The sequence below is a fragment of the Sciurus vulgaris genome (genome assembly GCF_902686455.1).
Source record: "Sciurus vulgaris genome assembly, chromosome: 15".
Classification (NCBI taxonomy): Eukaryota; Metazoa; Chordata; class Mammalia; order Rodentia; family Sciuridae; genus Sciurus; species Sciurus vulgaris.
The window spans coordinates 89,362,077-89,431,918 of NC_136476.1; the positions used below are offsets into that span (position 1 = coordinate 89,362,077).

General features: G+C 58.8%; 1 protein-coding gene across 2 annotated transcripts; it reads right to left on the reverse strand.

The window, feature by feature from the left end:
• Positions 1–1,361: 1,361 nt before the first annotated feature.
• On the reverse strand, positions 1,362–57,977 carry NACC2 (NACC family member 2). 2 transcript variants are annotated; one of them, XM_079112534.1, is made up of 6 exons: positions 57,840–57,977; positions 29,263–30,193; positions 9,709–9,873; positions 7,281–7,386; positions 6,659–6,756; positions 1,362–5,677 (listed from the first exon to the last, which is right to left on the reverse strand). In XM_079112534.1, exons 2-6 carry the CDS (start codon positions 30,134–30,136, stop codon positions 5,166–5,168), a joined length of 1,755 nt encoding a protein of 584 aa, XP_078968660.1. In that variant the 5' UTR covers positions 30,137–30,193; positions 57,840–57,977; the 3' UTR covers positions 1,362–5,165. The 2 variants fall into 2 exon arrangements, with proteins under 2 accessions (XP_078968660.1, XP_078968661.1); XM_079112535.1 differs by lacking the exon at positions 57,840–57,977 and adding an exon at positions 31,406–32,382.
• Positions 57,978–69,842: the final 11,865 nt, after the last annotated feature.

Sequence of the window (69,842 nt, forward strand, 5' to 3'; positions counted from 1 at the left end):
CTGAACCTCAGCTGTCCTGGCTGCTGGGGAGCTTGGAACCCACTGGGACATGCCCTCAGTGAGGCCCAGTAGGCAGCTGAGCAAACAAACCCACCAGTCACCTCTGAGCTGAGCGGGTGCTAGGAAGCACCTCTCAGCACACAGACTGCTGCCCGGGCACTGGGGGAGGTCTGTCAGGTACAGGAAGCAGCGTGCAAGGGCCTGAGGTGAGACTCAAGCAGTGCTCTCCAGGATCTGCCTCTGAGGGACATGCATGCAAAGTGCCCGGCCTGGCCTGCTCCAGCCCAGGAAAGCCCTTGTGCAGAGGAACAGATCAGCCAGGCTCCAGGGCTCCCAGTCAGACCTGGTTTGAGAGTCTGTTCACTGCAGCGGCCAGTCTGTCCACCTGGGGGCAGGCCTGGCTGAAGCAGAGGGGCAGGAGGGAACTATACACATGGTAAGTGGTAGGTGAGCCCCACTTTGCTGACAGCAGAACCAAGACCTAGCAAAGGCCTCTCTCTTGTCACAGGGGGCTCAGGGGCTCTGGCAGGACCCCACAAGAATACCCCAGGACATCCAACCCCACCTACTCCCCTTACTTATGAGACACCTGGGGAGGAGGTGTCAAGTGGCCCTGAACAAGGGAAGGTGTCAAGTGAACCCCAGCAGGATCCCTGCCCGCCTGCGGAGGGCCCTCCCCACCAGGGGGAGGGGGCTTCAGCAGCTCTGGGTCCTGAAACCAGGACCTTCTTGGAGGGTTGGCCACTTGGTCCCAACAGCCGACCCCCTCCCTGACTTCTTCAAGTCCCCTCTAACCCCACAAGTCAAGCAAAACCCAGGACACATGGGTTTGAACTGACTTTATTATTCTGTAAATGTGAATTTTACAAAGCGCTTTACAGTTAACGATGACATCGTCTTGTGGACTTCCACTGTGTAACACGGCTCTGAGCACGCGCGCTCGAAGCCCTCGGGGTTCCCTGGTCGCTTGCGCACATTGCTGTCGGTTTAGTTATTGATACAATGTTGTCAGCCATGGCTACAAAGTAACAGTCTGGTCGCTAGGGAGAACAGCAGGGAAGGGCATGAGGAAGGCGCAGGAAGGACAAAGCAGGCTCCTCCTCGCCAAGACGGCGCATCCCTGAGGCTGCGCCTGACTCTGGCTCTGCGGAGCCCCTGGACAGCACAACAAGTGACCTCAGTGCCTTATTTTAACAGTCGTGAGTTACAGTACTACTTTAACCCCCAGACAGATCCTTTCAAACAACCATCTCCTCTTTAAGTCTTTCCTCCAAACATTCTGTCGAAAGGATGAATGTTCTCTTTGCACCTGGTGCCATCCAAGTGTTCAAGTCAAAAATATTTATACGTTTTATACTTAGTTCTTTTTTTTTTTTTTTGTCTGCTAAAAATAGTATTGCAAGTTTTGGCTTCTTTTGACATAAAAATCACAATCGTGTGCAAAACCCTAACAACGGAAGCGACTGATCAGAACACAAGCAGGTCATCCAATCTGAATGCTTTAGATTCTGTGTGATCTTCCTTCTTTTTCAAAATAACAAAACAAACAAAAGCAAAACACCTTTGCCATTTTAGAAACACCTTAGCAAGCCCCACACCTCACACCGTGGCTGTACGGAGCCGCTGGCTGACAGGGACTAGGCAGCATCTTTCTCAAGCAGTAGTTAAAGCTGAGAGGCTTCTCCACAACCCTGCCTGGTAGGACAGTCCTCCCACTCCGGCAAAGACACTTCCATGAGAAGAGCCCCTGGGGGACCCAAGCAGGAGCTGATGGGGAGGCTGGTCAAGAGCGTTCCAGCTGCTGAGCGGGACAGGCCTTCCCCAGCACAACAGTTGGCCACCAGTCCTCCCGGGCCCCTCCTTGGCTTTCCTCTGGCTCTGAACAAACACCGGGAAGCTGGGAGCCGGGAAGGGTGGTTCACTGGGGAGAAATGAGACCACACAGTCGGTTTCCCTCCACCCACCCAGCAGTCACACAGTGCAGGGCACCCCGGAGGGTCTCTCCCTGCTGGCCTCTCACACACAGCTGTGTCCACACTGGGGCAAAGTAAGACACCAAATCAGATGCAAACTGAAGCGACCACAGACAACTCGGTGAGCAGACCTGGTGCAGAAAACAAGACAGAATTCAAGTACGAGGAGCGCCGGCCAGGCGGGCAGCCCCTTCCAGCTCACAGTATCCGTCCCATCTCTGGTCCCTTCCTCTGGACCTTTTGCACTTGTCCCCAGCTGCCTCCAGGGTTGTCCCCTCTGGAAGGGCAGGGGAGGGCAGGAGCGGCGGCTGGACCCCAGGCTGGTCACCCGCCTCAGCAGCTCCAATGCAGTCCAGTCCCGACTGTCCTCCCGGAAAAGGCGCCAATATAACTTAGCTCTATAATAGACTCTATATAGTATATGCGTATTGCTAGTAGTCAAGCTTGGGAATAAAGGTGCAGACATCTCATAAATACTGAGTGGCTCATCTCTGGTCTACAGGGTCTGGATGAGTCAGGGTCACGCGCGCAGGACAAGACAGCCCCCGATTCTGGAATTAGTCATCTTGTAAACAAAGGAGGGGGGAGGGTCCGGTTTCCTTAATTGGTTTTCCTTGGGAAAAATGATCAAAAGATGCTAAGGCACTCTGGAAGGTCCCTCCGAGCCCAGGCCCGCTGCCCACCCGCCTGCCCCGAGGTACATTCAGGATGCGGAGGGAGCGCCCCCGGCAGGTACAGTCATCGGCCACGCACGTCTGCAAACGCTCCCGACCATGTCCCCTGTGGACACGTTAGTGCAAAACGCTCGGCCTGGCCCGCCTGGGGCACAGGGAGAGCTCAGAACCCATTCACATTGAATTATTATTATTTAAGTCTTACCTATAGCTCTTGCCTTCCTTAACCAGAACAACAAAACAGACGGCGGTTATAAACAATTAAGGGACAGAGGTCACAGGACATTGTGCTAGCCCGAGCAGTGGTCAGGCGTTCTGTGCAGCCACCGCCTCCTGCAGTGGCCAGCGGCACCCTCCCTGTGCTGGCTCAGGGTGGAGGACCGTGCCCACTTTGGAGTGCAGGGGAGAGAGAGAGCCCTTCTGTCAACAGCCAGGACAGGTGGGTCCACCTCCCAAAGGTCCCCAGGGATGGTCAAATTAAAGTGCAAATCAGGGGTGGGGGCAGATGAAGGAAAACTCAGAGGGACCAGGGCGCAGCCTGACCTCACCCATCACCCCCTCTACTGCCCCGCAGCCTCCTCCCCGTGCCAAGAAGGCTTGGTCCAGGTTCTGAGAGGGCACCCTGGGGACTCCAACCCACAAGAGCCCACAGTGACAAGGGAGGCAGAGGGAGACCCACCTCTACACCTGGAGGTTCTAGGAGCTGGTCAGAGTGGTCCTGCTGCCACCCAGCACCCCAGCAACACAGGCCTGGGATCTCCCTGGACTTGGGTCCCAAGGGGCAGGTAGAGGGGCCACGGCCAGATCCTGTCGTGCCCGCCTGTGGTCCTCCTTACTCCCTTTCCAAAGCTACTGCATCTCTGTGGAGGGAAGACACGTGCTTGTGGCTGGGCCAGTGTATGAGGGGGCCCCAAGGAGGTCTCCCCATATTGGACCCTGTGCCCAGCACTGCAGCTTGGGGGAGCCTGCCCATGCACAAGAGGGGACAGCTGAGCTCAAGATGGACGGAGGGAGCAATAGACCCTTCAAGTCTTAGCATGGGGGTCCCTGGCCACACTGGGAGTGGCCTGGGCTCTTCAGGCAGTCCCTGGACAAGACAGAGGAAGAGATGCCTGGGCAAAGGGCCCCGTGAGCACTTCACAGTCCAGGCCCCACCATGGAAACGACAGCCTTCAAGGTCAAGTTGAGCACTCCAGGCTCCAGCAGGCCAGCTGTCCCCCACAGCCCTCTCCGACACCCCCACCCGCCCTTGTCATCTCTTGGCCCTCCAGTCCACCTGGGATCCACACCTGCAGCTTGTCCTAGCTCAGGCCTGAGCCTGCTGCCCACCCCTGCAGTCTTGGACACCCAGAGTCACCTGTGGCATGAGTGAGGAGCTCAGCAGGGGCCATCCCACCCTGGCTCTGCCCAGGTGGCTGAGCTGCCAGCAGAGCCCCGGGACCCCTGAGTTTGGCCTCGCACATCCTGGCTGCACTTACCTGGGGCCCCATCTCCAACAGGAGGCGACAGGGCCCTGGCCCGGGCTGGGGGAACGTGGGTATAGACTTATCCCAGCATGCGGTAGACTGGGACTAGCAACACTGTCCCTCCCCAATTTTTTTGCTCTGTTGGGTCTGAAAAATTCCAATATATGAAACAGATCTGAACTAAACAAAAACACCAAACAAGTAAAAATCCCAGAGTGGCTGGGGAGTCAGGGTGGCGAGGGCAAGGCCAGCTGCGTGCGTCCCATGGTGGGCACAGGGTGGCACCCCAATCCATGGGATGGCAGGTAGCCATGCTGGAGCCAGTGGTACCCTGGGGGTCAGCAGGCCAACCCCTGGGGCTTCAGGTGGACCAAGGAGCCACAGGACCAAGGGTGGGCAGAGTAAGGACATGGTGGTGGTGGTGGTGGTGGGAACTAGGCCTCTTCCCCCACCCCAGGTGGCCAACGACCACCTCCGCACCATTGTCACTGGTCCCTGCACACACACACACTCACACGCACGCGCACACACACACATGCACACACCCATACAGGCGGTGTCTCAGGAAGAAGGAAAACAAGGGAGCTTGGCCCCAGACGGCCCTGTGCTGCCCCAGTGCCCCGGTGGGGTCCCCATGATAAGAAACGGAGTGTCCTGGGTCCACCTGTCACAGGCCACTGCTGCCCAGCTTCCTCTTCCGGGGCAGGAGGAGCAGGAAGGTGGGCAAGGCAGGGGCAGGGCTGGGCACGGGGGCCTGGGCCTCTGGCCCCCTCCCCAAGAAGCAGGAGGGGACAGCTACAATAGGAGACTGACCTGGCGGGTATCAGAGGGGCCCTGGGCCCTTCTCCCAGAGCATGGCCAGGGGCCTAGCTGTTTACAGTATAACGATGCGTTTGTTTCCTTCATCCATTTTAAATATAGGCAGAATAAAAATCACATTTGTCAGGCAGCAGTAGCAGTTCAGTAGGTAAGTGGCTTGATCACATTTGTCTGCATTAGTAACGCATGCAAGCAGCTCTAGTCCTCGGCCCCCGTGAGCGGCGCGCGGGCCCTTACAAAGTCCCTGTGTAGGTGCCCTCCGGCCTTCTCGTGGCTGTGGCTGCTGGCGTCTGGGGCCTGCTGGAGCTGGTGCTGCCCTGCTCGAAGGGCTGCGGCGGGCTCTGGCCGTCCGCGGGCAGAGGCTCGGGGGCGGCCACCTCCTGGATGACCGAGCCAGCCCCGTCAGCCTCCTCGCTGGCTTCGAAGGCGGGGTTGGCAGCGGCGCTCAGGTCAACATTCACAGCGTCAGTTCTCAGAGCCACGATGGTGGCGGCCTCGCTTCGCCGCTCCGCGTAGATGCGCTGCTCAAACACCTGCGCAGCCCCGGGCGGGAACTCGGGGTCGAGGGGCAGACTGGCGGCTGAGGCGCCCATGACGGTGCGGTACATCTCCACGCCCTCCGGCAGCATGGATTTGATCTTGGGCAGCCAGCGCTTGCGGACGCGCCGCGCGTTGGTGCACATGTCTGCCGCGATCACGTTCATCTCGCTCTCCTTGAAGCTGGGGGCGAAGTTCTGACAGTACACTGCAAGGGCAGGGCGGGAGCGGAGGGCATGAGACACCCTGCTGGCCAGCAGCCAATCCCACAGCCAGGGACCCGTCCCAACCACCCTCCGGCTGGCGGGCCAAGTGGCCCATGGGTCCAGCCATGGGAGCAGTTGTCCATTTCTCCCTGCTCAGTCTGGGACAGCCCCCTGCCCACCCAGACCGGACCTGTTTAAGCTCTCCAGGCCTCCCCACCTGCAGACTGGGACCCACTGCGGGGTCTTTCTCACAGGTGACAAGGAGTGAGAAGTCAGCGCAACAAGGACACTCCCCGTCCTCACGAGCTACAGACCGTGGCTCTTGCCATCAGTTTGGAAATACTCTCCTTTCTCCACCAGGAGCCACAACAAAGGCCAAGCTCAGGTCCGCAAAACAGCAAGAAGCTCTGACCCCAGAAAGTCCTGGGGCCCGGCACTTTGGGACTGTTACTACTGGCTGCCAAGGCCCCTGCCAAACAGGACCTTCTGCTCACAGGGATCTTTTAAGAAAGAGAATGTGTTTCCTGGGCCACTGGTTGTGGAAGGCCGTGTCCTCGGCCTGTCTGCCTGTGCTGGGCACAGCGGCTCCTTCCCCATCTGGGGTGTGGAGCCGGGCAGCGGTCTGCCACAGAGAAGAACCGGGTTCCGCCCCACCACCCAGGAGCGGGAGGCAGAAGCCGGCCGAACAGATGGCAAAGGCTCAAAATAACCTCAACATGTAAATAAGGGGTTTTGTTCAAAAAGGAAAATTAGATCTATTTCACATATTAAAATAGTTCCGCAGCTGAACTCATCAGCTTGGAAACCTACCAAGGACGCTCACACCTCGAGACAGCTCCTTTCCTCCTCTGCCCAGCGCCTGGGCAGGCCGAGCGTGGCCAGGGGACCCCGGGGCCCACCCAGCCTTCCTGGGGCTGGGATCTGAACATGAGGGGGCTTCCAAATTCCCAAGAGACCCTCCAGGAATCCCAGGGCCCACTCACACTTCACAGCGTTCAGGACTCGGCTGTCCAGTGGCTTGCGGCTGGGGTCGCTGGTGGACGAGCGGATGCCTGTGCCACAGCTGTTGGCCAGGGTGTTCCTGCCGAAGTGTGGGAGGGAGATGGGTGAGCAGCCAGGCCAGAGGGGACTCAAGGAGAAGCCCCCTCGCTGTGGTCCCCTGGGACTGGTGTGCCTGTCACAAGGGTCAGGTCCATGCGGGGAGCAGGCCCAGCCTCCCTCTAAGGGACAAAGCCCCTGGGGCTTAGGGAGTGACTGATCGGCTGGGCCAGGAAGCTGATGGGCTAGTCCTGAACCTCATTCACAGGGCCTCTGGGTCACCGAGTGAGCTGCCTTGGCATGGAAAAGGAGCTCTGCTGCCCACTGTACCACAGGTACAGAGCTTTCCCTCACATGGGAAAGCCATTTGGGAAATACTGGCCCCTCTCTAGACTAAGCCCTGGTCCAAGGCGACTGGTCACCCTCCCGGAGCCTCCCCTGTCCTCACACTAACAGGCTATGTTGTGAAGTCAGGAAGATGAGGGGAACCTTCAATGTTGATGACCAGACTGATCACAGCCACAGGAGAACCTTCTGACCCTGCACACTTCTGAACCTCCCACTTACCTGTCGAAGAAGGTGGCCAAGAGCCTCCGTAGCAAGACCTTGTGCTTCACACCTGCACAGAGGTGGCAATTCATGAGCTGGCCACGTGTGATATAGACCCCGGAGCCTGTGGTCAGCAGACAGCAATATGTTAGACCTGTGGCCTTATGACCCGAAACCCAAGGCACACAACCTCTAAGAGCCAGAAGAGGTGAGCAGAGCCCAAGGGTCTCAGGACTCGTGCTCTGGTAGGAGCAATCTCAGCTCCCAGCTGCTGGTCCCCAGGACATGCTCCACCAAGGCCACCTGCCACCATGCACAGTGGGGACTCCAAGGGCTTGGGATGGCATCCACGCCACTTTTCAACACACCCTAGCTCCCAGCTCTCCCTGTAGGGCTGAGGCCCTGTTAGCTGGACATGGCCACCACAGCCCTGGTCAGCTCCCTGGGTGTACGTTCTAAGGGGCTGGCTCCAGTCCTGGGTTTGCTTTCTGTCCAGTCCCTTCCCAGGGAGTGAACAGGGAGACATTCAGCACTTCATCTGGGCCAGCTGACATCCCCCAGGTGTGTGGAGGAGAATCCAGCCCAGGGCAGAGGAGTGGCCAGGGAGGCCCCTGCTCTGACACCCCAGGAGCCCCGCAAGGCCTGATGAGCAAAGAACCTCCAGAGAGCTGGACCTACCTGAGCAATGGGGAGGCCTGTGTCCACACCGGACACTGCCACCTAGTGAGGGCACCTTATCAGAGTCGCACAGGGTCACCCACTGTGTAGAGGAAGGAGCAGGGTAAAAAGACTGGAGGGTACCCAGGCCTTTGCAGGTCACATGGCTCGGCCTCCTATTTGGGTCTCTAGCATCTGATCTGTGATGAAGCACTGAGGACCACACTGAAGACCCCTCAGGGAAGAAGCCGTGGCGCTATCAGTTCAGGGGTGAGGAGGAACCTGCTCCCACCTGGGAACCTCACCTGGCAGCCTCAGGGCCAGTTCTGGCCCTGGAAAAGGTGTCAGTACAGCTGGAGGAACCCTCTCTTGCTCCCCAGGGATCTACTCTGAGGACCGCAGTCTCAGCCCTCCTGGACTGAAGTCCACACATCCAGCTCCCAGGAGCCCCGAATTCCTCCCCCAATCCTTCCACAGACCCTCCTGCCAGACCCTGGCTGGCACGACTCAGATTACCCCACTCTGAACATCTCTCCCCCCAGCACCCCACACCTTAAAAACAGGCTGCCTGGGCGGGGGTGGAAGGCACCTCCTCCTGGGGCCACACCTATGGGAGATTCCAGAAGCCACCTGGGATCCTGCCAGTGCTCAAGATGGCCCAGCCTGACACCAACAATCCCTGGAAGAGGCCGTGCACAGGAGCAGCTGCGGCCATCAGAAACAGGAGGGCATGACGTAGTGTGCGTCCCCGCCCCACCCTCACCAGAGCAACCCCCACCACCACACCCCACCCAGGAAGCTGTACTCAGGAAGCTGTGAGTCCCTGTGAGCTGAAAGGCAAGGCCAGCCGAGGCGACTGGTGGCCCACCTGCAGCCTGGTGAAGCTGGCCCCAGACAGTGGTTCCCAGCCGAGGGTACATGGGACAGGATCAGGGGCACAGGGTGTGAAGGCTGGGTGCAGAGGGAGCAGGCCAGGCTGCCGGGCGAGGGGGACAGCCTGGTGCTGGGGCTGAGGGAAGGCGCCCTCGGGATCTTGTCCAGCCTGCAATTGGGACTTTCTGGGCAAACCAAGGGAAAAAAATTACCAGAAAATGGCTCAAGGGCCCAATGCACTGACAGTGCCATGAAATTTTTAATAAAATATTTTTTTTAGTTGTTAATGGACCTTTATTTAATTTATTTATTTTTATGTGGTGCTGAGGATCGAACTCAGGGCCTCACACACGCTGGGCAAGCGCTCCACCACTGAGCCCCAGCCCAGCCCCACCATGAATCTTTATCTCTTTGTTGAGCAGCCCTAAAATCCTATAGGGAGCTGGGAAACCAGAGGAATCCAGCTCGGGGAAGACCAGGTCCTGGCAAGGCTGTGGCTCCACTGGGCTCTGGACTCTACCACGCTCCTGGTTCCTGTGGAATTTCACCTTGGACTGAGAGCTGCCACCTGGAACCTCTGGTCACCACCCTCTAAGGCTGCCCTGGACACTCAAACAGGAGGCAGAATAGTGGACTACGGGGACACACTCACTCTGTGACCTGCATTAACACCACAGACGCAGCCCTGCCAATCAGCAAGGCCGCCAGCCCAGGGGATGCAATTAAAATGCTAAATTAATTCAATTGAATAACTCCTCTTAATGACACATTCTTCTAAAAGGAAATTAGAGGAAATTTAAGATGTTCTTTTTTTTTTCTTTGACTGATTGGTGATGAGTACATTGTTCATAGCTCTGAAAAAAATAACAGGGAGAGAGGACATTTGCATACAATAGACAGGGTGGGGCGGCCTCACCTGCCACCAGCTCCAGCTTCTCACCAGGGTCGCCCTCTGAGTAGAGCTTGGGGTGGCAGCGGTACCCAATCTGGCTGATAAGGCTGGCAGGCAGCGCCACAAGGTCACGGCGGATGAGGACGCAGGAGCGGCTCTCCAGTGGCACCGGCTCTGGCTTCTCTTGCACTGCAGCACAGGAATCACCTGCTCAGGTGGATGTCTGCTGGCCAGGCTGGGTTGCCCTGTGCCCGCCCACCATTTTCCCCAAGCCTGGGGCTGAACCTGCTCTGTGCCAGCCTGGGCCAAGTCAGACCCACTACAGCCATCCTCCAGGCTGCTGAATGTAGCATGTCCTGCTGGCATGGTCCTGCCCTGCAGGGAAGCCTGAGTGAGTGAGCAGAAGGTGGCCAGTGAGGGACAGCCACCCAGGACCAGGACACTGAGGGCTGGAGGCAACTCCCAGGAGGTGTCCACCTGCAGGGGCTGCAGGCCAGGTGGGAATGAGGGCTGGTACCAAGCGGGAGGTCAGAGGGGGGCATGAGCCAGGAGCAGGCGGCAGGACAGATCAGCCAGAGGCACTGTGGCTAGAGAGGGCTGGCACCAGCAGGGCCTATGCCACTGAGCCAGGTGGAGTGTTGGGAAAACTGGCAGAAGTGGAGGCCAGGAGCTGAAAGGAAGTCCCAAGCACTGTTGGACCCCGGCTCTCCTCGCATCAGCTCCGTGCAAGAGGCAGTGGGGCATAAGCAGCCCTGTTTCACAGGAGGGGACCAAGGGACTTGGTGCATGCGAGGAGGACGCAGCCTCTCAAACCACATCAGTGCAAGGAGCTGGTCTGTAAATGCCTGTTGACAGTAAGAAGCCAGGCACACGGAGTGTCACCGTAAGCGGCTCCAGTCTCCTGCTATCTGGGAATGTTCCTGGCCAGGCCACTGCTGGAGTGGACAGCCAGGGCCCCAGGACCGCCCTAGGCCTGCAGCTCTGCAGTGTGCACCCCACTGCACTGCCCAGAGAAGACGGGCCCCCTGGATGTGCCTGTGCCATCCCTAGAGAGCAGGGTGGCCAGCCAGCGGCATCGGCTCTGCCCTGAGCATGGGTGTCCAGGTCCTCCCCAGGCCTCCTCAGCAGCTTGGCCTGGCCAGGTCATCTAGCAGGACACCACAGCTGGGATGCAGGGTCCCCTCTAGTGTTCACAGCAGGCTGGACCAAGACCCCTTGCCTATCCACCGTTTACTGGGTACCTCAGTGCTGTAAGGCCAAGGATGCAGTCCCACTCCCAAAGCCTACTCAGTGCTGCCAATGTGCCCCTGAATGTCCCTGCTGCCCCTTGTCCCAGTGAGCCTTGCCACACCCCCTGCCCTGACCCCCAGGGTCAGCAGCAGGCCAGCAGGACTCCAGCAGAACCAGTCTCTCCACACAGCCCCACCCTGGCCACCAGGCTTACACTCCTGACTCAGACCTGGCAGGCTGCACACACAGCGACCTGCACAGACAGGGCAAGGCACCACCTTGCTCGTCCCTGTGTCCTGCGACAGTCACCTGGACCCTGGTCAGAGACCCTCATCAAGAAGTGCTACCTGTTCCTCATGCATGGCTGGGCAAGGCCACAGGTGAAGGCCACCAGGGAGGTCTGTGGGTAGGAAAGGACCCTGGGTCACAGAGAGAGCCCTTGCTTGGCAAGGGTAGCAGGCCCCTTGTCAACCTCAGGGGGCTGGAAGTGTGTGGGGGAGGGGCTCGTAGGATCTGGTACTTGGACACCCAGAACCTGCTGGCCCTGAGGGGGGACAGGCAGGAGACTCAGACGTGGACACAAGGTCAGAGCAGGTGCACCTGCCACTCCAGCCAGGCCAGTACTCATCCCTGCACCAAGACCCCCTTTAGGGGCCACAAGACAAGGTCTCAGCAGGGGCTGCTGTGGAGGGCTCCAGAAGAGCTCGTGTCAGGGGAGAACCTCCAGCAGGAATTAGCTGCAAGTTATCTTCCCATCAAGCTTCTGAGGGGAGGAGTCAGGGCCACCCAGTCCCCGCAGGCCAGCACCTGGGTAACAGGGCAATACCATCCACCCAAAACCACAGCAAGTAGCTGCAGGAGACCATGGGATGGGCCATAGTCCCAAGGGCCTGGTGGGAGCAGGGCAGGGTGCTGAGACCACCTGCAGCTTATCTTCCATCTCCAGGGTCTGGAATCACCCAGTGCTACTCCCAGGTACCCCAGGGCCTCCAGTTGTCCCTACATGATTTCAGGCCCCTCCCTGGGTGGCAACCACCAGAGCTCAGGACGACCACGCTGTGCACTTCAGTCTGATTGTGGCTGGATTCCAGGAAGAAGGAGGAGTCTCCGAAAGTTAAAAGACACCCCAAGATGAGCGCAGAAGCCAGGAAGGTGGCTGGCTACAGGGATGGACCCACAGCCCCTCCTGCCGCTCAAGGGTCAGCAGGGTCAAGTGGCAGTTCCCACCAGTGGAGCATGGGAGAATCCTTAGGCCTGGAACCCCCTGGGGGCTCAGGGAATACAGAAAACAATCCGGGTGATATTTTAAAACATAATTACCCGCCCCCCGCCCCGCTCAGCCTGCTGTGATTACACATGCAGACGAGCGGCCAAGCTGCACAGTGGCATTTACATAGCGCGCTCCCCATCCACAACTCCCCTGCCTGGAGATGTTTTTCTCAACAGCAGAAGTTGTTTGCGCTCGGCACGCATGCCCCTCCCCAGCCCCAGCCCGGCTCCCCAACAGCCAGAGCCTGTCAGCACCAGAACACCCAAAAAACCGCTTCTATTTCTGCCTTGCCGAGTGTCGGATGCTGCCGTGGCTAAAAATACCCTGAACTGAGTTGCAGCTCCTCTGCAAAGGTGTCTGAACTTCTACCCCTCACCCCTTACCCAGCCCCCGATCGCCAATCAGGGGCTGCAGCCACCACCTGGAGCTGGGAGGGTATTAAAGGAGAACCCAGAGACTTGTTCACAGGGGAGGTGGGGCGGCTTGTCCCTGCAGCCTGCAGGGGACCCTGGGTGAACTGTGAGCAGGGCAGGGACCTTGCAGATCACACAAGGTCCCCTACACCTGGTGGCCTCCTGTCACCCCAGGATTGGTCCCTGTGGGGTCCCCTGGAGGAGCTGCTGCCTTCACCATCAAGGTCCCTGTGGATAGAACTGTGATTTCCAGGACTGTGTTGTAGGAAGAGAATCTGTGAGGGGCCATTGGCTGTGTGTACGAAGAGGTGACCGACTGCCCTCCGCACAGGTGGGTCAGTCCCACAGGCCACAGGGGAGGGACATGGAGCAGCAGCTCATCTGAGCAGATGGGGCGCCAGCTGGGGGTGCAGGCGAATGCCTGCTTCAGACCACATGGCTGCAGCCAACACCAGGTGGTCGAGAAACATGTGGGTGTTTCCCCAGGGCTCCTGACTTGGGATCAAGGGGCCCTGTGAGCCTTCAAGGCCCTGCAGCTCCCAGCCTGGGTGACAGACACCACAGGGACCCAACGTCCGAAAAGGAAAGGAACCTTGCAGACCTGGAGCTGAGGGAGACCAGTCAACACCAAAGGACAAATCGTGTGGGATTGCACCTGTGTGGGTCCCCAGAGGCACCTGACTCAGGGGATGGGGCGGGGGTCCATGCAATGGGGACAGGGGTTGAGCTGGAAGACGGAAGTGCTGGGGGACAGCACATGCATGTAAGATGATTGTCATAGCCAACCTTATATTCTGCATATTTTATCCCAACAAAAACACTTTTAAAAAGGACAAAAGGCGGGGCTGGGATGTTGCTCAGGTAGAACATGCTCAGCATGCGTGAGGCTCCAGGTTCAGCTCAGCACCAGAAGAGAACAAGTGGAAGAATGGGGGTGCAGGTGGGGGGCCCTGGCCCCTCCGCTTCCCTGTCACTGTCTGGGGCTCTGGACCCTCTGACAGACCCTCTGCAGCAGAGTACACCAGGCCGGTACATGGGCGGTACATGGGCTCTGCCCACTAGGAGGCACTGATGTGGTCCCAGATCCCAGTCCCTGATGCCTGAGACGCCCTTGGGAACCCACCCAGAAGGTGCCACGGCAGGTGGCACAGGGACCGCACCCCAGGGATCCTCACCAAGGAACCCCAGCCCATGTCCTGGCTGCCATGGGTACTGGCCACCCTTCTAGAAGTCCTGAGAGCCCTGGGGCAGGGGAGGGAGGAGGAAGGAACGCAGGCCCACAGAAGTATGCACCACCCCGAAGACGCAGAACAGGGAAATGAAGCCCCAGTTCTTAATTACAGAGAAGCATACAACACACACCCAAACTGACAGAAAAGCGCTGACTCACACTCTGGTTTTAAGACTCCCTGTGCAGCTAGTCATCAAGGCCATGCGGTGCGGCACAAGGGCAGACGCAGCTCCAGGGCACAGACAGCGGCCCTCAAGTAGACCCCACAGGTGCGCCTCTGGTTTCCACCAAGGGGCACAGGCTGCTCAGTGAGTGTAGTAACAGACCCCTCAACAAACGGAGGTGACTACTCAAATCACATGCAAACCAAACCAAAGCCACCCTCGAGCTGACCTCGAACCAGCACAAAAGGTACAAAAATGGATCCCAGACCTAAATGCCCAACAAAAGCCTTTCAGAAGGAAACAGCCTTGGCATCTGGAGTTAGGCAAAAGCTTAGCCAGGACCCCAAAGCAGAACCCCTAACAAAACTAACAATACTGTGGACCCCACCAAAGCGGAACACCTCCATTCTGTGAAAGAAGGTGAGCAAAACAAGACAGCCACAGGTGGGGGAGAATGTCAGCAAAGCACACGTCCAACAAAGACGTGCCCAAAACTGTAAAGAGCTCTCGACACTCAACAGAAGGAAAATGGCCCAGTTTCAAGACAGACACAGCCACAGACGGAAGCTTGGACTGAAAAGATGCTGCACGTCACTGGCCAGGTGAGGGTGCAGGTTAAAACCTCCATGAGGGACCACCCCACGGCCCTCCGAACGTGTGGACCAAACACATCCGTGTCACAAAGTGCCAGGAAGGAAACGGCATAGGCACAGCCCCAAGTTGCTGGTAAGACCCAGAAAGAACGAGGTTGCCCCAAGAAGCCAGTGAGACTGGAGCACAGCTCCAAAGTCAGAGCTGCAAGAGGCACGCAGAGGGCCAGGCAGGGCAGATCGCCTGACCAGGAGCCCAGGCTGGCCTGCGCAGCACAGCGAGACCCCATCAAGAAATGAACCAAAGGACAAAGAAACGTTGAAAGTCAAGAAAGGATGGAAAAAAACATGCCAGGAGAATGTCACAGGTGGAGCCGGTAGCCATGCAGCAGCCCACGTGGGTATGACAGCAAGATTACTGCAGTGGAGAAGGGACTTCCTGTACGGTAAGTGCACCAGTCCCACAGGAAGAAGAAACAAGCTTGTGACCAGCACGGCCAGCAGGAGCTGCTCAGGACACGCTGAGTGGAGTGGCACACACCGTCTCTGTTCAGCCAAGACGACCCGCCACCTGAAGGTGACCAGCTCTGCCTCGATCCTTGGTGCAGCCTGCTGGGTAGGCTGGCACTTCCCTGCAGTGCATCTGTTCGCCATGCAGGGCACGGAGCAAGCCCCCCAGGGCCAGAGCAAGGAGGCGGTCTGGCAGGGATTCAGAAACTGCTGTTCCTGAACTGCTGCATAACTCCAGGGTCAAGGGGAGGGGTCTTCGTATATTAGAAAACCTTCATCTGGACAACAATGAAGAAAAGACAACATTTCAAAATCTGTTGAGACTGGGGATGCAGTGCAGAGGCCCATCATGTGTTCACCATGTGGGAGGTCCCTGGTTCAGTCCCAGCACCAAAGACAAGAAAAAGAAAAAATGGTAGACGGAAGCAGGCAGGGCTGACCGGGACAGTGCAGCTCCAAGGGCATGTTTTAAAGGCCGAGGCACCGATGAGCAAGCACAGAAACCTGCAGTGTGTGGGATGAGGCACATGACAAGTGACCCAAGGACATGAGCAGCAGCGTGCGGGAGGGTGGCCAGGGTCCCAAAAAGGCCTGATAGGACAGGTTCTCCACTGAGGGGCACGTGCAGCTCGGGCTTGTGCTCTGGCTTGTTTTTAGAAAATGATTCTCCAGGGCTGGGGTGGTGGCTCAGTGGCAGAGCACTTGCCTCGCAAGCAAGAGGCACTGGGTTAGATCCTTAGCACCACATAAAAATGAACAAAATAAAGATTTGTGTCCATCTACAACTAAAAATATATATTTTTAAAAATCTGCTCTCCATTCTTAGCTTGTGGGCTGTGTGGGCCCTGGGACAGACGGAGCTGGTCCCTGTGAGGCAGTGCATCACAGAACAATTGCCTCCTAACAGAGGAGACGTCAGATGAAGCTGGTGAACGTCTGGAAAACACGACTTGCCAAAACTGACACACGAAGAAATGGAAATTCTGAGCTTGTTCCAGTTTAAGTGAAGAAACGATCTAAATAATTACCTCCTGCACAGAATCCAAACTGCAAAACACAAACTCTTCTAGATCTTTAATAAAAACTCTAAAAGGAGGGAAGTCAGCAGATACAGTGGCCACACCTGCAATTCCAGCTACCCGGGAAGACCAGGCACGAGGATCAGTTTGTCTTAGAAGGCAGATAACCTTGATATCAAAACAAGATATTTCCCTTAAGGTAATGAGAGGGCAACGGCAAGAAAGTCCTGAAGACAATATTAGCAAATAGGAAAGCAGGCCCAGCCCGCACAGGGGTGCCACTGGGCCGTCACATGGATCCAAGGCCCACTGGGGGGCACGTAGGGGGCAGATTTCCCAGTGCACAAGCCAGGACCATCCTCAGCACCACCTCTGGGGCTGGGGCTCAGGTCTGGCCAGGGATGGGTGATTTCCCTTGAGTTAGCAACCCCTGGACACGGGGCACCCCACTGGTGGCTTCTGCCCAAGGCCCTCTTCTAAGAGACTAACACAGGGGCGGGGGCAGGAACAGGAGGACACTACATCAAAACTGGGTTGCATTTACTAAAGGAATACAAAGTTGCTCCAATACTTGAAAAAGCAACCAATGTAACTAAGCTCATTAACAGTCCCACAAAAAGTCCTCCAGGTCCAGGAAAGACCACACACAGCAGGTGGTCCCAAGACGGTTATGAACTTTGTGTAGAAGCACCCAGATGTTCCCACCGCGAACCCGTTGTTAAGCATTGCCTGACTGTGTTTAGAGAAAAACTTAGGTGGAATTTCAACTTACTTGTTGGGAGAAACTCCTAACCTAGGAAGAGAAGATGTCCTTATTCTGACAGAATGTATCACATCAAGGTTCTGAAGGAACATCCACCCAGCGATTCTAATGTCCCCCAGCAGGAGTGAGCTCAGGGTCCAGCACTTCGAGCACAGGGCCCTGAGTCCATCTCTGCTGCTGCAAGAAATAAAGTATCGAAAGCTTTTCCTGAATTTGGAAAGGAGACAAGAGTGTACAAGAAGTTCCGCCAGTCCAGGAGGCAAGAAGGCAAGAAAGCAGAGCAAAGGTTAAGGCCGGACTTACAGCTGTCTGGTCAGTATGCGGGTGGTTACATACACAGAAAATCCAAAGGGGCTTGCACACCAATTATTAGAGCAAATTGGTACATTTGGCAAGGTGATCACAGGTGTGGAGTAATTTTTTCTGTATGTTATCCAAAAGGGAACCTTAAATATCATGTAATTAGGACAAAAAAAAAAAAAAAATGAATTCCTAAATCTTTAAAAGGTTGTAAGAGAACTAGAACACATTGCCCCAAAAGCTTGAAAAAGAGTAAATGGAGGGATACACCACATCCAGGGACTAGAGGACCCAATTCTGTGAAGATGTCAGATGGCCCCAGACTGACCTGCAGAGTGGATGCAACCCCAAATTCCAGCTGGCAAACACGGCGTGGTGCCAAAAAGCATATGAAAATGCAAAGTGCAGCCAGGCGTTCCAGAGGAACCAACCCAGCTCTGGGGAGTCGTGGGGTGAGAAGGCAAGGAGGCCAGGCCTCAAGGGCAGGACCCAGCAGGCACCTAGAGTGCCACAGAGGGGCGCTGTTGTGCCAGGCAGAAAACGCCCTTCCCGTGACAACTGGCAGGTGACAGATGGAGACAATGGAAGACCCAGGCTGGAGCCCTGCCTGGGCTACTCCCTCTGGTTCCAGACACACTGTGAGCTAAATGCCCTAGCAGGCAAATGTGGGAGAGTTCACACCCAGCAGGACCTGGGGGGTGGCCGACTTTGGACACGGCGACTTGAACTCATGCTTCTGGGCCTTCTGTTGTGAGCTGGGGTCTCAGTGCGCTACCCAGGCTGATCCTGAACTCCTGGGATGGAGCAATTCTCCTGCCATGGCCTCCCGAGGTGCTGGGGCCGCAGGTGTGCATTACCATCCAAATGTCAACTCATGACTTTGTGTGTGCTGGGTGGAACCCAGGACCACTGACATGCTGGGTAAGTGCTCTACCACTGAGCTGCAACCCTGGCCCTCATGATTTAAAAAACTTTTTTTTCTGTTATTGATGGGTCTTTATTATATTTGAAAAAAAATTTAGTTGTAGATGGACACGATACCTTATTTTATTTATTTATTATATATGGTGCTTAGGATTGAACCCAGTGCCACACATGTGCGAGGCACGCGCTCCACCACTGAGCCACAACCCAGGCCCCAATGATTTACAAATACATCAATCTCAAGCTCCAGCTGCTAAAAGATTATAAAAACAGACACCTCGCAGCAATGCACAAGCCCAGCACCCAGGCCTTGGTTTGTTTTTTTGGTTGGCTTACATGGTGCTGGAATCAAACCTCACACGCGTTGGGCAAGTGCTTAGCTCTGAGCTGCACCCCAGACCCAGGTCTTGGGTTTGAAAAGCCACTCCGGCTGGGTGTGGCTCAGTGGTGGAGAGTTTGCCCCGTGCACAGGAGGCCTCAGTGCTACAAAAAGGCACGAGTGGATGAATAAATAGCACTCCCCACTGAAAGGGAAAAGAACTGACTCCCGGGCTGGGAACGGAAAGTGTAAAATGAGCCAGGGAGATTTTGCTGAGCAAGACAGTCAGAAAACGCTTAAAAAAAAATCTACACGGATGGTAAATAAATCATCACAACAGACGAAGGAATAAAATAAATCAGCAGGCACTAGCAGTGGGAAGCTCTCTGCTACAAAAGACTGCAACCAACTGAGCAGCGGCGTGGGCCGGAATTACCTTCCTCGCAGTCCCTGTAACGGACGCAGGTGAGGACCCCAATGCCAGGACTCGGGGAGGCAGCCGACGCACAGGACCGTGACCCGGCCCCTCATGCCAAGCGGGGTGCAGAGGCCACCCCCACCAAATCCCAAAGGTGACATCACCATATAGATCCGAGCGGGTGTGGCAGGCCCCTGCGAGGTATCTGTGGAGTGGTAGCCATGCCACACCCAATGCCATCTTGGCATAAGAGCCACAGGCCCAAAAGAGGGGTGGACTTCCCTAGCAACCAGACAGGGCTCTGGAAGACAGTCTCAGGAAAGACCCGGTGAGGGACCAGTGCAGGAGAAGGGACCGCAGTGACCACCATGACCCACCACAGAGACATGTCGCTGCCCCGGATGGCACTGGGGGCTGTGAGCATGAACGGGCCCACAGAGGGCGCCTGGCACTGCGCAGCAGCTCCCTGAGCGGACGCGGCGCTGTGCCCGCGGAACAGGAAGTCCTGTTGGGCTTGGGCTGCAGCTCACTCCCCAAGATTAGAAAAGGCTCTGTGTCAGGAGGAGGAGGGATGATGCAGGGGACGCCCTCGTCCACCTGGCTCCAGGGGAAGAATGTTCACAGCATATCTTTGAACTTTTCTTGCAATTTTTTTCAAGTTTAAAATGAATATGAACAATTTTTTTCCCTACAGATGGGGACATCATAATGATCTCAAGGTGGGAAAGGTTCTTTAAATAGGATATAAAAGCTGTTAAAGATTTACAAATTTAATAAACTTTACATCAAAGTTATATTAAGAGGGGCTGGGGATTCAGCTCAGTGGCAGAGCACATGCTTAGCACACACGAGGTCTTCATTCCATCCCTAGCACTAAAATAATAATAATAATAATAAAGCTATATTAATAAAGTGAGAAGTTGCAGTGGAGACAATTCCCGCAGCAGGTGTGTCTGGCAGAGGACACCAAGTGAGAGCAAACAGCACGGATGGTTTTGGGAAAAAGATGAACAATTTACTTTGCAAAACTGGGACACAGTGTTTAAACAGGAACTTCACAAAGGACAGCGTCCAAATGGCTGGGAAGCCCTTGAAGGTGCTCGACACCACTACACACGCCTGAGCTTCGGGTTCAGTGCCACTGTGAGACTCGCAACAAGAAACCACAGACACTCGGCCACACCACACACTCCAGCACCAGCGTCCAGCTAAAAACCAGCAGACGAGTGAAGACCACACGGCAGGGATCCTGAGGGAGAGAAATGCCAGTCGACAGATCAAGAGGGGCTGAGCGGTGGCATCAGCAGACAGGCTTCCGCTGGCTCCTTAAATGGATTGGAGCACCAAAGAGCAGAACAGGCACTCGATGAGGGCAGACACGGAAAGTACACACAAGAACAAGACAGAACTTCAGAAACGGACTCTTCCAAGAATGGGAAGAAACACAGGCAAGTATCCAGTGCACAGGCCAAGAGGAGAAAGCCCAAGGGCTGAGGGACAGCGGAGGGGCCCGCAAGGTCTAATTGGAGTCCAGTGGGCAGAGCTGAGGGTGGTGCACCAGATGATCTTGGCTTCCTGCAACCCAAGGCATGAGCCAGTGGGGTCCACCACACGACAGTGCGACAGCCAACCCACCATCCACGCCCAGCAAAAGCATCCTACAGAGACAAGTGCCCACAAGCGACCTCGACTGTTCATAAGTAATCCCTCCATCAGGCGGGTTTTTAAGAAAGGTGCTATAAAGATGTTTCTCTAGTTCTTCAGAACTCATCGCTGGTGGAAGGCAAGGGCAATTCCAGAGAAGATAAGGTACCACACAGCGATGCCTATCTATGCCAGGACAGCTCTGCAGGGGGCAGAGAAACACAGGCACCTGTGTGCCCATTCAGAGGGGCTTCCCCACGCGGCAACTCTTCCTGACGTGGAAGCTGACGGACACACACATAAAACCTCACTTCATACCTTATACAGAAATTAGCTCAAAATGGGCCGCAGACCTAGAAGAGAGACCCAAAGTCAAGAATGGGCAGAGACACACAGAAGACACTCAACGTGGTGAGCCCAGAGAGACGCAGGTTACCGCAGCGGGCTACTACGGACCCACTAGAATGGCTCAAGAAAGGGAAGAACTCAAGTGTGGAGAGGAACGCGGAGCACCTGGGTCCCCACGCCGCCAGCGGAGACAAAAATGAGATGGCCACTTTGGAAAAGAGTGCAGGCGATTCCTGTGACACTAACATGCACCTCCTACATGCTGCAAGGCCGCCCCTCGCCTCATTTACCCACAGAAATGAAAACTAAGTGCCTACCTAAACCCGCGCACAAAGCCTCCTCCACGGCGGCTCAGCTCACCTGGCAGGAACCTGAACCTGTACCTCAGCAGTGGATATGTGCACCAAGGTCTCACCCCAGGGCAGGACGAGCTCGGCCATGAGAAGAATGAGACCCAAAAGCACGGCATGAGGGGCTCTCTGATGCCAGGACTCGATCCTAAAGGCACAGGCACGTACGACTCCATCTACGTGACGGAAGACAGATCTGGGGTTGCCGAGAGGAGGGAAAAGGAGTGGTGAGCGTGGGGCAGCGTGAGAGGGAGTGCTGGGACTGTCCTGCGTCTCGGCCGGGCAGCCACCGGCTCCTCGCACCTGTTTAACCTCAGAGAACTGTACGCCAGTCACTTGGACAGCACGTAAATTCTAAAAGTGACAAGAGATAACTGACAGCAAGAAATGGGGGCTGGGCTGTGGCTCAGGGGCAGAGCGCTTGCCTGGTATGTGTGAGGCCCTGGGTTTGAGCCTCAGCACCACATATAAATAAATAAATAAAAGATCCATTTATAACTAAAAAATATTAAAAAAGAAATGATAACCCATAAGACTTCCTGAATATGAAGTAATAAAATGTGACAACATGGCACAAAGGACCAGAGGAGGCAAAGGAAGACTCTGCTTTAGAAGTTCAACAGGAGGGGTTGAGGTAAGACAAAGTCAACTCCAGAGCAATCCCAAACTGGAGGAATAACTAATAAGTCAACTGTGCAGTGAAAAAAGAGTGTCATAAGGTATCCAATGAAGGAAAGTGCCGGAGACAAGGAAAAAGACAGAACGGGAGCAAGACAGCAGGCTGGACCTGACGCCATGGGAGATCACATCTGCGCCCAGGGTGTACAGACTCCAAACACAAAGTGATCGCCAGCGTTCAGCCCCCGTCATCTACAAGAGCGGGGCTTCAGGACGCAGGCGAGTGAGAAGCAGAAGCCTGGGAAGAGCCAACGACATGCAGACACTGGACACGAGAACCCGAGACCGGGCGTGGCTGCGTGCGAGCGTGGGCTTGGCGTGTGTGTGGCCAAGGATGGCAGGAGAGGGGGGAAGACGCCAGCTACCGAGCCGGACTGGCTGCACAATGCCGAAGCAGACTGCACAGACGGACCGATTCTGTGGGAGACAGGTGACCGCGGCTGCCACAAGACCAAAGAGGGGATCTGGGCAGTTCTGTCCGACGTGACGGGGGACTGAGGTGAACTGCGGGCGGCAGCAACACCGGTGACTAAAATAAATGGGGAACTTAAAACTTTCCCAGAGTTAATGAGCTCCAGGCCCAAACGCCTTCCCTGCTGAATTGCTTCCATCAAACACAGGTAAAAACGTGGCACCCTCAAGCACTCTCTCAAAGCACCAAGGAGAAGGGACATAAGGCTGGCATCACCTTGGTGGCTGTGAAACCTACCAATGAGAAACCCCCATGAGCACAGCAGCAAACTTCCTGGAGAAAAGATCAGCAACCCAAATCCCGCATACATAAAAGCAGGGCTGCTCCAGGGACGCCCAGGGGTCAGGGGGCCGCACAGATGGCACCGGAGACAACGCCACGCCAGCCTTAGCAGGAACCCACAGTTGCTTTGAGGGGGGAAGCACCCACGGGGTGTCGAATGGCATCCACGCAAGACCCCTGGCAGCCCCAGCACCCAGGAGGAGGAACGGGCTGCCCTGCTCCTGGGACGATGCCACGGTGCAACGCCCACACTCCTGCTATCATCCAACCTGGAGTGGGCATCCCGAGGAGACTGCCAAGGCTGGAGAGGAGCCCGCAGGGAGCCCTGAGGACTCCAGTCACGGGAGACAGGGACAGGGTGCAGAGTCAACGCTCAGAGTCCAGCATCAACACTCAGAGTCCAGCATCATCCCTACAGACACCTAGAAGATGAAACAATTAGTAACGTGATTCACAAAAGCACCAAGCAGAATATGAGAAAGGAAACTGTGCAACCTAGCAACCCCACTCCTGGTACATGGCCACACGTGAACACTGTCGTCTGCAAGCACCTGGGTGCACCAGCTCACAGCAGCACTGCCCAGAATGGCCAAGAAGTGGGAACACGCACTGCCCATGAGCAAAGGAACTGGCAGATGGAACATGGCACGTCCCTCCAACAGAACGCTACCTAATGAGAAAAAGAGAATCACCTCCCCTCCAGCACCCGCGACCCCAAGGTCCAGTGCAGAAGCCAGGAGCAGAAGTTCGTGGGCCAGATGAAGACAACATTGCTCCGCAGTGCCCCGATGCGCCACCTATGGACTGTGGACACGGGGGGCCACCCAGCGCAGGGCTCCTTGGAGGGAGGCTGAGTGCAGGGAGGGCTGCAGGGCTCCAAGTGTTCTGGGGGGACTGGTGTGGCCTGGGGCCCACCTCCGTGAAGCTGCCACCTGAGTGACTGACATCCACCCACTGAAAACTGGAAGCCAGGGCCAAGAGAAACAGAAGGAAGTACAGAAGCCTGCAGTGTAAGGAGCTGCTACCACCCTGTCTCCACAGGGTTAACGACACGTCAGCAAAAGTCCCTCAAAAACCACAGCAGGGAGAGCTGAGTCAGGAACCCGAGGCCAAGCTCACCTGACGTGGGCTTGTTCAGAGCCACGGTACCAGAAAGCAGCGATCTGTCACAACCATGGGCATGCAGCTCAGGGCTGCACCAGGCCCTCCTGCCCTGGGCATGAGCCTGGCGCCGAAACCAAGCGCCTGGATACCATGTGGAAAGAACCAAGCCTGCCACGTGTGCCGTGGCTCCCAGGGAGAGGGGCCACGGAGCAGAGCAAAGGCACACACGGGCTCCAAGCGCTGGGCAGACAAAGGCTTCCTCAACAGGCTGCAGAAAACACGGACCAGAAAATGAAACAAGCAACTGATCTTCACCCACGTGTCAAACTTCTGGTCTTCGAAAGACACCACGGAGGTGACCAAAGACAGGCCAGACAGGGAGAAAACATTTGCAGTATGCACATTTGACAAAGGATTTGTCCGCACACGAGGGAACTCTTAAGACTCTTCAGGAAAAAAAGAAAAAGAGCGGGCAAGAGCCTTGAAGAGCCGTGCCCGGGCAGCAGTCACCACGGGAACACCTGACAGGTGGCCACAGCAGGAGCCGCTATGGGATGCAAGGTGACAGGCGGCACCCAGGCTGTGGGCACTGCAGACCACGTGGCAGACCAAAGTCAACGCCCCTGGCACCTGACCCAGCTGTTCCACTCCCAGGGTGAGCCATGAGAAGCAGGCCTGGTCCCACACAGACCTGCAGGGGGTCTACCCCTGGTGGCCCCGCCAGACCACAGCAGAACACGTGGCGGAGACAAAGGAGGAAGTAGGTACATCTGCCACGTGGCCAAATCCCAAGACATGGCAGGGAGAGCAGATGGAGTGCTGGGGGTCCCACTCAGGCAGCTGCTACGAGGGCAAGGGACGGCGACAGAAAGCAGGTGGGCAAGCCTGGGGACAGGGAGGGGCAGGAGGACAGCAGGGAAGCATTTCGGGAGTCCCCAATGCCCCGGGGATGGGGACTGGGAGGGTGTCTCCTGAGGGTCACCAGGCTGCTCGACCTGACCACTTGGACAGTACTCTGCTGTCTATTAATGCTGCTGAGGAAGAACCCAAAATGCAAGAGGAGGAAATGGCCTCACAGGCCTCGCGGTGACACTGGCGAAGGCCCTGCTATGCACACGGGTACGTGCCTGCCCTACCCTGAAGCTCTAGAACAGCCAGACTTGCCCAGGGATGGGACGCCAGAGAGCCTCTGGTGACAAAGCACTTGTCTGCACGCAGAAGCCAAGGACAGGATGGACAGAGTCATTCAGGGAGGTCACCAGTGGGGCCCCAGTGGTGACCACAGGACAGTGCCTGGGGTGTCTGGGGAACCTTAGGTGGTCACTTCATGTTTGGTGGGACAGACACACAGGGGCTGGCATGTTCCCTACTTGGTCAGAGTCGCCCACTTGGTGGTCATTTGAAAGGGAGGTGCATTTAAAAGCTGCCCACCTATGCCAGGGGTTCTTCCTGGCCTCGCACCAGTCACGCAGGGCCCAGAGCACCTTGCTCCCTGGGATAGGAAGATGCCAAGGGATGAGAGGCCTCACTGAAAAGGGACAGACCTGGAGCAGGAACCTGTGCTGCTTCCCTCTCAGAGCCAGGGGTCCCACGGCATCAGCACTGTGGGGCAGGCGGGGCGCCACTGTGTGTATCCAGCTGCCTGTCACAGGCCCTGAGTGGTCCTAACTTTCCCTGGGTTCAGGCAGCCCTCACAGGCTGGCCCACAAAGCTGGACATTGAGCTCAGCGGTGGACGGCAATTTGCTGTCCCAAAGAACGATGTGCAGGTGACGGTGTGCAGAAGTGGCAGCCCCAGGGAGGGGAATGAGGACAGGCAGGCCATGCTCCTCGGAGGAAGGGCTGGCAGATGTGCGCAGCTGGCATAAGTACCAAGGCAGGCCTTTGCCTCAGTATCCAGAGTGACAGCTGCTGGCCACCATTAAACATCTGCCACCTGGGGGACTGAGAGCCAGCCGAGGGGCAGAGATGGGGAGGGTGTGAGGCTCTGTGGGACCTGGGAGGTGGAGAGAGGCTGGGCAGCTGCCCCCGCCCTCACAAAGGACAGGACAAGAAGCCCAGGCAGGGGCTGATCTGGGCATGCCCTCTGGGCTCCTTCCCATCCTTGGGCCTCGCCTGCCTCCTGGCCTCACAGGCTGGGGTGAAGACAGCTCTACCATGCTCAGTAGCTGCCCAGGGACCTGCACGCTGCCTGTCTTCCCAATGGCAAGGCACACACAAGGCAGCGGCAAGCCCTCCTGGCCACCATGGCACTGGCCCGGGAAACCAGATGGACCCGGGATGGATGGAGGACTTACTCCCTGCTCACCCCAAGCTGACCCTGGTGTTCTGCCCTCCTGGATTTGACTGGATATGCAGACACCTACCTGGGCTGCAGCCCTCCAGAGGCCCTCACACCCTTCCACTGCCCAGGGCCCAGGACTGGGCTCTGCCAGGGCGTCCGTGCTCTGGAGATGCTGGTCTGAACACACCCCACGTCAGGGCAGGCCACAGGCTTGCCCCAGAAGGGGACCCAGTGTGTGTGCATGTGCACTGGTGTGCTCGAGTGTGCCGCTCTGCAGAGCGCTCCCAGGGCCTGTGGGAGTGGTGTAGGTGTGGATACTCGGCCCTGCCACGTGACCCCTGCCGCCCTGCTCCAGCCCGTCTGCCATGGGCTGGAAGGCCTACCTGGAGGGGTAGGTAGGCCAGCAGTGAGTTGCCCTGCCCTGTGAGTGACAGCAATCTCCCAGGGGAGGGGGACCTGGCTGGCACCTGCAGGTGGGGACTGAGCTGGCAAGCATCACTGCATGGGGGCCCCAGGCCTCCCCAGTAGCATTGCTAAGGACATAACAAAACAACCGATCGTCCTTTGAGGAGACTGGGTAAGTCGGAGGTGGTGGCTCCACCTGTGGAGGACAGTACAGGATATGAGGTATGAAGGAGGCAGACAAGGTGCAGCCAGAAGTACTGCTGGGCTGGGGTCCCAAGACAACTGGCCGCTGCCCCTCCTGACTCTGCCCATTGCACGGAAACGCCGTCCGCACTCTTGGCTGTGGGGAGGCAGCTCTCCACGTGATTTCAGGCACATGACGGGCAACGACCCCAAGGCCCTGAGGTCACTCCAACCAACCTCTCCCTCGACAGGTGGGAACCTGAGGCCAGAAGGAGAAGGGACGCCTTACAGGGGCACTGAGAGCACTCCAGATTCCACCAGCTCAGAAATCGGAGTGCTGTCCAGCCCTCGAGGGGCCCAGGCAAGGGGCAGCAGACTGCTGGCCTCCCGAGCTGTCCCCAGAGGCGGCCAGGCCCAGTGCAGGAAGCTCAGGGCACGGGGGCCGGCTCCCCAGGGCAGCTCTGTGTGGGGGACAGGCCCTCCCTCTGCCTGCCTACCCCATGGCCTCCCTCCCCCAGCACACCCAGTGATGCCAGCAACGTCACTGCCAATAACCTAGATTTTAACCAAGAAATCTCACACCCCCTTCCTCTGCCCCACTTATGGACTTGCTGAAGAGAAAAACCACAAGAAAACCCAGACTGTGGCACCGCAGGCCGCATGGGACAAGGCCCCACGGTGTCCCAGCACACTGCCCCATCACCAACGCCTCTGAGGTCGGGCAGGGTCGGGCGGGCTGGGCAGGGCTCTCTCCCGTCACCAGTCACTGGCCCCTGCAGGGGTCCCGTTGCCCCCCAGGGCTCTATGCTCTGCTGAGCCCTGGGGGAGCTGGAGAGGCCTGGCCGGGGCAGCGGGCTGCTCGCAGCAGCTGACCCCACCCTGCATATACCGACTCCAAAAGCCTCTTCTCAGTCACTGTCCCCCTGGTTTCTCAGAAAACCCCTGGAGGAGGGTGGGTGGGCTGTCCCTGTGCAGGGGAGGAGGGGCTAACCAGGTATAAAGGGACAAGGGCACTGCACGCGCTGTCGGGCCACACTGTGTTCCCAGCCCTCCTTACACAGACCTTATTTCCTACCGTCCCAATAAGCCACAGCTAAGGTCACTGGAGTTGGCAAGGGTGTGCAGGGACTGGAGAATAGAGATAGGTCTGTCATCTGTGGTTCACCTCCGCAGACCCCCCGTGAGGCCCCCTGCCATGCTGCCCTAACCCATCCACAGGGCTGTGTCCAACTACCAGCATGGTGGAGTCCTCAGGGACCACAGGACACACCAGGTGGCCAGGAAGTCTGCTCTGGGAGATCAGAGTGACAGTCCATCCTACCCAGGCTCCAAGCCTTGTGGTCCCTGGGAGAGCTATCTGGGCCTTGCCCTCCTCCCCGCATGGTGGTCAGGGCGCAGAGCAAGCTGCACACTGAGCGGATTCCCTGGAGTCTGTGGCCCAGCTGGGGGCATGAGCTTGTGAGGCCTGCACATCCGGTCAACTCGGGGCTGCTGCATTTTTTTATTTCAGAAAAAAAAAAAAAAAAAAAATCAACCCTGACCCTGCCATGAAGACAAGAAAGCGTCCGGCCCAGCTCAGCTCTCAGGAGCCGGCAAGCCACCATGCTGAAGGGTGTGCGCAGGACAATACTCCACGGGGCCTGGGGCCTGGGGCCAGGGCCGTGGCTCCTCCTGCAGGCTCCGAGAGGCTGCTGGGCAGCCACTGCAGGAGCCGAGACCCTGCCACCCAGTCTGCAGCCACAGCTGCTCCAGAGGCACCTGGCCGTACCAAGGCCCATGCCAGACACTGCTCCTGACTCTCCCCAGCACTGACAGACCCCTCAGGCATGAGACGTGGCAAAGGGGTAGGGAGAGCCCCCACGCTGCCCCTCTGCCCACCCGCCCACTGCAGCACCACGTGCTTGGGTCCAGGCCACCACAACGTGGCCCTGCATGCAAATCAGCTTGGGCAGAGGCCCAGGCACACCGCAGGTTTACAGGGGACGTCCCATCCTCGGCCCCAGAAGCTGGTCCCTCTGCCCAGGGAACCCCATAGTCTCCAGGATATTCCCACTCCACAATGCCTGCATCTCAAATTAGGGCATCCTGGGCTTAATGATCCCCACAAAGGGAGCAGCCCTCCTTAGCAAAAACGAGCCAGAGGGCACTCATTCAGCTCTGGGCACATTCTGGACTGCCACTGGGGCTGGGCCCAGGAGGGTGAGCCAACAGACAGAGGTAGGGAACTGCAGCCTCAGAACTGGAGGGAGGTAAAACCTCACAAAGGACAAAGAAACTGAGGCTGAAGGGGAGGGAGGCAGGACCTGCGGGGTACCACACTGGTGCCAGGCACTTCACAGACAGGGAAACTGAGGCCTTGAGCTGGCAGTGATTGTCCTGTGAGCCCTTGGGAGGTCACTGGGCCACTGAGACCCTTGGTTTCCTCATCTGTCCAGTGTCAGGACCTTCCCACACACGCCACCGCAGCTCTGGCAGAGGCTCGTGGTCTGTCATCTCACACAGCACCAGGCCTAAGCTCCTCGGTGACGTGGCCCCTGCCCACCACCCCTCGGGTCAGCTTTCCCTCCCTCCTCCATGCTCGTACACTGTGCCTGCAGCACATGGCCTCTCCAGCCAGGCTGCGGATGCTACTCAGGCCGCTGGTGCCCCGTGCAGCGCAGCTGGCCGCCTCTCATTACCTGCGTAGCTGCCGGTGGCCTTGATGTACATCTGGCCGTACTGCTCCTCCACCATGGTGTCGTAAGCCTCGTCGTCCTCCTCCTCCTCCTCGTTGTGGTAGGAGGTGGGGCTGTCGGTGGTGGGCAGGCTGCTGGCCCCAGGACTGGTCCGCTCCCCCTGGGGGTAGGGCACCTGCTGGATGCTGGGGATGAGGGTGGCCAGGCTGGGCACCCCGTAGTAGGAGACTCGGGGCAGCTTGAGAGGGGCTGCGCCAGCTGCCACTGCCACGCTGTCCCGGGGCCCCGTCTCCAGCGGACGCTTGGGAGCTAGGCCTGGGCCTGCAGCCGGCGGCAGCTCCATGGCTTCATGCTTCACACGGGTCAGCAGCGGAATGGGCACAGAAGGGGACACAACGTAGGGCGTGGCGCTGGCGGCGGAGGCCGGCTGCAGCTGATTGCAGGGACTCTGGGGTTCAGAGCTGGCGTCCTCAATCATGGTGGTCTGCGAGTCGCAGTGGGGCGAGCTCACCTTGAACATGAGGTCTGTGCCGCGCTCTACGATGTGCTGGATCTGCAGGAAGCCGGCCGTGTACATGACCACGAGCTGCTCGCTGGCCGCCATGGTGAGCTTGCCCGTGTAGCAGAAGGACAGGATCTGCTGGAAGCAGGCTGGCGGCACCGTGCCCGGCAGCTCGAATGCACTCTTGCTGTTGCCGCTAAACAGATCACGGAAGTAGAGGCTGCTAGCGGCCAGCACGGCCCGGTGGGCCTTGAAGGCTTGGCCCTTGACCACGATGGACACATCGCAGTAGAGGCCCAACAGCCGCTGCTCGTTGAGGCAGCCGAGTACGGTGTTCCCAAAGTTGGGGATCTCGATGTGCAGCATCTGAGACATGGTGGGGCACACGGATGGGCCTCAGACTCAGCGCGGGGCAGCCCAAGGGGGGCACATCTGTGGGGGGACAGCATGGTCAGTTCCCTGCCCAAACACATGCTCCCCATCCTGCCTGCAAGCACCCACCTGTCCTGACCCCTATGAAGGGCAAAGTATGGATGGGCCCTCCTTGGCCGGAGCGATCCCAGAGAAGGGCTCCAGGGGGTCTTAAAGTCTGGCCCCTGCTGAGGGACAGGGCAGTATGAGCCAGAGCACAGCTCAGGCAGGAGAAGCTGCAGCTGCTTACCCACTGGGCAAGGCTGCCCACGGAACCCCTGAGCTGCTCCATGAGACCCTCCTCCCCCAGGACGGAGCTTCAGATGCCAGTCTTTGCAGAAAACACGGGGCAGAGGCTGAACCCTGCGGGAAGACAGGGCAGGTTGGGACAAGCAAGTCACCAGGAAGGCTGGGGGGACGGGTGAGGGCCAGTCTGGGAGAGTCTCAGTAGCAACTAGCTGTTTCAGGGAAAAAGTTCCTGTGGACAAGGAGCCCCTCCCTGCGGCCTCGGGAGGGGCCCAAGGCCAGGCTTCGGAGGCGTGAGTTCCCAGTCTTCCCCTTTCCCTCTGGGCAGTCGGCCGGGCCCTGGGGAACGGGCCTGGGCAGCTGTCCCCTCTCCGGACCCTGCCCGGCCTCAAGCCTCCCTGGGATGGTGGGGAGGCGCAGGGGCCGCCTGGGGACGTGAGCTGAAGAACTCGGCCAGCGGCACTCCGCTCCTCCCCCGATGGAGGGGCCTCTGCCCCGCAGAAGAGCTCCGCGTGCCGTCCGGGGCGGCCCCCCGCAGGCGCCGACCCTGACCCAGGTCCCAAGCGGTCTGGAGCGCGCTGCCAGAAGCCGGAGTTGGAGCCGCCGCAGCCGCACTCAGGCGCCCTCCCTCCCGGCCGCGCTTCCAGCGCCCGCCAATCCCTGCTGGCCGGTCCCGGCCCAGGTAACTGGAGGGGTCTCGGGAGGGTGCGGGGCTGGGCAGGCGGGGGCCAGGCGGCTGTTTACCGGGCGCCTCCGCGAGGGGGGCGGGGGCGGCCGGAGAAGGCGCCGGCCCAACTCCAGGGCCACACAAAGGGCCGCTGTGTCCCGCGGAGGAAAGTGCCGCGGCCGCGGAGGCGCCGGGCGCCGGGCGGAGGGCGGAGCCACCCGCGCCAGGAGTTGGGCAGGTGGGCGCCGCCGGAGGCCCGCAGTGCCCCCGCTGCGGAGAAGTTACCGGCGCGGCCCGGGGCACCCGCGGCGGGGACCTACCTCCAGCCGCTGTGGCCGCGGCCGACGCTGCCCGCTCAGCCCGGCAGGGCAGGCTCCCCGCTCGCCCGCCCGCCCGCCCGCCCGCTGCTCCGGGAATGCAGCAAACGGAGCCGGAGCCCAGGGGTGGGGAGGGCGGGAGCCGGAGGGGGGGCCGGCCGGGCGCGGGGCTCGGCGGCCGCAGCTCAGCTGCACCCAGGCCGGCTCTCCCGGGCAGCGCGCAGCATCTCAATGAAGCGGCCGGATGCAGACGAACATTCAGGCAGCTCTCAGGAATGAATAGCCGCCTTTGATTTGGGAGCTGAAGTAAATGCCAGCTCCCAGCCCGGGCTTTAAAAACAGTGGCGCGTTGGTGCCAGAGGAATGCACGGCTCCGGGTGTTGGTGCAAGACAGACTTTTGATGACTCACTGCAATGCAAACAAAGATGGCAGAAATACTGTACTGTACGTGGAGAAATGCTTGGTGGTGCCACGCAACCGAGACAGCCTGGAAATTTATAGTGCAGTTTTGCATATGAATTACCCAGTAAACTGCTTCCCTGCCATCCAGGACAGCCCCAGTGTCAAAGCATTTAAACTATTCCAAACAGTCTGCAGGGCTGGCACAGCAGAGGCTTAACTCTTCCAGGGCAGGCTGGTGGCTGGGTGAGGGGCTGGACAGGGGCTGGGGGCCAGGGACTAGGGGGCAGCTGGGCAAGGAAGCAGGGTAGGCTTGGTGGTGGGTGAAAGAACAGTAGGGGGCTGAGGAGAGGCACAGACAGGGAATGCAGGGGCCCCCTCTCCTTGGGACCTCAGCGCCTCTTCCCTGTGTGGCCATTGGGTCCCAGAGCAGCGCCCAGCCAGTCCTGCCCCAGAACCCTCCTGGCCCCACTCTTCTCCTTACTGCCTGGCCCTTTAAGGACAACTTTGTGGCCAGGGAGTCCTGCTCCTGCCCGCAGTGGTGGTGGGCACCTGCTCCTCTGCACACTGGGCTGTGGCTACAGGGTCTCCCTGCAGACCCAGTGGTGAGGTTCGGCTGTGCCTCCCTGCCAGTCTCTCTGGGGAAGGGCAGCCACGCAGCGCTAGTGCAAGAGGCGCACCTCCTTTCTGGCTCACAACACTTGCTAGATCAAGGACCCTGGGGCACACCACTGGACAGCCACCGGGGTTACCTGCCTGCCACCAGCAGTGTCCCCAGCAAGAACATATTCTACCAGCAAGAAGAGAGTGGAGTGGGCGGTGGCAAGGTCTGCTCCAGTCCAGCCCAAGATTCTGCCACCTGCCACCATCACCCTCGCAATGAGAAGCAGGGGGAGGCCTGGTGGAGGCAGCCATACCACTGGGCCCCTCACTCCCAGTGTCCCCTCCAAGCCATCCCAAGATGCAAGAAAGAGCCATCTGGCACCTCCCTATTTACACACTGTGGGCTCTGCTTCTCAACACCAGACATAAAAACGGGAGGAGGACATCCAGGTGTGGAAGTCGCCCAGCTGGCCATGCAGAGGGCCCTCTGGGGTGGCTTTGCCTCCTACAGAGATCAGTGACAACTCTCAGTGTGACTATGACAGGCACTGGGATGTTTTCGAATCAGCTGCTGAGTGTGAAGAGCTGGGCTCATGGGACAGGGAGGCCCAGGGCTCAGTCCTGTCCCCTTGAGGCCACACCCTCCACCCTCAGGTTGCATACTGCTTCCTCCAGGAAGTCTGTCAGGTACCTACCTCAGGTGCTCCACAGGGCAGGGCTAGGTAGGCAGCTGATTGTTGGGCACTGCTGGAAGGAGACTGCTACCCAGCAACACACGGCATGAAGGGAAGAGCCCCAAAGGCACCCTTCACAGGGACGTGGGCACCCTTGCCAGGGCTTCCAAGTAAGCCACTGGCTTCTGTGCCGGCACCCTCAGCCCAGGGCAGGGAGGCAGGGCCACCTGAGCCAGGAGGGTGGCCCAACCTGGTCATAGGTAGCCAGAGGCCAGCGCCCTGCACAGTGGCCCCAGAGGGTCCTGACGACTCTGGGTCAAACCAACCAGCAGCCAGGTCTAAACAGCAGGGAACAGAGCATGCTCCTGGGGACTGTCCCTTCCTAAGAGCAGGCCCTCGTCTGTCATTCAGGTTGAAAGCCCAGGTCCTGCTGGCACCAGGTCCAGTGTACTTCCATGACTTTCAGGTGCCAATTATGAACCTGGTTCAGGGTGGACATTGGGACAACTACTGAGGACAAAAAGACAATATTTGTAAAGCCTTCGGCTTGACCCCACATAGTAGGAGCTAGCAGTGCCCAGGACTTGCCATGACCTGGGCATGTGGGCACCTGCGTCCACAGCTCAGGGCCTGAGCCAGGGAAGGGCCCATTATGCTCCCACAAAATGACGAGGCCAACTCATCCCTGGTGATTGAGGACAACTGGCATAGTGCTGCCCTGTCCTCAGGCCACCTGTCCTGGCAAGGCTGCTGCCCACACCTGGCCTGGGAGAACCGGACAGGAGCTGGTTTTAGGTTGCTTTCTTAGAAGCCTTGGCTGGGGCAAGAACAAAGCTGAACTTTAGGAGAAAAGAATAAAATGAAGGCTTGGCGGACATTCCCGGGGCCTGAAAGCAGGACAAGCCAAGCGCTGACCCTGGAGCTGTCGCCAGAGAGGAGAGGGCCTCTGTCTAAGCTGGCCATGGGCTGCAGCACAGCTGCCCAGGGGAGGGGCTGGGCCTGGCTCCCGGGGCACAGTGGTGGTCAGTATGCCCTGTGACCTCACCCTTTTGACTCGGTTTCCCCACCCCTCTGCTTCCCAGGCGAGGCACCGTGTCCCTTCCCCCTGCATGCCCTTTGCTCACAGACATTTCTGAAGAGCTGGGCAGAAAGTGCACTCAGCCACTTCCCCAGCAGGGTGCCTTTCAGAATGGAACTCACTTTGGGAAACCCAAAGGCCAGGTCCAAGCCCCACTACTGAGCCTGCCCTGTGCCCTCACCCCCCAGGGACACACATAGAAGGCTCCTCTGGGCCCACAGACCCCTCCCAGAATGAGAAAAGATGGGTAGCAGGAGGGGAGGGGGTTTTCTTCTCTGCAGACAACTCCCCAGAGGAGGCTGGGATCTGGGAGCCCCCAAGGTAGCGCAACCCCCAGGAGGACACAGAAAGCCCAGGGAGGATGGCAGGTGGCGGTACAGGAGCGAGAGTTGGACACAGGGGACCAGTCAGTGCAATCTGGCAGGAGGGACACCCCTGCCAGAGCTGAGTCCCAGGCAGGACTCAAATGAGGACACCAAGTCCCAGGAGGGGGCCAGGCCAAGGGCGGCCCCCTGGGACTCCAGGTGCATCTGGGGACACATGCTCCAGTAGACACAAGACCACCCGAGCACACCTCCAAGGCCAGAGAGTGGGGACTGGGACAGTGGCCAACAAGGAGAGCCGCCTTTCTGGAGGGAAGTGCACTTGGCTGCTGCAGGACCACCACCAGCAAGGGGAAGGGAAGCGAGATGCATTACATTAAATTATTTTGCAGGATTTAATTTTACCAATAGTAAGAGGTTCCGGACCTCAGCAGACATGTAGGAGGGAGCGGGAGACACTGTGAGCATTCTGGGGAGAAAAGGGAGCCCCTGCCCCGTCTTCTCCAGTTGGAGACCCCTCCCCAGGAAGCCCCATGCACCTCAGTCAGGGCCCCTCCCCGGTCCCGCCTCTGCTGCCAGGCAGAAGACGGCCCGGCAGCAAATAACGAAGGCTCCTGCAAGGCCAGTCCAGGTGCTTGCAGGGTGTGAGGCAGCCACCCCAGGGCAGCCACAATTAGGTCCACCACAGCAATGCCCCAGCCAGTCAGCAAGTACACGGGATGCAAGGCACAGCTGGTTGGGGCTCCCCAGGGACGGTGCCAGCATGGGCTCTGGGGGTAGGTCTCATGTTCCAACCCCACTTAACTAGGGGACAACAGAACAAGCAGGGCCCCGGGTTCACCCTTCCAGGTCCAGCCTGCTGGCTGGGGCCTGCCCTGATCCCGGAGGAGCTGGGTGAGGCACCAGGTTTGGCTGTAGGTTTGCATTAAACTTTTAAGACACCGCGAGGCAGAGCTGGCTGCCCAGGCCTCACTGCTAATGGAATTGCCAACGGCCCACGACTCAGGCAAGCAAAGCAAGGGACATGGGGTGGGCTCACAGCCTCCCCACCGTGCCCGGCCAGCCCACCAACTGCACATGCTATTTGTCTGTGCCACCATGTGGCAGAAACAAGGAAACCAAGGCCCAGAAAGGGCAGGCCCCCTGCTGAGGCCTCCAGGCCAAGAGGCACTGGGGTGGGGCAAGCCCTGGCCCAGCCATCATGCCCCTGGCTTCCCACCTCCACACACAGCGTCCAGGGTCTTCAGTCACCCAATGACCAAGAAGGAGGACCTGCCTTGATCAATAGGACTTCTTGGGCAAGTGAGACCCGTGGTTGCCTGAGGGCCCCAGGACTCCATAGCAGAGTCCACCTCAGCCTCTGCATTTGGAGAGAAAAGCAGGCACAGAGGTCTCCCCAGCTTCCAGGTCCTGGGGAGCAGGGGGCCCCAGCCTGCCGAGCTCTGGACTACGCTGCTCCAGCCTGGGAGGGGCTGTACTGCCGGTAAGGAGCCAGGCGGCATGGCAGCGCTGTCTCCCTCCAGCGGTCCCCGGGCAGCCTCCTCCCTGACCACAAGCCTGGACCAGCATCAACCATAAAAGCCGGTTCTAACTGCACTAACAAATGTTTGCCTGGAAAGCTTTTTTCTTTTTTTTTCCTTTTCTTTTATTTTTTTTTCCTCCAGAAGAAGTGCAGCCTGCCAGAAACTGCAAATTTAAAAATTTTCTCATCGATCTTCCCCCTGGGTCTGCACTGGTCTTCAGAAAGGGAGGACACAACTGGCTGGGAGGTGACATGGGCAGGTGTTTTCACCACCCCAGTGCAGGGCCTCCGGACAACACAGCCACCTGCCCCAGCTGGGTGACGCAGGGAAGATCCCAACAGCCCCAGGACAAACGGCACCGGGATCAGGCTGGGGCAACCTCCACGGGCCACGGCATCTCCATCCGAGAACACTCGGTCTCAGGGGTCGGCTGCTGAGGGTCCAGTCTGGGGTCTGTGTGGCCCAGACAAACCCCATGAAACAAGACAAGCAGGCGGCACCTCTGGGCAGCCACACCTCGCCCGAGGCACGTCCACCTGCCAGGACATGGGCCTGCACCCTGCACGGTCCTCTGACTTTCCTGTGGATGGTTGCGGGGGACAAAACAAAACGCAGTGGGACCTGCAGTGGGACCTGCAGTGGGAGGGCAGTGGGCTGGGAACGCAGCAGGAGCCCGCGCCCGTGGCTACCCCCAGCCCTGCCCTCCCAGTCCTGCAGACCAAGGAGCCTGCCTGCCGAGGGGAGCTCCCCAGCCACAGAGCCATTCCAGAAGGTTTCCAAAGAATTAAGCAGTGTTTTGAGAAGAGCCGACATCTCCCTCACCCGTATTTGTAATTTAAATAACATAAGCTTGAAGAGTGTCTCCCCTGGGCACAGTTTAATAACTTAAAAAGCCAGCACCAGCCCCACAGGCACACGGCCCCTCCACCCTCACCTGCTGAAGCAGGTCTCCAGCTCCAGCGGGGACACCGGACAGCAGGGCAGGGGTGACCCAGGTAGAGGACGGCCCAGGAGCTTGCCTTGCTCCCCCTGGGAGGTCCCAGAGCGGCTTGTGACCTTGACCCTCACCACATGGGGGCCAGAAGCCAGATCCCAGGGGCTGCAGGGGGTGGGCAGAGGGAGGTGTCCAGCCAGCGTTGGCCCTGGGTCACCACCATTCCCCACACTTCCCAGCACACCCCTGTTTAATATTCATGGCTCTCCCCATCTGCATATCGTGCCATAAATAGTCAGAGGCGAGGTAAGACACAAAGATCCCTGCATTTCTAATTATGCTTAAAAATCTAATGTAAATCAGACCAACACAGAAGTACTAAATCAGCCACTGGTGGTGGTGGAGGGGGATCGTGCTGAGACAAGGCCACTGCTTAGGAACCACCCCCACCCCGGGCCCCTAGCAAGGTGGCTGCTGGTGACAATGGCCCAGATGAACCAGGCCCGACCCTGAGTACATCAACCTCACCCTTGTTTGGTCCCTGAAGTAGGAGCCCACTAGAGAGCAGAAGGGATGTGGATGTACCTGAAGGCCACCTGCCCACACCCAGGGGGTCCTGGCCGGGCCAAGGCTCCCCTCCTGCCTGGGAGGCAGGCCCTCCCCCACACGAGTACCAGGCCCCAGCTCAGGTGGGGTCCACAGGCAGCTGTGAGGAGGGAGGCTCTCTGGCCACTCCCGGAAATACCCACAGGCCCTAGGCTCCCTCTCTCCAGGATCTGACGCATGGGCAGCAGAGATTTGGAATGCCACTTCTAGGCACTGCTGGCTCTGGGTGAGGAGCCAGGCAGTACTTCTGGGCAGAGTACCAAGCCACTGAAGGCCACAGGTGCTGTGGCAGGTCAGTCTCCCGCCCTGCCCCACTGCACTGCCCTGCAGGGTGGGGGCCCTGCTTAGGCAGGAGGCCTGGTGGCCTGGCTCTGGCCTCTGGCCCTTCCCTCCTGCCTGCGGGGAGATACAATATGAGCACCTTCAGGATGGAAGCCTCCAGGACAGGAACAGGGCCCAGTCAGCATGGCCCCAGCATGTGGAGAGCATGTGGTGCCAACTCGTGGGTGGCAATGAGGCAGATCACAGGGTCCTGAGGACGATGGGTCAGCTGGGGCTACAGGTCACCCAAGCAGAGCTGCCACCCAGTGAGTCCTGGGCCAGGGCCAAGCTGAGACAATAGTCCCAGTGCAGAGCTTATTTCGGGGACGAGGGACACCATCTGAACCCTCAGGCCAGAGTAGCCCAAGGGGCTGGCAGAGCTGAGGCCAGGAACTTGACCAGCTCAGTGTCCTGACACCTACCCAGGCCCAGCCCAAGCAGGGCTCTGAGGGCACTCCAGGTCAACAGTTCACAAGAGCAGGGGACTCGGGGCTGTGTAGGAGGCCACACCCAGACTTGGAGCTGGAAAAAGTTGAGGGGAGCCCAGGGAGGGCAGCCTGCAGGAGTTGGGGGACCTTTTCATTTGGGGAGTGGCTCAGAGACCTTCGGGGCAGGGGCTTGTTGGAGTCTGCTGCATGTTAAAAAGTGGCCCTGTCTCTTCTCCATCAAAACACAGGGGTCCCCAAGCCCAGCAACACACCTGGCCACCCTTGCCAGGGTCTTTAGCTAGACAGCTCCAGACAGAGGGTACAGGTTCTCTGTGTGTGTCCAGCCTCCCCAGCCCTTACTCAGCCTTATCCCATCAGAGTCCCATGGGGAGCGACCTCCCACCCCTCACCCCCTCCCATACAGACCCATCCCACCCAGCCCTGCCACCTCCCTTCCCACGCTGGTCCCAGTCCCTAGGCTGCAGCCAAGACTTCCTGTCCAGAAGTGGGGAGCTACACTTGCCCCCGGGTGTGCTGGGCCGGCCACCCCAGGGGACCTGCAGGAGGCAGGAGTGACACGGGGGTTACCCCACTCACCACTGGAGAGGGAAGCGCAGAGATGCCTGCTGCCCGCATCTGCCCTGGCAATATGCCCAGAACTATTTTTAAGCCCATTTACTAGAAATCCCACAAATTAAAGGAAATACGGATAATGCAGCAAGAATCCTAGGGGCCAAATAAAAGCGGCACATAATCTTTCTCGTGCTCTGGCGTGGGAGTCTCAACCACAAAACCTGAACCTCCCGGAGTGCTCTCCTAACACCCAAGAGTGGCAGGGGGAAGGGCCAGGGCCCAGCCTCCCACCCTGGGACGCCAGGAGCGCCTGGGGCACTGGGCTCCTTAAGCTGGGGCCAGGAAGGCTAGTTACCAACATGAGAAACAAAGTCCACAAACACAGACGTGCAGCTTTCACAGCCTGGCAGGTCCAGCAGCGGACTCACTGCCCCTCCCATGGGCAGGCTCGGGGCTCAGGGGACCCTCCCTGGCTGTGGCTTGGCCTAGCCCTGCTGCAGGAGGGCCATTCCAGCCCCACTGCCTTGGGAAGGGCCAACGGCAGCCACCATTCCATGTGGTGCTCACAGCCAGGCCCCCAGAAAAGGTGCAAGTGACGCTCAGCCCAGGTGGCTGGGGTGAGCAGGCCACCAGGATGGACAGAGCAGCCACAGTGGATGGGGAGGCCTTGTGTGTGGCCCTGGAGAATCAGGCCCAGGCCTGCATCCAAGGCCAGAGACCTCGTCACCAGGGCCAGGACCTGCGAGGACCCTGCCTGCCACCAGGAGCTCACAGCCCCGTCAGGTTTCAGAGATGTAAGGTGGAGTAGAAGGACCAAAGGGCGACGAGGCACTCCTGAGTGAAAGGAATCAAAGACACAGGCGGGGCTCCAAGCCCCTGCAGTTCCTGGGAGCCCTAGAGTCCCTCCATCAGGACACCTCCTGCTGCGTCTGGAAGACTCTGCAACCCAGCCAGCCCTGAAACGTGGGCCTAGGAGGTTGGGGGGAGGAAGGGTCTGCCCAGGAGGACAAACAGGGCTGGGGAGAGTGCTGTGTCCCCTGGCCTAGGCCACTCGTCATGGGGTGGGGACAGGGGCCACTGGTACCATCACATTCTAGGATGGGGCAGACCTTCCCCTTGGGGCTTCAGGAAGAGCATCTCCTGGACAGTGTCCCCTCCCCTGCACGCAAAGAGGCTGAGCCCACCAAACCGCTTCAGGGTCAGCCCTTCTCCCTAGGGAGGCCATGAAGGACCAACCTAGAACTCTGCTGGAGGCAGAGAGAAGGGCTGCAATCTCCTGGAGAAGGGAGAGGGATCCAGGCTGGACGGAACAGAGTGGCCCCTGCAGCACCTGCATCCTGCACCTGCAGGTCTCAACCATCTGGGTCAGAAAGAGGCAGAGCAGAGAGTTCTACCAGGCACGACTCGTCGCAGAACATTTCTACATGGTGATCCAAATCCCTGCAACCTGAAAACACAAGATGCTCAAGCAAGTCAGGCATGGTGGCACTCGCCAGTGGTCCTGCTCCTCAGGAGGCTGAGGAGGGAGTTCACCGGAGCCCAGGACTTTGAGGTCAGTGTGGGTAATACAGGAGACCCTCAAAAACAACAAAACCCCCAAAACAATGCATGTGAACTCCCTCGTCAAGTGCATGAGGCCGCCCGACTTCATGAGACTGGACCCCGAGCTCCAGGGAGAGCAGACGCCGCCTTTGGCCTGGCCACCCCACTCCACTGCAGTGTGAACGTGGGTCGGAGGACCTCGCACCTCCAGGGAGAAGCAGTCCTCAACTTATCTGCAGACCTGGTGCCACCCCCATCAAAATCCCAGCAGACTTCTCTGTAGAAACAGACAGGCTGAGGCGCGATTCCTATGGAGATGCTAGGGATCCAGAATGGCCAAAGACTCACGGAAAGGACAAAGCTGGAGCCTTCACACTTCCTGATGTCACAACTTCCTCTACAGCCAGTGATCAAGACGGCGTGTGCTGATGTAAAAGCAGACTCAGATCAATGGGCTGCAGTGAGTCTATGAATTCACACGTCCCCAGCCAATGGATTGAACAAGGAAGCCGAGTTCATCCAATAGGGAAAGTCTTCAGGACAAGGCACTGGGACCAGAGGGTCTCCACATGCAGAAGAAAGGGGGACCCCCACCAGGCACCAAGATTAACTTAGGACAAACCACAGGTCCAAATGGAATAGCTGAAGCTACAGAGCTCTCAGAAGAAAACAGAGGGTGAGTCTTGACCTTGAGTTAAACATCGGATTCTGAGACTCATCCTCAAAAGCACATGCCACAATAGGGAGGAACAGATAAATCAGACTTCATCAAAATTTAAAAAGGTATCTTGATGGTGTCAAAGGATACCACCAAGAAAGTAAAAAGACATGAAAAACTGGAAGTGGGACTGAGGAGGTAGCTCAGCGGGTAGAGCGCCTGCCTCACATGCACAAGGCCCTGGGTTCGATCCCCAGCACCGCAATAAAAAAAAGGAAGGGAGTATCTGCCAATCACGTTTCTGATGAGGCTTATATCCAGGATGGACAGAGAACTTTGATGGCAATGAAAAGACAGATGACCCCATTTAACACCAAGCAAAGCGTCTGAGAGATCCCCAAAGAACACACAGATTTCCAACATGGACATCTGGAAAACACTGGACATCACCGGGCATCAGGAAGACTAAGGCAAAACCCTGAGGGGGCTCTGGTGGAGTACCTGGCCTACATTCAGGAGGCCCTGACTGCACCCCCAGCACCCCCAAGAAGAGACCCACCCACTGATAGAGTAGATTAAAAAACAAGACCCCGGAGGCTGAGGTGGAGAGCACTTGAGCTCATAAGTTCAAGACCAGCCTGGCCAACAGAGCAAGACCCCATCTTCAAAATAAGGAAGAAAAGAAAAAAGAACAAATGGAAACTTCATCAGAAAAATCCTACACCAGTGCTTCCTCCTTCAGGTGGCAAGGATATGCTGCCCACTCTGACCAAGACAGGGCTGGACCATGTAGCCAGGAGCCAGGCAATGCAAGGGAGTACAGGGCTGCAGCTGTCCCCACCTGCAGGCGACACGGCAGGCCTCCAGGAATCTGCGAACACTTCTACCACTAACTGCAAGTTCATCTCTCAAGGTTAAACTACTGTATTCCTGTGCTAGCAAGAACCAAGATTAAGAATCCAGAGCACACCAAAAAACAAAGAGCAAATACCTCACATAAAGCAGAGTGAACAGGTCTAGGGCTTGTATGTTGTATGTTGTATGTGAACAGACAGAAAACCCCAGAACAGACCCTCACAAACACGCCAAACAGGGACGGAACCCAGCGCCTGGCCACTACCCTAAGCCTTGCCCCAGCCCCCTCCGAGTCTTCTGCAGAGGCAACAGCAAGTCAGGGATGAGACGGCCTGGCCTTGGCAGCATGCAGAGGCAGACAGCAAAGCTCTTGCCTAGACCTCATGCTCCCAATACTGACCAGAAATGGACTCCAGCGCTAAATGTAAAATGTAAAAATACCAAAATGTAAAGCTTTTGCTCAGCAAAAGACCCAGTTAAGAGGATGAAGAGATAGAGCCTGAGAGAAAATAGAGGTAAGCCTCGCATCCTGAAAAGGACTAGTACCCAGCCTACATAAAGAACCTCAAGTCTGACCACGGACACACAGTCCAGTCAGCAAACGAAAGATGACCTTAGGGGGCATTTCACAAGAAAGGACTTACGGGTTAGGTGGTGTGGGCATGCCTCTCATCACAGCGACTTGGGAGGCTGAGGCAGGAGGAGCACAAGTCTGAGGACAGCCTCAGCAACTTAGTGAGACCCTGTCTCGAAATATAATAAAAATGGCTGGGGGTGTGGCTCAGTGGTGGAGCACCCTGGGTTCAATCCCCAGTAATCAAAAAAAGAGAAAGAAAAAGAAAGGCCGTACAGGTGGCAAGTGACAACACTAGCAGGCTGGCAGGCGGGGAATGCAGATGCGAGCCACAGGAAGACGCCACTGCACACCCAGTACCGTGGCTGAAATCAAAGATGGAGTAACAATGCTGTGGGCAAGGGTGCCTCTTCCCTCTCCTTCCCTGCCCCATGCCCTCCTCTGCCCTCTCTTTAAAACATCTTCAGTGAGATAAAACCCACACACCATGAAATTCGCACACAAGGGCCAGTGAAGCTCCGGGCAGGCACAAGCCCTGGGTTCCCCCCAGCCCGCCAGGACAGAAAGCACCAACTCCAGGGTGCTCCCACACCAGGGCAGATGAACCTCCCCTGCAGGGACACACCACCTGCGTCTAGTCTCTCATTCCCTATTACTCTCCACTGCATAATCATGTCCACTAGGTCCAAAAAAAAGGTTGTTATTGTTTTTTTTAAAGAAGTAACTGTGCTGCTTTGTGGTGGGTCAATTTAAAATTTTCAAAATCCTTAATTTAGCATCCCATGTCAATACTAGATCAACAATGAACAAGGTCTAATACCTGGGTGATACGTAAGTGCAGAAGCACACTGGTTAGCAAGCAGGCTTTTAAAACGTACTTTTGTTTATTTTTTATCACAGATGAGACCAACACCTCTCTGGTCACTTACAAGGTACAAAGGTCACCTGTGTAGTGTGTGTGTGCATGCACACGTGTGGTGGACGTGTGTACACGTGACCTATGTGTGACTACGTGTGTGATACACATGTGTGGCACGTGGTGTGTACATGCACGTGTGTGCCGCACGTGTGAGAATTCTGTGTTCTTGCACGGGGCGCCGTGTCCCGCGTGCTCCTGGTGTGCCCGTGCTCAGGCCCCGCTGTGAGACAAGCAGGCGCCACCACCTTCCTTATCCACCCTCACCCTCCTTCCCAGAGAGGTCAGCCGGGTAGTTAAGAGGTTAGGAGGAATGAACCGTGGCCCAGCGGGAGCTGCAGGGGGCTGCAGGAGCTGCCCTGCGCCGGAGCAGCTCGGAGCTGGCTCTGCTCATCAAGCGGGGAAGAGGCGTTTTGTCCTCAAGTGAAGCCAACAGTGGTTACAAACGTGAAAGAGCCTGAGATGAAAGGCTCCGCGGTGAATGGGAAGTCGCAGGCCTGCGGAGCGCTCCGCAGGCCTGGGTTCACAGCAGCCATGAGGAGCGCTGCAGCAGCGCTGGCTTCTGGGCACCTCCGCCCTGATGGCGATGCGTGAGCCGAGCGTGGTCCTTCCGCTCAGACTGAGGACTGATCTGGGGGTTCGAGTGCCTGGAGTGAGGGGCGCAGAGGCTGCTCTTCTCCTGCCCTGAAAGCTGGTCCTGCCACCCCAGAGCTGCTCTGCACCAACCACATCACGAGCTCAAAGTCCTCAGCCAGGCACCGGGCCATGCCTGTGATCCCAGTTACTCCGGAGGCTGAGGCAGGAGGGTTGCAAATCTGAGGCCAGCCTGGGCAACTTGGTGAGGGTTGGGGATGTGCCTTAGTGGTAGAGCACGCCTGGGTTCAGTGCCCAGTACAAAAAAAAAAAAAAAAAAAAAAGTCAAGGTTGGGTTCAGGTTCAGAGTCTTCACTGAAGTATTACTGTTCTGCAAGACTTCAAAATACGTACTGCCCCTTCAATTAACATGCAGGCAAGCTAAAAGCACTTGCAGCTCTTGGCAGAGCAGGACTACCTCCATCAAGTCCCGGTCTCTGATATCCATGCGCCTTCCCCACACCAGAGGAACACTGAGTGGAGAGAGCTGGCCTGTGCCGCTCATCATCCGCCATGCTCCCAGAGGCCCCGCCCACTCAAGTGCTCCACCGCACCAGCTTGGTTGGAGCCCCCCACGAGAGACCCATGCAGAACAGGAGCCCCTTGGGCTGCTGAGCCTCCCAGGTGGGCAGGGGCCCTCAGGGCCATTCATGGGACCAGAGGCTGTGTGCTCCTCCACACCCAAGCTCACTGGGGGGCAGGCAGCTAAGTTAAGTTCGGCCCTCAATGCAGACCTGACTTCCTCCAAGCCTATCCCTGGGAGATGAGCTGAGTCTCTCCTGCTGTCCACAGGCCAGAAAGGGGTGGGAGTGGTGGGTCTCAGAGGGTTGGGTCACAACAGGTGTGGTGACCTGCAACCTCCACACCACACAGGCTGGCACCAGGAGACCACCTCGCTCAGGTCTCAGCAATTCCAGGGACTGCTGACCACAGCCCAGTACCGGCTGGGACGGCTGTCCCATGGACATTTGTTTTTGGAATAAAGGGGAAGAAAAGCCACATCTTTCCCTCTAGACCATCTCTAGTCCTCCATGAAGCCAACTTCACTTTTAAGACTAAATGAAAAGTTCTTTACCCAGCGTCCTGTCCTCCTGAGCACCAGAATTCAGCAACAAACCCTTTCTGGAAGCGTTCAGCTTTGGCAGCCATGTGGCTCTTGGTGGAAATGCTGAGATCCCGTCCTGGTATCACAAGCAGCTGGACAAACTGCTGGCACAGTCGGGACCACATCCAGGGCACCACCGCAGTGGGTGGAGCTCTCCCCCCTGGCACCAGGCCACGGGGTCCACACTGCACTGGAGCCCAGGACATGGCGCCCTCCCAGGAAGCTGGCATTGGCATTGCTGGCTCCCAGCACCCACCTTCCAGCAGACAGGAAGAGCCACACGGGGTGCACAGCCTGAGGGAGGCCGGCTCCCATGCCTGTAGCCTGCTGGTGAACCCTGCAGATGGCTCTCCTGCCTAGGCTCCCACACTTGGGATGGAAAGTTCAATAAGAGCAAAAGCAGTGTCCCTGGAGCAAAGGGCCACTAGTGGAGCTGTCCCTGCTGCCCTGTGTAACAGAACAGACAGACACATGTTCCAAAACTGTGCCCTGAAATCATTTATGAACATGAAGAGTCGTTGCTAAAGAGAGTTATCAGGAATGTGAAAATGGGGCCCAGGACATGGGAGCTGTCCACTTGTGCTGCTGTCCACTGTCACCGCTGGATGGCCCAGCGACTGTCCTTCTCTGATGTTAACCAGGATCAGGCCCCAGATTCTTAGATTTGTGCCCAAAAGATGCAATTGATTTTTGTCCAGTAGCAAAGAGAGGCCAGAGGATCTGATCTTCCCCCTCTAAGAGACACTGAGCAATTTTGTAGCTAGCTGAACACCCCCCTTTGCCGACATTCTTCAACCACCATAAACAGTCAGCTCCTCAGAGGCTCTCAGAGCTGGCTTTCCCACCCACACCATGGAATACTGTCAAGCAAGTAAACAGTCAAATCCTGGTGCACCCTACAGCCTGGGAGAACCCCAAAACACCATGCTATGTGAAAGCAACCGGGCAGCAAGGGCTGGAGGGCAGTCGGCATTCAGCGGGGACGGAGCTTTATTCTGCAAGGTGAGAGCACTGGGGGGACAGCGAGGACGCCACACAGCAACAGGGACGTCCTGGACATGCTGCGCTGGGCACCTGGGGATGGGGAGGGCAGTGCACCACGTGCCATGCTTAACCCCCCAAATAAAAACTTTACCCGGGCCTGTGCGTGAAAGGTCAAAGAGCAAAGCTTCAAGAACACAGAGAGGAAGCGGGCCGCACAGCGGGGAGTGTGTGTACCAGCACCCCGCATGGGGCCCGGGCCAGCCCCAGCACCCACAGGGCTGCACTGCCCTAAGGACCTGACCTGCCTCACTAAGGGCAGGAGCTCCAAACCCCATCATCAAGCCAGCAGAAAGACCCCCGGGGGGAAGGGTCTGTGCATTCAGTGGAGGGCGAGCGGTCAGAGTGAAGAATTCCAAGAGCACCTCCAGGAGGGGCAACAGAGGCCCTGAGGCCAAGAGGCACAGAACACGCACACAGCTGGTGGGGGTCCCCACACACAGACCCCAACCATGAGATCCCTGGCAGTGCCCTGCACCAGACCCAAGTGGGGCCAAGCCAGGCCAGGCAGAGGAGGCAGCAGGCAGCCCCAGCAGAGGGGCCCAACCTCCTGCACCTCCATGAGGCCCAGCAGCAGCAGTACCTCCTCCGAGATGAGCCAGTGCACTTGGAATTCACCAATGGCACACTGAACATGCCAGACTGGGCCTGCCATGTTCTTCGCATCCTGGTACCAGCATGCCAGGTTCCATAAAAACAGACCAGAGTGTCACTTGGCACCCGTGCACTGCTCTGTGGTTCCTCTCCAACACAAGTATGTTCACAATATCCACTTACACGTCATCAAAGGTACGTGACAGGAGATGGAGAATGGAGTCACGAATCAACAGGGAATACTGCCTTGAGCTTCGTTCCAGAGGTGAGCTTCCAAAGGTGCAGCTGGGGGATTGACCTCTCTGGCCACGTGTTTTACCATTCCATTCAGTCCTGCCTCCACACAACCAGTGCACGGTGTTTTTAAACAGTGATAGGGCCAGGTGTGGCTCTATGGGAGAGCAGGTGCCTCGCATAAGGCCCTGGGTTCATCCCCAGCACTGAAAGAAAAGGTTAAAAATACTGGCAGAACAGGTGGGCATGAGGTCTCATCCCAGGGCCCAAGGGTCCCATCTGCCAGAGTCTCCAATACCCTTGCCTGGCCCTGCCTGCCTGCAAACCACTCCCAAACTCCAAACACCTCTGAACCAGAAGCCAGCGTCGGCAAGGGGGACAGGTATGTGTGGGGCGGGTCCCCGGATAATTCACTCTGCTGAGGCGGAAGCTCCTGGCCTCGTTCTTCCATGTGAGCCTTTGATAAGCTCAGGGTGATGCCCCGGCCCCACCTTACAGAGGAGGAAATGGACTCCACCTCACTTGTGGCCCTAGCACTGCACCAGGACCCACAGGTGGGACTCCAGGGAAAGCTCTCCTGGGCCAGCAGACACACCACTGCCAGAGCACAGGACGGTGGGATGCAAGAGGATGGTGGAGGACAGTGGGCCCTGGCTCACAGCTCACAGGATGTGGCCTCTCCTCTCCCAGCAACACCACAGCAGCATGGAGCTCTGGGGTGGCTCAGGCAGGAGCACCTGCCCCACGAGAGCTGACGTCCCCGTCACTGTTGCCGGTGCCACAGACGCCGCACCTCTCCGATTCCCTAACGGTTCCCGTGGGAGCACTGAAGGTAAATATGTTAATTTGACTTCAATCATGACTTTAAAAAAAAGCACACGCTACATTAGTATAGGGCACAGAAAACCACTCAGGTGCGTACCCTGCTCCTGCTGGGGGGCCAGGAGGGGCAGTGTGACACCCAGGGTGGTCATCAGACCCTCTTAAATGGTGACAAGACAGGGGGAAGGAGAGGCACCTGCCCAGATTCCCAACCCCACGAAGGCAGAACTCCCATGGGGTCTGGCTGGCACTGCCACCAGGTGGCCCAATGCAATAGGTGCTGTCCTTTGGCTGGTAGGCAGGGGACACTTCCTCCAAGCACCACATTATAACCACAGGACTCAATGTGCCAGCTCCGCAGATCCAGGCTGCACAGGTGCAGGACGGTCAGGCACCCCACCCTCAGACCAGAAGTCAGAACAGCCTGAAGCAGGGCCACCCTCACCTCCAGTGCAGGGTACAGTGCATGGCCCAGGGAAAATGACACGGAGGCCCAGGGCCACTCAGGTGGGGTGGAAAAGCCACCTGCCCTCGATCATGAGTGGGATGCAGGCCCATGGGCTGCCTGGAGTTGGTGATGCGTCCCCTCCACTGGCCCCGAGCAGCTGCCACCCAGCCCTTCTGTGGAGGTCAGAAGGGCCCTCAGAGCCCTGGAATGGGGCTGTGCATGCAGGTGGGGGTCTCAAGTCCTCCCCATTCTGTAGCTAGGAAGAGGGAAGGTACTAAAATCTCGAAGTTCGTAAGATGCAAGGCCATTGGGGGATGGCAGAAGCCAAGAAAGTCTAATCCAAGCCCGGCACGGTGGCATGAGGCTGTAATCCCTGCAACTCGGCAGGCTGAGGTAGGAGGATCAAAAGTTTGAGGCCAGTCTCAGCCATTTAGCAAGGCTGGGAATGTGGTTCAGTGGTAAAGCACCCTGGAGTTCAATCCCCAGTAACAACAAAAAAAAAAGAGAAAGTCTAAAATCCAGGCGTCCAGGCTCCCAACAGATCCACAGGCTGGGCTGCAGCCACACGCACACACTGGACGAGGCCACTGACTCCGAGCCCCGTCTTGCTGGGAACCATCGGAGCTGCTCCTTATGGCGGGCCACAGAAATGGGGGCCGTACTGGAGAAGTGCAGATGGGCCCCCCCTGGCTGTGGAGGGGCTCCCAAAGCTGGGCTTCTCAGAAGGACCCACTGCCTGAGGCTGAAGCAACCAACAGCTGGACCACAAGGACCCAGGGTGCGGCCAGGCTGCAGCGGTGGTGGTGCTGGAGCTGTGCTGGGCCCTCTCCGGAAGCCTCCCATACCACGTCTGCGCCCACTCCTCTCTGAGCCTGCGCTCCTCACTGCCCCCTGCAGGGCATCCAGAACCCAGTCCAGGCTCCGGGACGTGGGAAGGGCAGCCCACTGCAGTAGGTCTTAGCAAGCCCAGCTGCCTGCCAGTGCACCAGCTCCACCACCCTGCCAGTGGCATGCAGGTCAGCCCTCGGTGGACACTATGTGTGCTCTTATCTGGACGGTGCGGGGGAATCAGATAGGTGTCCCAGGAAAGACGGACCTGAGAGTCACACTAGGATCCCAGTAGAGGCACAAGGAGAGCTGGAGAGAAACCGCAGGTTCGAGCAATCCCCCTGCCTCTGTAGCTGGAACTTCAAGCCCAGACCACCCTGCCCAGCTGTGACCTCACTGAAAACCAGGGTCTTTGCAGATGTAACCAACCAAGTTAAGCTGAGCTCTGAGACAGAGGGTGGGCCCCAACTCCAGTGGTTGGCATCCTGCAACGAGTTCCCCACAGATGAAGGAGACCAAGTCCCAACCCCAGGAAAAGGGGTGCCTATTCCTGGGGCATCCCAGCCTAACTTTCTAAAACCCTCAGAAGCAATTCTTGGAAGCAGCCAGGACCCTTGGGGTCTCCCGAGCAGCAAAGGCAGCTGCCAGTCTTCCCACCCTCTTAGGAGGCTCTGTGCCAGGCAGCAGGAGAGAGCAGCACCTCTGAACACCCCATGGCTTCCGAGCAGGACCTCTGTGGGCTTCCCGCTTCCCTGAGTCTTGAGGAATCTGATGAGTGGCCCAGAGCTAAACTCCAGGGCAGCCCCCCAGGACCTGAGGGGCCACCAGCTTCAGTCTTCCACACTGCTGGCCAGCTGCATGGGTATGAAAGAGCTGGGGGGCCATGGGCCTGCCAACACTCACCAGGCACATGGGAGGAACAACCTGCCCCTCGCCAACACCACATGCTTGGGCAGGTGAGGCTGCCTGATGGTCTGGATGGCACCAACCTGGCTCTGTGGTACTGGGACCAGACTGGGCTTCCCCACAGTCCAGGCTGGGTAGGCCCCATGGATATCACATCCTCTGGGCCTCCCCTCCAGCCACATGCCTGGAAGTCGTGGCCATGGTCTGTGCTACACTGCCCAGCCCTGAGCTGCTGTGCTGCCCACAGCTCTATTGCGACCTACACACTACTGGTTTCCAGGCCACTTCAAGTAACACAGACTCACATTAACTGGGTTATGATAATGAACACAATCCCCGCCTCTCCTGTCTCAAAACTCCTCAAAGTGGGCAGCGCCTTCTCCCACCCACAACCCCAGCTGGGTTCCTGCAAAGTTCCCACCTGACTGCCCACCCTGCACTGCCCACCACACCCTGGCAGGGCTTGGCAGAGCGGCCCCCATTTCCCATGCTGGCTGCAGCAGAGCAATGGCCAACAGCCGTCCAGGCACTAAAGTTTTGTCCCGCTCCATGCTAGGTTGAAAAGTGTCCCCAGAACTTCCCATCTACCCAGACCCTGCAAATATAATCTTATCTGGAAACAGGGTCTTCACAGGTATCTTCAGTTGGGGATCTTGAGATGGGATCCTCCTGCATCAAGGGTGGGTCCCAGATCCAGCAACAGGTCTCCTCATAGGAGAGGGACTGGCTGGGGTGTAGCCCAGTGGTAGGTGCTGAGCACACGCTGGGTCCAGCCCCAGCACTGAGGGGGAAAAGGAAGAGGGGAATTTGGAAAGAGCCACAGGGGGAGGCCCATGACCACAGGCAGAGGCTATAGCAAGGCTGCCTGGGCCCCGGAACCTGGTAACCTGGGAGCGGTCCCTCCAGAGGACCAGGCCCTATGGACACCTAGATGCTGGACTTCTGGCCTCCAGGACTGGAGAGACTTCTACTTGTTTAGGGCAGTCCCAGGAGACTCATGGTCTGCCCTGCAGGGCTCTCAGCCCTACGTACCCCAGGTGCTCACAAGGTCTCGGCTCTTCCATGGGCCAGGTGCACACAGGCCACTCCACCAAACTCCACAGCAAGCAGACCCCATGGGGACCCCCAGGGCAGTCACCAGAAGTTGGGGGACACAAGCCACAGCATGAGAGTTTAGCAGGAAAGTCACATCCAGTCAAGTTGCAGCAAGAAAAGCAGGTTGGTACCCCCTCAGGGGAGGACACAGCCACTGTGCCCAGAGCCGACTGTGAATCAGCCCCAGCCAATGACCCTGCTGACCAGAAAGCGGTCAGAGCTCATGGTTTGCTTTCCTACTTCACAGGTGGAAAAACTGAGGTCCAGGGTCCCAAGCAGTAGGGCCAGGCCTTGAAGAGGACCATGGCTCTGCAGGCACACCCACCGGCTGAGGACAGTCCTGGACAGCACAGCAGGATCCACGTCAAGGCCCCATCAGCTCCAGCTGCCCCAAGAGCCCCAGAGAGACAAGTCCTTTCCCTTCCCCCTGCCCAGGGGCTGCAGCATCCCAGGCAGGTCCCTGTTGTCCAGGCCCTGGCCACAGCCTGGGGGACTATTTGGCTTTCATTTCTGAGAACCCACAAACAGGTCCTCCTGCTACAGAGTCGGGGCCTTTGTGACCTAAACTTGTTACAGTGGGACACAGCCTTTGGAAGTGACCTGCAGGTGGGTAGACTGCGCCACCATCAGGACCGACCGGAAGGGCTGATGTGGGGGAACAAACCCGCCACCTTCAGATCCTGCCCACCAAAGGAGCGTCCCTCCCCAGACCCAAGCCACAGCCCGCTCTTTCCCTGTGGTCAGTGGAATAAGCACTGCACCCAGCCAGGCTGTGTGTGGCCAAGTGCCTTCCTCAGGGACTGCCAAGCACTTGGGGCTCGAGTAACCAGGTCCAGTTACACTCACAGCCACCATAACTACAGGCACAACTGCCATCCCTCATCACAGCTGGCATGCCAGCAGGCATCGTGGTCCCGGTCACTGGGACAGGGAGGTAGCAGCCTCAGACGGCGTTCAGCACGTGAGGTTTGTGACCAGGCCCTGAGGACACAGGCTCCCCTGCTCCCCTGGCCTCTGTGGGCCTACCCTGCCTGCTTCCCCAGGTTCTGGGATCCTTGCCACAGAAGAGGGCCCAGGCCTGGGAGCTGAGGACGGTGGGGAGAAAGGAGGACCCTGGAGGTCCACAGCCCCCAGGAGCCAGCCTGGGCCCGCATCCCGAGGATTCCCAAGCCGGCGGGCAATTTGCATAATATTCTGCGCAAGTTAATATCAGACTCTGATAATGATCTCGGCATCGAGAAGCTGAGGCGCTGTTACAACACTAAGTAATCATATTTTAAATTATGTTTCCCTTTATAGAAAGGTGTTGCAAAAACACGCAGACGTGAAATCTGTCTGTTGCAGCCCACTGCCAGCCACCTGACCAGCTCCAGGCGCCCCCCGCTCCTGTCTGCAGCACGTACGGGCCGGGGAGGCGGCCATAGCCCCCTCCTGGGCCCCACCCAGGTCTGAGTGGCCCCTCACTCTGCAGGGCCAGCAGCCTCAGAGCCCTGAAGTGCCAAGGGCCAGGGAAGGAGACAGGGGACACCCCCACCATCGCCCTCAGCCTCATCCCCATGCTGGAAACCCCAGTGCCCACCAAGGACTGATGACCAGGATTCAGGTGTGGGACATGGGGTCCTGGGAACTCCCAGCCCTTAGGCTCAGCTCCCCTCACCCAGCACACAGTACCCTGCAGTGCCTCTGGCCTCCGCCCCAGGTCTTCTAGGTGCCCTGAGCTCTCCGATCCTGCATAAGCCCACCTAAGTGCACATCTTAGAGCCAAGGGGCCCGCAGGGGCCTGCCCCTCAGACCAGGCAGCTCCCCCAGTGTCCATTGCCCGCTTCCTCCTCGAGGGGCCAGTCCCACCACTCAACCTCTATTTTCTTAAAAGCTTTTTTTCCTTTTTCATTAAAAAAAAAAAAAAAAAAAAAAAAATCCAATTATAGCACAAATCTCTCAGCAGGGGTCAGTGTGGAATAAGAATAGCCAAAGTTAAACGGTCAGGACACAGGCAAGATTAATGCCTGAAGGGCTTCAAAAGTTGTATGATGCAGATTTCATTAACATTTTAATTGTAATGTATCTTTTTAATCTTCTCTTACCCTAATGGCTTTATATAAAAAAAAAAAAAGGAAGAAAAAACTGCTGACAACAACAAAAAGTATCAATAGACAAAATTTAACAAAGACGCTTAGCAGAGCAGTGGAAACCAGATTAAAGGAGCAAAACTGTGCTAACATTGTGAGCTTTAAGAGCAGGAGAGTCAGGAATGCAGCAGAGGTGGCTGTCTTCCCTTCTTGGCACAGAGAATCAGGAAGGAGAAGGCCAAGGACAAACCCCAGGGGCAGATGCCGGTCCTCAGTGAGAGTGACTAGAGGGACCAGGCACACCGGGACCACACCCCTCTGTGCAGACCAGAGACGATGTGGGCCCACCTCCTCCAAAGACAACCTGCAGTCTTAGAGGCCTGCCTGGTCTCCAACTCCAGGCAGTGGCAAGGGATGGAGTGAGGAGACACTTCCAGAAACACCAGACACCAGGACAGAAGACCTCCCTCCCCCAAGGTGCAGGGGAGAGGGGACATCCCAGGTGTCACCATAATGGGAGCAACACTAGAACTGTGTGGGACCACAGCCCGGCTGCTGGCGAGCCTCCCAGCTCGATGCTCTTCAGGCATGGGCCCTTGATGCCTGGTCAGGGACCCAGATGGCTCGGGTCAATGGCCATATTCCTGCCTTCGACTGTCAAAAATAGGGGCTTCCAGAGTGTGCTTGGCCCTGATGACAGGGGGCCCAGGAGATTTTTATTTTCAGTCAACAACATTCCTCGAAGCCTGATGGCTGAAGAAAGTGCTTTGCCGCAGATCCAGCTGCCCTTCAGACTGCCGCCTCCCCTGGGTCTTACCCAGGAAGCCACCCACCCCAGGGCCAGGCTGCCAGGCCTGGAGACCGCCCTGCGGAGCGCTCACTGCTCACCCCAGTGACTATATATGGGCACTTTCAGGCCCCTTTGTTCCCCGCCCAGACCCTGCATGCTTCCCAGGCACAGAGGCAGGCGCTGGGCGGGCCTGGAGCTGGCAGCCCATCCATGGCCATGTGCCCTCCTGGATGCCAGGGCCCGGTGCAGAGGGGGAGGGACAAGATTCCTTAGAGAGACCCAAGCCAGCCTGTTCCCCTGGGGCCTGAAAACAAGGCCTGGAGAAAGTGCCTAGGGTCCTCTCAGGGGACTGGCCCAGCCTCCCCTTAAAGGGCCAGGAGCTGCTCAGTGGGTGGGGCTATGCTAGGCCACCAGCCGCAAGGAGGCAAGGCCTGCTCACCTACAACCCAATGTGGATGCTCCTCAGTAGCAGACTGGGGCCCAGGGAGGGTGGGTCACTCACCCAAGCTCGCACAGTCTGGGTGGCCTGACCCTTGGGCCCAGGCTCGGCAGGTAGACCCCTGGTCCCATTCCTCCCCTGCTCAGGCCAGGCCCAGGCTGAGCACCTGTCCAGGCAGTGGGGAAGGCTGGCCGCCAAGTTCATGCCCCAGGAATTCCATGTTCACAGATGCAGGCACCTGTGTCAGCCCACTGGCCTGGTGAGAGCCCAGCAATCAGGGCAGCTTCCAAGACCCACACCCCAACCATGAAGGCAAAAGGCACAGCTGGGGCTGCTGCTCAGGCTCCCAGCAAATGAGCGACTGCAGGTGACACCAGGGAGCCCCAGCCAGCTGGGAGGCATATTTTGCAAATGACCTCATCTAGAGCCAGGCCTGGCGAGAGGGAGAATTTGCTAAAAAATAAACAGGTCCACAGGAGCCCTGGCCCAGGGCAGGGGAGCCATGGCCCTGGGCCAGTTCATCTCGCACCTCAGGGAGCAGTGGGGGTGTCCAGAAAAGCTGGGCAGAAGAGGAATGAAGTGGGAGGACAGGGACCCCAGGGGGAATCCAACACCTGCCCGTGGAGGGCCCCAGCAGGGAGGCCAGCCCCACGCAGGCGATACCACTTCCCAGCCATCACGAACCCCCAAAACGGGGCTGGCTACAGGCACTTACCAGGGACAGCTCAGGGACCACCGTCTAGACAGACAGGGGCTGGCAGCACTGACCCCTCCTTGGGGAGACACCCCACCCCAGTGGCACTGCCATAACAGAGCAGGTCTGGAAGTCCATCCTGGGTTCCCTCAGCCCAGGGCACACCTTGGGGAGAAGGCCATGGGAGCCAACAGAAGGTGGTCCACCTCAACCTGAGAGCCCAGCCACGTGAGGCCAGTCTGGACCACAGACACTGGCACCAAGGCAGGGGCGGGCAGCCAGGGTAATACTCTAAGGGACCTCCGTTTACACTGGGGTCTGCAGGAGATGAGGGGCTGCAGTCTGCGCCCTGGTGCACAGTCAAAGGACCCAGCAAACATTCAGCACCCTGCTCCAGATAGCTTCAGAAGCCTGGCTGTTCATTCTGCCCCAAGAAGACCTCATGCCCACCACACAGAGAATGGCCAGGAAGCCACCAGGCTTGGGGAGCAGAGCCCAGGAGAGAGGGACTGAGATGAAGGGGAAGCAGGCTGGGGCAGGTGGGACTCCATGCCCTGTGCATTTTAGGATCAATGAGATGGAGGCACAGACCTGAAGAAGGGACTCCTAACGAATCCCCAAGTATGTACCCTGTCAAGGACAACACCACAGTTAAGTTCTGTCCCATGAGTACTGAGCCCCTGGTCCGGGACCACAGCGGGCCCCTGAGATCATACCTCCCCTGCCTACGATCCTACACAGGCATGCAGGACCCGGAGGCAAAGCGCAGCACTTCGAATCACTATTACAGGAACAACGCAGGCTTGTTGGAAACCACATTTGACAGACTTTGTCAAAAGTCAGCCACAAGCTCCCCTCCCAGGGATGGCCACTCCGAGTATCCTGCACATCCCCCAGCAGTCCCTGATACAGATCTGGGCTTGTCCCCGCAGTCCAGGGGCAGCCCACAGTCCCACCGCGATGGCACTCTTGGAAAGCTCTTCCCAACCCTGTAGGTGGCTGTGAGCTTACGGAACCTGTGCAGCACCCATACGTACTACAGTGGACAGTCTTTCACGGCCCACGTCCAGCACCCGCCTGCCCTGGGCGTGACCACTGAGAAAAGATCCCTGGCCACTGAGAGGTGACAAGTGATATCTTGTTCTACTTTCTGTGCTAATTCCAACCAGCTGGCTGAAAGACCAGGGGGCCACTGCTTTGGGTCTCACCTCTTCTAGTTCCTTCACTTGGGCTCTAGCCGAGGTGCACCCAACAGTGGAATGACCTGCAGAGATGCCAGCGGGCCTCCTAGAAGAAATGGGCAGTGAAGGGAACCTACATGACCAGAGAGGGGGCTCTGTGGCTTAGGAAGAAGACGGCAGGAGGCGAGGGCTGGCGGCCTGGCCCGAGCCGCGCAGGCCTGGTGTCCTTATCTGTAAAGTGGGCACCGCAGCCCCCCACTCCCTTGAGGGGCTTACAGGCTGTGCAGAGAATACAGCACCCCAGCAGGAGGGCCTACTGTCATCATCTGGCCAAAGGAGGACGGGAGGGAGCCAGGGTGAGGAGCCCACAAGAGGAAGAGAGGAGGGGGCAGAAAGGTGTCCAGACCAGACCAGGAGGCAGGGGACCCGGGGCTGCACGGGGGCTCCTGGGACACAGATGTGCACACAAGGGGATCAGAAAGTCTGCCTTTACAGGACGGCGGGCCCAGGGAAGGCCAGGAGGGAGGTGGCCTGGGGCCTACCCCAACCAGGGCAGGGAGGACAGACTTAGTCAAAACACTCACTCTGCAGGCCATAATGCCACTAGAAAGAGGGCCAGCCACCACCTGCAAAACGTCTCCAATTCCAAGGCCCCAGGAGGGGCAGGAGGAGTACGGGACAGTGAGATGGCCTGTGAGGCCAGCTCCAGGGAACAGGACCTCAGAGCCCAAGGACCGGCAGGTTTAAGTGGCACCAGAACCAGTGCACGAGCAATCACCAGCCCAAGACCAACCGCTCATAGCCTGGAGGGGACTGGGAGGTGACCTCTGGCCTGCCGACCCCCAGGTCTTCAGGAGAAGCAGGACACGAAGCAGGCAGCCCAGGAGTGGTGCCCCTGAAACCTCTGAGTTTCCTGGAAAGGGCGTGGGTCCCGAGGCCTCAACTCCGCAGGCACAGGACCCGCAGGAGCCCCCTCCCACTGCAGCCCACCCTGGGTGGCGTCTGCACCCAGAGGAACAGAGAAGGGGTTGCACCTGGACCCGGAGGGAGGGGCGCGCGGGACGGCGAGGCGCAGACTCCTGGCCGCCCGCCTCCGGCCCGGCTGGGGAGGGGTGTGTCCCCTCCGCCCTGGCCCGGGGCCAATCATGCCCGGGGCTTCCCTGCTGCGGGGGGCCGGGCTCGGTCAGTTCGGTCCCGGGCAGGCCGAGGGTCTCCAGCGGCCAGAGGAACCCCGCGGGAGGGGAAGACCCCTGGGCGCCCCGGCGCCCGGGGCTGGGGTCTGCCCGGAACGCGCGGCCCGGAGTTCCGGCCGCGGCCCGGCGCGGGGTCCGGCTTCTCCGCTAGGGGCCCGCGCCCGGCTCCTGCGCGGACGCCGCGGGCCGCGCCGAACTCGGCCGCACCCCGCGGCGACGGCGGGCGGGCACTGCGGCAGGGCGGCCGGGCGCGCCAAGTTGGGCGCCCGCGCCCCGGAGTTTGCGGGAAGTGCGGGCGGGGCGGCGGGACGACCCGCCGGCGGCGTAACAGCGCGGCGCGCGCCAAGTTGGCCGTACCTGCGGGCGCCCGGCCCGGTCCGGCCTGGGCAGCTGCGGCGCGCCGCCCGCGGCAGGAAGTGCTCCGGCGTCCCCGCGCTCCGGCGCCCGCGGACTTTCTCCGACCTCGCCCAGCACCGGCGGCCGCACCGCGGCGGGGGCGGGGCAGCGCGGGGGAGGCGCCCGCGGGCCGTTTAAAGGGACAGCGCGCCGGCCCGCCGCGCGCGCGCACTCGCCGCCAGGTGGGCGCCCGGGGGAGCCCGGGGTCCCCACAAGCGCGAGGGGATCCCGAGCGGGAGAGTCGGGCGTCGGCCTTCCGGAGTGCCAGGCGTCCGACTCGGCGCCGGGCACCGGGCGGGGGCGGGACGCGACAGCGTCCAGCCACAGCGCCGAGGGCCGGGCGCGGCGGCCGGTTAGGACAAGGACCTGGGGTGCCCCCACCCCGGCCCTGGAGCGCCCCCACCCTGCGGCGGCTGCGTTTGCTCCCGCCTCGGGTTGCGGGCGAAAAGACCCTCAGGCTGGCTGTGGAAGGCGTGGTGCGCAAGCAACCTTGGGCGACCGCCACGGGGCGCCCGCCGGCGCCTCCTGGCCAGTGGCCGCGGAACTGCCTGCTGCGTGGACGCGGCCTGGGCTGCATTCAGGCCCGGTGTGATCCAGGCATGTTAACGGCCACTGTCCCATCTCCTCCTTTGGCCCAGGGCCATGCTTTTATGGACAGAGGTCCAGTTTTAAAACAAGTGCACAGAAACTTTCCGACACACACCTGAAAGCACCCGGAAACCCCTTGCACTTGCCCCTCCCAACCTGGGGCCTGAGGTCAGGACAGGCTGCTGTGGTCCTCAGGAGCCAGAGCCATCCTTGATCCAGCACCCACACAGGGGTTCTTACAGAAGTGGGGTGGTACCATGACAGAGGTCATGAGAAAGGTTACTGGGAAGAGGGGCTAAGTAAAGAACAAGCTGCCCCACCAGCCTCCAGGGCAGTTCTGAGCAGAGACCTGGGGCTAGAGCCCTCCTGACACAGTTAGCCAAGGTTATTCCCAGGACAAAGGAGCAGAAGCTTGGCCCAATATCCCTGACCCCAACCTCAAGTTGCACTTCTAGAACACAGCTTCCCCCCAGAACCGCAGAACTTGGACTGGAACTGGGCCCTAGGTCCCACCCCCAGCCCAGCCACTACCAACCATTCCCAAGCCTGCAGGCATTCCATATGGTCAGGGAAGGTGGGGACTACACACTGGAGTCGCTTGGCCACCCACCGCTTGGTGCATGGTTATAGGCCCCAAGTCCCTCCAGTGACCAGGACTGGGTCACTGTGCGGACAAGAAGGACCCACAGAGGGTCCAAATAGTAGCACTCCACACACTCCTGGTGAGGAGCCAGCTTACTTACCTATCTGCACATTTGTCTTCGTAACTATTATTTTCAAAATGCTAAAGCCATTCTTTTTAACACTGTTGGGAATCAAACTCACACATGGTAGGCAAGCGCTCTACCACTGAGCTACACCCCAGCCCAAGAAATGTTTTTTTAATGAAGGACATTTGGAAAACACTGAAAAGTTTTTTTAAGTCAACAGATGTCCAGAAAGCTATTTCCCAGGGAAGTCTGAGCTCTGTGCCTCTTCTGAGTGCGTGTGAACATGCCAGGCTGTGCTTGAACATTTTAATGCAGACGGGAGAACTCGTTGGGTTCCAGGCCTGCGCTACCGGCTCTGAGCATGTGCACATTGCCCAATGTAATCTCCACATCATCCTATGAGGTCGGCTCTCTTCATTCGTGTCCTACAGATGAGAAGAATCTGGTTCAGGGTGAAATTCCACCTTGGGTTGGGGCTCACTTACTCAGCGCTTTACTGCAGAATGAGACCAGAACCCGTGTGGCCCCATAGCTCCTTCTCTCTCTGCATTTGCTCCTTGCGAGTCGTGCCCTCGGTAAAGGGCTGGGGGTGCAGCTCAGGGTAGAGCCCTCACCTAGCATACGTGAGGCCTAGGTTCCAACACCAGCCCTGCAGAAACAAGCACACAAAACATGCCACTGTGAAGGGCAGGTCTGCTGCTGGCTGACGGGTGGGCCCAGCAGCTCAGTCCTGTTTCCAGGACTGCGACAGCCTGCTGAGATCAGTGCCAGCCTAGGATCCAGTCCTCAGTCTCCAAGGCCTGCAGCTTGATTTCCCCCTTTTATCCAGAAAGCACCAGTCTTGGGGGAAGGGAAAGCCACAAGAGACTGCCAACAAACCAGTGAGCGACAGAGGTGGGGCCCAGGGGTCCCCAGGCAGCCACACCCCCAAGCACTACCTCCTGTTTTCCTGAGCCCATGTGGCTCAGGTCTCCCACCCTGAGCACTGTGGTTACAGGGGACCTCTGTGCAGGCTTCAGGGGTGCAGATGTGTGGGCCTATGTGCGACGCCCAGGAGAGGCCTGCTTCCCTCCATCCGAGACTCACCCAGGGTGGTGTCCTCGACTTGTGCATCGCCAAATGGAGACCCAGGTCTTCCCCAGAGCTGCTTTTCTCCCCTCCACCCTGCAAACAGCAGCTCTAGCCAGCCACCTCGGGCTTCCCGCCCTTTCCTCACGCCCAGATCCACTCTGCCACAATCCTGATACCTCTCACCTTGCACCAACACCGTCCTGGTCCAAAACGCCATGGCTCCCCAGCTCCCAAAACTCAGGTCACAAGTCTCTGAAGGACCAGGATCCGGCTCCCCACCTCACAGTGCACCCCTACTCCGTCCCTCCCTAGTGCCAGCTCCCTCCAAAGCTCCACCACATCCACTTCAGCATGGACCCTCCACGTGCTGACACCCTTCTGCCCCCAGGCCTTCACCCCTGCTGTGCCCACTGCCTGTACCTTCTTCTCCCGCGTCTTTGAGAATGACCTGTCACTTTCTTTGGGTCTCTGTCCAAAGGCCCCTGGCTCACGAGGCCTTCCCAAACCTCTTATATGAAAGGACCAGATGGACTGCCAGCCCTCCCTCACCTGAGCCCCTGCAGGGTCAGGCTCTCCCTTTGTCCCCTGTCTTCTCTCGGGCCCATTGGAGTGCCTGGCACCACGTGCCCTGGGGGAGCCTGACTGCTCTCAGAGACGGCTAAATGACACTGGCCCCTTGTTGGTGAGAAGCTCCCTACCTCCTCCCTCCTGCCTGAGTCCTGGCAATCCCATCCTCAGGGTGTCTGGGCAGCAAGCCAAGCCCTTCCCCAGGTGGCAGATCCTTGACCAGGCTTCTGGGCCGAGAAGACTCTGGCCTGGGCAAGACTGGGCTTCCCCACCAGACCCAGCACGGCCTCCCAACCCTGATCCCCCAGCATGGGCATGCCCTGCAGGACAACGCCAGAGGTGTTCCTGGCCCCTTTCCTGCTGTGGTCCCCATCAACACAGAAGGGGGTCCAGTGACCTTTGGTGAAGTGGGAAGTGTTTATACCCTCTTGGCAGGACGCCTCCTGTTACTCCTCTGAAGAGCAGGGACATAAGAACCACCGGCTTGGGGTCTCCATGCCTCCGGAAGCCACCCCAGTCAGGGCTTCTGTGGTCCCCGCCTACAAGGGGGAGCCCATGGGGGCTTTCCTGTCAGACTGGCAGCCTTGGTGTTCCCAGCAAAGACCTCCACCCAAGCCAGGGGGACTGTCAGGAGACTGGTGTCCTGCCTTGGGCTTCTGTCCAGGGCACTGTGGGTGGACGTCCCAGGGAAGGCATGATGCTTAAGGGTAGCTTCCACTCCTGAGGGCCAGGTGAGGTGAGGCTCCCCACTCGGGCCCCATTCAGCCCTCCCAGGAAGTGACACCTCCTCCCTCAGGAAGTTGCCCAGGACCCCAGGGTGGTGCCCAGAGCCCCAAGAGGAGTATGGGTCTGGGTCCCACAAAGCAGAGGGGCAAGTGCTGCTCAGCAAGAATGGCCAGGGGACCCCGGCCACCTCCAGCCAAAGCCCAGCCCTGGGGGCCAACCTTGCTTTTGTTCCAGGCCCAGTCCCTGGAGGCCCAGCCTTGCAAAATCAAGCACAGCAGCCTGGCCTGAGTAGGACACTGTGGACACAGTCCTGCCACCTGTGGGACAATGCAAGGTGGGTGTGACTCTGAAGGCCCCACCCTCCTTCAGAGGCTCCATGAACACCCTGCACCCTTCCCATCCTCTGACCCCACATCTCAAGTCTCCAGGGCACGTTAGCCAGTGGGTGGGATCCCTGGGTGGGGCCACCACCACCCTCCAGCCCTCCAAGGGTCCTCATCCACATGGGGTCACTCTGGGCCAAAGGGCACGTCCATGGACTGCAATACTGAGGTCTTTGGTGACTCTTTTGGGGGTTGTTAGCTTGGTGCAGTCCTTGCCCTGCCAGCCTGGCACCCCTGCAAGACCTTGGTCCATGCCAGACACACTTGCTGGGGAGGGGGAGGGGGCTGGCTGGGATGGCCAGGAGGACAGAGCTCCCGGCAGTGAAACTGGTTCAAGCCCAGCCCCTCCATGCAGCCCACATGAGAGGGGGCTCTTAGACTTTCCTAGCCTCTGAGGGAAGAGTCTGGTTGTCCTGCAGACACCGGTGACAGGGACAAAGGTGGTATCTGAGTGGCTGAGGTACAGGGTGGGCAGGGGGCAGGCAATGGAAAAGGACAGGATGGCTGGCCAGGGCCTCACTCTGGCCCTCTGTGCCTGGTGACTTCCCTCCCAGCCTGGGCTGCTGGCCTCACCCACTCCCCAGCCTGCACCACCCCCACAGCACACAAGCCCCTTTCTGTGGCCAGCACAGAGACTTTTACACCTGTGACCCCCACACACATTTGAGGGGAGACTTCTGGGGGGCTCTGGGAAGGAATGCTCTGCTGGGGGCAAAGGAAAGGTCTGCAGAGCCACGGGCCTCTCCAGGGGCCATCGAGGGTTGAGGGTGGTCTGGAGTAATCCCAAGGTGCAGTCAAGGAGGAGGAGGAGGAGGCTGAGAGAGGAAGAAGCTCAGGCCATTGTCTGGGCAGGGGGGCCTATGGTGCCACGTCATGGCCTCTGACAGGCAGAGCGGGCAGAGCCATGCCAGCTCTCTAGGGACAGAGGACATGTAATCGCTGCTGCTTGAGTGTCCAGTGTCCAGGAGACCCAGACAGATGGGCTGGGGGTCAACAACATAGGGGCAGGTCGGGCAAAGTCACTGGAGGGCCGATGTCACCTCTGGCCACCACTGCCCCAAATCCAGCTGCCAGTTGGTCCCTGGGCTTGTCTTGACTCTTGCCACCTGGCCATTCTGCCAACATCCCTCCTTCTCCTGGTGCCTTCTGAGGCCATGCTGTCCTGGGCTTCTCTTCCCGGCCCTCCCCTGTCCTCCCCAGCCTTGGGGCTCCTGGTGCACAGAGCCGTAGCCCGCTGGACTCATAGGGTGTCCCCGGCCCTCCAGGCCTGCCAAACCAGGATCTGCATTTTAACAGGACCTCTGGGAGACCATGAGCCCAGGTGCTGGCATCTGTGGGAGGCACACCATGCCCAGGCTGGCATCCCCTGAGAGCTGCAGGACAGTAGCTCCATGGTGGCCAGTGACCACGGGTCCTGGAAACCAAGGGTTGGAACACCAGGCTGGCAAATGCAGTTCCAGGTGGGAACAGGTCTGTATGAGGCAGCCACTCCCTGGCGCTTCTGCCCAGTTGGGAGCAGGTCCCTGTGTGTTCCGAGGATCCGGCTCAGGATCTATCCAGCGAGGAGACGAGGCTCTTGGTCTGAAGTCACTGTGGGCTGTGTTGAGAGCAGGAAAGGGACAACAGAGGAGGAGGAGCTGCAGTGACAGGGGGGACCTGGGCGGTGGCCCAGCCAGGCGGCAGGCGAGGCTGGCGCCCTACAGCCCTCTGTGGAGCCCTTGCCTCCAGGTGCTCCCCGGTTGGGCCGTGCTGGCCTGTTCACCCTGGCGTACCCCAGCATACCAAGCGTTGCCCTCCACACCCAGAGGACTCCACAGTCCCAGGAGGGATGCACTGTGTACCCACCGTCGGCTCTGTGGCCCGTGTCTGCAGGGGCTCAGGCAACAAGGTGGGGAGAGCTGCCCCAGGAACTAGAGAGTGCTGCAGGGCAGGCGGCCTCCAGCTCTGGTGCCCCCAGAGCACTCCAGAGGCCTGGCAAAGCAGCAGGTGCCCTCTGCCATGGCTGCGTTGGTGAACAGGGGGCGTCACTGGGGCACTGGCGTCGGTACCACTGCTGAGCCTGCCTGGATGCTGGCAGGGGTCACTGTCCTGCAGCGGACATGCACATGCATGCCCTGCATACCCAGGGCCTAGGGACATGGTCGTGGAGAAGCAGGATCTGGTACCCCAAGCTCCAGGGCTGGTCAGCTACAAGAACCCAGCCCACCCACAGTTCAAGATAAGGCAGAAGGGAGGCTCCTGCCCAGATGGAGGGACAGACCTTGATCACCACAACCCTGCAGCCGCCCAAGCAACCCAGGGCCTCTGCCAGGAGGCATGGCAGGTGTGCCGGAGCACAGCCCCCTGGGCATGGCTGCTTCAGGACAACGGCATCCTGTGTCCAGGGAGGGGTGTTTCCCAGTGCTGAAGGACTGGACGGGCTGCCAGCTGGTACTGCCCATCACACCAACCTCCACATTTCCCAGAACCTCGCAGAGGACGTTAGCTTTTATTATGTTAATTCACCTCACAAGGGCCAGGGCAGGAATGTCCATCCGTTTCAATTCCTACTCATCTGGCAGAGCCTCGGTCTGTAATTGCAGCGTGAATTTGCCTCAGAGAACCAGCACTTCTTAAGGTCCTCTGAGAAGCCTGTGGCCGGGTCTGTCCAGTTCTGCCAGCTGAGAGGGTCTTGCTTTCTCATTTTTCGTCAGCACTAACTGGCATCAGTACATGCACCCCTCCTGGTGATTGGAGGCCGAGCCGAGGCAGCCCGGCAGATCTACCAGCAGGTACCCAGCGACAACACCTGGGTGCCAACACCTGACAGCTGAGGTGTGGGAACCTTGCAGTTGGGGAGAGGAGTCAGAGACCTACAGCCTCCCTCCCTCTCACAGCCAACTGGCCCGGTAGCTGGACCAGTGTGCTCCCCAACAGTAAAGCCAGGAGACCCCAAACACGGAGCTCCTTGCCAAGCTGCTCCCCATCTCTGCTTCCTGCAGTTAAACCGAGGGGTGGGGGCCTCACTTAGCGACTGAAAGTCCTAAAGGCTGGACTGCAATTCAGAGCTCACCTGGCCTGATTCCTGAGACTCCTGCTTCCACTGGCCCTTCTCCCTGGCCGAGGGGGGCTCTGGAACTGCAGAGCTGACCAGCCAGGGAGCCGCGACCTGGCTGCTCAGATGCACCTGGGCATCCAGGCTCTGCATGGCCTTGGGCGGGTGGAGCTGAGTGGGTGCTGGTCGCATGGTGGGGTCTGGCTTGTTCCTCTACTTGCTGGGCCTTTGCCCTGGGCCTCCAACACAAATGCCCACAGTGCCCTGCGGTGCGACTCCTGGTGGTCGGGGCACTGAGGGTCCTCTGGTCCTCAGGAGGCTGGCTCTGCAGGCCCCGAGGACACCTGTGACTTGCTGGGCGAGTCCGGTGCCTCTCCCAGAAGGAAGCTGGGTGAGCATTTTGGCTTCTTGTCAGCGGTGGCAGAGCCCATGACTCCCTCTGCCCAGGAATTAGGGCAGGACCATTTTGGTTTCTGAATGCCTCCCCCGGCTTAGATTGGATGCTCAAATCTTCCTCTTTTGTCCTAAATTTTCCTCTACCATTTTGTGCAGCTGTTAAGCAGCTGCTGCCTCCACGTGAAGGTTGAGGGTCAAGCAGGCTGCAGTGATTCACCTCCTCCCAGGAGGGATGGCAGAGTCTTGGCCAAGTCTTTTTTGGGTGGGTGCAGCAGCTAAGGGGACAGCCACTATCCTTTGGAGGACACAGGAGAGAGCTGGACACACTTCTCAGAAAGGAGTCTGGGCTGGGGCAACAGCTAGAGATACCTGGGTAAGACAAGTGGAAGGACTTCCAGGGCAAATAGTGGGGCTGCCTTTCCAGGATAGGGAAGCTATATAGCAGAAAAAGGCAAGCACAATTCCTGCCTCTGGAGCATGGCATCCTGCCTGAAAAGACCAGCTTGTGGAGGGCTTGGTGACCCTCCACATGGCCATTCAGGAAGTGGGCATTGAAATCCTATGTGCTAGTCCTCAAGGACACAGGGGACAATTTGTGTGTCTTTTCACTCATTCATGCAACAACAGTCTCTCAGTTAGAAGGTTGGTGTGTCAAAAGACTGGTATCTTCCTGCACGCTGACCCTTGGGACACTGACCCATGGGATGCATCTCTAAGGACAAGACCCAGGAGTGGGCGTGGGCTACTGAGGGTCATCTGTCCCAGGAAGGCCTGAAGCTCTGGCTTCCACCTTCCCTGGGGTAGTGGTAGCAGAAGGAGGGGAAGGGATGGCCCATAATGCCAGTTCTGATCCTGCCCAGGCCCCTGGCAGGATGGGTGCCTTACCCTGGTCAGCTCCAGCCTGGGTCCCCCTCACAGCACCCCCTGCAGCTCTGCCAGCCTCAGCTGCAGCTGTGAGTGCAGCCTCCCTATCGCTCCTTGCCTCTAGGTTGAGCTGGTCCTGGAGGCTGCACCTCCTGCTGATGGGCTCTGACAGGGCCAAGGGCAGGGCCCAGGCAGGACAGCCCGCCGCTCTTCAGGGCAGAGACCTGTGTTCTGCAGACTCAGGAATAATGCTGCTAAGGGTCACCCAGGGCGTGCCAGCCCCGCGGTGCTCTTGGAGAACGCCCAGAGGGAGCACAGGACAGAGGGTGGCCGGACGTGGGCGATATGGTGGCACACAACCCGAGCGTGGCAGGCACGCCCAGCCAGGGGCAAGAGCGGCAAGGATCATGCCAGGCTGCAGCCCCCAAAAGGCCCCACGGGCAGTGGCAACACAGAAACTGCTTCAGGCCGCGTTCAGAGAGATAATGGTGTTCATTAGGGCGCCTTGTGCATTACAGAGCTGGGCAAACAGACGGGGTTATCGCATCACGACTTTAAAAACACAAATAATTCATGTACCTGTGATGTCATGATGCTGCTGTAAATAATGAATTCACACTAATACCTGGATTTACATAATCAAAAGGCTGCCGTGCCCTGGGCCGGCAGGCAGGGTGCAGAGTCGCCCTGGGTCCTGAGAAGCAGAGCCAAGTCAACAGCTCTCCAGGCCCTGCCGGAGCCGAACGTACACCCCTCACACAGAGGAAGCCAGGGCAGTGCCCAGCGGGGGGAGCAGTGCCCAGGCCACCCTAGAGTTAGGAGAGGCATCAGCCCTGCCGTGCCCACTGGAAAGAGCCAGAAACCCACGTGCTCTGTCCCATGAATGCACTCAGTTAGCTGCCAGAGTGGCCTGGCGGAGATGCACAGGGAAGTGCTGGGGCTCCGAGACCACGCCTGAGGCTCCCGGGGCTCCCAGCACAACAGGCTCTGCTTGCCCAGGACCAGCCACCTTTCTCTTCACCTGGGCTCCATCAGCTGGGCCTTGGCTCCGGACCCCAGAGCTGGCAGGAAGGTCTCCACTCACCATGGCCTGGCTTCTGAGGAGGCAGCACCGACTGCAAAACCGGGGTCCATCGAGAAGGAGAGCAGTCCCCAGCTCCTGGCTCCCAGGGATGTCCATTCAGGACTGTCCAGAGAGGAGGGACCCCAACCAGAGTGGCTGATCCAGCCATCTCCAGGTGCCACCATGGCCAGCCTGGACTTGATTGATCTCTGTATGAATATTCATGTGGCATTCAGCAGGATATCATTAATATTCTGAGAAAGCAGAAAGCCTATCTGTGGATGGCGGTCGATATGCAGCGGATGGCCAAGGTGGCAACTCAGCAGGTGGCCTCGGAGCTTGGAAGGTGGGGCAGGACTGCCCTTTCCACCCACTGCCCCCAACCCTGCTTTGCTCCTGGGACCTGCCCTACTCTCTCCTGACCCCGCAGCCAGCTTCTCCAGCCTCCCACACTCCTCCAGCTCTGAGGCCCCCTCACCTCGGACTCTCTCCCAACTCTGCATAGGTGTTCCATGGCTGCTCTATGACAGGGACACCGAGGGCCTCACATTGACTCATCAAGCCAGTTGAGGGTCCTCCTTCACAAGCAGAATTGACCTCTTCCTTCCCCAGGCCGACTTGGGTCAGTGGCCCCTACCAGCTCCCCTGGCCTGACCCTGTGTCCACAGGTAGAAGCAAATCCAACCTGTGGGCGGCGAGGCCGCATGCTGGGCTCTTGGGGGACCTGGCACATTCTTACTGCATTCCCACTGCCCTGGGAGGCCCTGTGGCACCTGCCTGCTGCCCTGGCTGGCTAATCTGAGCTTAGGATGGGACTCAGCACAGGGCACTCCCGCATCTTCCGCCCCCAGCTCTGGTCAGGATGGCAGGTGGCCATAGCTGGCCTGGCCAGAGATGGTCAGAGGCCCTCTGCCCGACTTGACTTGGGCTCTGGAGACTGGCCTGGTGGGGGCCGGGTAGCCGCTGATAGCTGGATTAGCACCATAGCCAGAGGCCCCCGCGCAGCTCTTGCTGCTGTGCCACCCCCGCACCCTCCTGCCAGGCTGCTCTTCTGCAGGAGGCTCTGGAGTGACAGTGTGAGGCTGGGCGGTGGGGGCAGGGAGCAGGCCTGAGGGGAGGGGCACCTGCAGGCTGTGCAGCCTTAGGCTGCCACCCCTCCCCAGGCACGTGTGGGCCACACACCTAGAGCCACACAACCCTGCCGGGCGAGGCGTGTGACACAGCTGCCAGCAGGCCAGGCCCAGCTGGGTGGGGGCGGGGCGCCGGGCCCCAGAGCCGCTGAATCAGCTGCTCCAACAGTCCCTGCCGTGGCAAGGATGCTGGGGCAGCTCCTCTTTTGGGAACTGTCGGGGAGGCACGCAGACTGTTGGGATTTCTGGACCGTTGCCCCTCGACCCACCCGACCCACCCGCCTGGGAATGCTGCTTCCTGGGAGCCGGTGCTGAGCTCAGAGCCGCTGTGGGAGAAGGGGAGGGCCTTCCTGGGAGGGGCTGGTGCAGAGAGGGACCCTTCTTCCAAACAAGGCCAAAAGGGAGAAGCGCAAGGCAGGCTGGCCGCTGTGGACCGCGCTCAGTTCCCTTCCCCAGGAAACGCTGAGTCAGCACTGGAAGGCGCCGCCACCGCTCCCCCTCCCCCTCGCGCTGGCAGGGACAGGGCCTTCCCAAGGTCAGCTCCTCCATGCTGGCTCCTCTGTGCCCGCAGTGGCACTGGGGTCCTTCCTGGGGGCTGTCAGACCAGCTCCCTGCTCGCCCCCTCCACTGAGCCTTTGCCCCTGGCTGCCCCACCACTGGGGAGGGCACCATACCCAAACCTACCAGGCCCCTGTGCTGTGCTTGCTTTGGGTCTCTGCCAGGAGCTGCAGACACGGCTGCTCAGTACAGGGCTGAGACGTCTTTGCCATTCACCCTGTGCCCGGTGACCGGGCAGCACCGGGCCTGTCTCCAGTAAGCATCTCATTTCTAGAAATCCCCCGAGTTCCAGCCTTCTTGCCACACCCGCCCTCTGCTGGCTCCTTGGGTCTGGATTTTCCTCCTTTCCAACAGACCCCATGTTCTCCAGTCGTCCAGGACGTGGGTGGGCAAGGTTGTCCTGTGGTGGACAATGGGGGAAGGCCGGGCTTGCCCCCTGCCCATGGACAGGCTGGAAACCAAACCCAACACAGTGGCAGGTGACTGGGCCCGGCCCTGGCCCTCCTCGCCCTCCCCTCTGCGTTCATCCTTGCTGTCCTCCACTCCTCCTTGGTCAGGCTCCTGATCCTCCTATCTCCTGCCCAGGAGCACTTTCCCCAGAGCCCCCAACTCCACCACCAGCCCACCCAGCTCCCCAGGGACACAGGACCTCTGCCTCAGGTGTGCTCTTGGTAGTCTGACCAGGACTGCTGCTTCCCCTTGCCCCACACTCTGGGAAGACGGCTCAGGCGTCAGCCCCTCTCCCACATCAACCCCACCTCCTGCCCCGCCCCCCACTGCCCAGCTGCTGTCACTGGGGTCCTCTCAGTCAGCGCCTGGGTTGGCATGTCTCCCATTTCAGGACCTTCCTAGTGGGGTGGACCCCGGGTCTTCA

What these genes read in the sequence shown, in the direction of transcription:
- NACC2 (XM_079112534.1), bottom strand. Translation starts at nt 30,136, where the DNA reads ATGTCTCAGATGCTGCACATCGAGATCCCCAACTTTGGGAACACCGTA. An exon ending in GAAGCTGGAGCTGGTGGCAG is followed by an intron (nt 7,387 to 9,708) that starts GTGAGGCCGCCC and finishes TGCTGACCACAG; the next exon opens with GCTCCGGGGTCTATATCACA. An exon ending in TTGGCCACCTTCTTCGACAG is followed by an intron (nt 6,757 to 7,280) that starts GTAAGTGGGAGG and finishes ACACTTCGGCAG; the next exon opens with GAACACCCTGGCCAACAGCT.